The sequence below is a fragment of the Cynocephalus volans genome, chromosome 10, assembly GCF_027409185.1.
Source record: "Cynocephalus volans isolate mCynVol1 chromosome 10, mCynVol1.pri, whole genome shotgun sequence".
NCBI lineage: Eukaryota > Metazoa > Chordata > Mammalia > Dermoptera > Cynocephalidae > Cynocephalus > Cynocephalus volans.
Genome location: NC_084469.1, coordinates 42,899,320 through 42,969,377, shown reverse-complemented (window position 1 = coordinate 42,969,377; position 70,058 = coordinate 42,899,320). Strand labels below are relative to the sequence as shown.

Sequence of the window (70,058 nt, the reverse complement as noted above, 5' to 3'; positions counted from 1 at the left end):
GTAAGTTCTGCTGTTCTGTAGCATGGTTAGATGGCTATAATTAACAATAATTTGTTATGTACTTTCAAATAGCTAGAGGAGAGGATTTCGAATGCTCCCAACACTAAGACCAGAGGGTTTTAACAGGCTCCCCAAGGCTGCCATGTGTGAGGAAAGGGCGGTTTGCCCCCGAGGGTGGAGCAGACTCTTTCCTGGAGGTTTCTGGGGGCTCTGCCCTGCCTTCCCCACTTCTATTCACCAGGGAGCTGGTGGCTGCCCTGCCAAGGCCCAGGCAAGGGTTGGCATTAGGAGCCCAGGAGAACCCAGCCTGGGACCTGAGCCCCCAAACCTGGGCTCACCGTGGCAGGATGGCCAGGAAATGTCTATGCTCAGCATCTCAGCTGAGCCCATATCGCTATCAATGTTGCCTTCAGAAACTTTATTTTTTCCATTTGGTAATAGTTTGTGGTCCAAGTTTTTCCCGTGGCAGGAACCCCCAAGGAGGCGTAAACTGAGATTATTTCAAAAGCAAAATAAATAAAATCCTTTTCAACCTCCTATGACCCTCCCCCAAAGATGCTGGGGTGGGGGGTGCAACTGGTGAGGCTGGGGGCCCTGCCGGACTGGGGATGGGGCTGCTGCCCAGCCCAGTGGAGCTATGTGCTGACACAAGGCCCCAAATTCCCCATCTGGCCTCCCTCACTGCACCCATTTTGAGCCTAAGCCCTGGCTCAGCTGCAAGCCCAGGAGGGATCCCAGGACAATGGTGCCCGGCTCTGGCACTGACAGATCTGCACCGGCCTGATCTCTACCCCACCCCCTCCAGAACAGGCTGGCCAGAGCCCCCTGCCCAGACATCCGAGGCTGCCACTTGGGGACAGAGCGTCTGGCTCCGTGCGCACCTCCCAGGGCAGCTGTGTCTGGCTTTGAGCTGCTGGGATGGGAGGAAGAGGGCTTCTCTCTTCTGCATCAGTGGTGGAAAGAGGCTGAGCTTTGGCCTCCGAGAGACCTTGGTTCCACTAAGCACACCAGCCCCTGGGCTTCCCCCACCGGCCCTTTGTCCTCGCTGTTCTCTCCGCCCCGAGAGAACTTTATACTTCCCTGCTCCCACTCTGCTGTCATGCGGGGCCTTTCGGCACCAGAGAACTGGGGGGCCATGTGCTCTGAAACGACCTTCCTCCAGGAAGGGAGCACAGTGACACGGTTATGCATGTCTACTTTGGAGTCGGCCACTTCGTGGCTACATGACCTTGGACTTAACGTCTCTGTGCCTCAGTTTCCCTCACCTGTAAGGCTGCCTGGAGAATTCAGCACGCCGGTCCCAGGGATGAGCTGAAACACCTGAGGTTCTAAGGCCTCCCTAATAGGCAGGGGGTCCTGGGCCCTGGGTTCAGCTGAGCTGACAGCCTTGGGGATGTCAGGAGGACCTGTTCGCTCTATGTCCCACCTGTCGCATTTGAGAGCCCCTTGCTGTGGACAGCCCCCTCACCCTCACCTCCCACCACCCCACTCCGGGGAGCCTGATTAGGAGGGGCTTATTCCACCCCAGCTTTTCTTTCCAATCCTCCCCTTCCTCATCTCCAGAGTGCCAGTTTTGGGGGGCTGGAGAGGATTCTGGGGTGGTCGTATCCTGGGGAGGGAGTGACCTGCAGCTGGGGGTGGGAGGGCTCTCCAGGCACACGTAGGGAGAATGCATGAGTCTCCCCAGGGCACGAGGACAGAGCACTTCCACCCACAGCATGCCTGCCTGGCCCCCGCACCACTCTGGCACCATCCCTTTGGGGGTGGGGGGCTGGCCTTTTCCTGTGCTGTGGCCCCTCTTCAGAATCCTGGTCTTAATGCATCAAATAACACTCAAGATTGCAAAGGAAGGCCAGTTATCAAGCAGCTAAAAAAGCACGCTCGTGATATGGTGGAATCTGTGCTCCTTTACGTTTGCATTGACGACAAGAATAAATGGTCGGCTTAAGCCCAAACATAACTTTGAACCAGAGATGAACATGAATGACATTTGGAGAGGTCTGCCAGCCCCGGAGTGGGAGGTAAAAATATCCGCGACTTTTGTTGGTGACAGTGTCAGGTGCTGCTGAGGCTGCCAGGGTTTGCCGCCTCAATTCACAGCAGAAGGAAATGCAAAATTTCAGTTGGAGGTTGGTAGAAACAGGAATACTTTCCCCCCATTCAAATGTATGGATTCCTGAATTCCATCCCCAGCTTTTCCCCTGCTCTGGAGCTTCCTGCCAGGAATAGCAGCTGCAGCAACACCAGTGATGCCACATGCAGTAAACGATGGTGATGAAGGAACTGCTAGTCTTCACGGAGGGCTTGCTCTGTGCCAGACGCTGCACCGAGCGCTTTCCCCTCAGCTGATAGCACAACCCTGCAAGGCAGACATGAGTGCAGCCCCCATTTTGCAGAAGAAAACTGAGGCACAGAGAGGCTAAGTAACTTGCCCAAGGTCACACAGCTCGTAAACGATGGGGCCAGGATTTTGAACCCAAGTCTGTCTGACCCCAGAGCCTGTGTTACACACCCCTGTCTGCCAGCCCACCCGGTAAAATGCCTGGCACACAAGTGGGGTTTAATAGATGTTTGACCCATTTAAAGGGTCATTGCTGAATCCTCTGTGTTCATGGAGGGACATTCCCTGGGGCTGAGCTGGGCTGCGTGGATTTACAATGGATTCACAATGGATTCTATATTTATCATCCGCATTCGTAGGCAGGGTAATGGATTTTAAATGGAGTCGATGCTAATTGCCCCCACACTGAGGACCGGCCAGCCTGGGGGTAGGGTTTCCTCCAGCTCTGGGACCAAATTCCTTAGCCTGGACCCACACCAAACTATGGCGAGGGTTTAAGTAGGCCGAGTGGAGCATAGGGAGGTCACGTGGGGTGAGGGACCTATAGACCTCCTGGGGAAAGCTCACGTGTGTCCCTCGTACCAGCAAGTGCTCATGGTCCAGGGCACAGGGCAAGGCTGTGCCCAGGAGAGGATGTCCCACTCCCTGGAGCATCTGTGAGATTCAGGCCATCATGGGACGTTTATTAATCACCACAGACAGGATGGGGTCGGACCTGCTGGGGGAGGGGGCAGTCGGGAGTGGGGCAGGAACTCAGCAAGAAAAGAGCTCAGTTGGTGGCAGATTTGGGGGCTCAGGATGGGGAGCGGGGGCAAGGGTGTCTGGATCAGTCTCCCACAGAAGGGAGAGGTCCCCATCTTCCTGTGGCTTTAGGCTGTTTTAAAAATTACTGATTTGGGGGGGCACATGGACTCCTTAAACAAAAAGATACAATGGACTTGCAGAGAACAGCCAGCTCACCCCTTCCTCCTCCCCCAAACCTCCCAATTCCCCTCCCAGTAGCCAGTTTCTGGCATCTGTTTCTAGAATATTTTACCAAACCCATCTGTGTGTGTGTCTGTGTGCACGCATGTGCATATGTGTATACACATCCTGCTTTTTAAAAAATCTCAGTGAGGGCATCCAAGACCCTTCCTTCTGTATGGAATTTTTTCACTATGTCTTGAAGATCTTTTCCTATTAGAGTCATTCAACAAATACTTATTGAGCACCTGTTAAGTACCAGCTGCTGCTCTCACGTGGCTGCACAGAGCCTGCGCTCGGGGAGTCTGTGCCCATGCCTCTCCACAGCTGTGGGCTGCTCCGTTGCACTGACATGCTGTGTTGTGGTCACCTTCCCTTGGGGACACTGTGCAGGTGGTTGCTGTCACAAAGTGAGTGAGTGCCTGTGTGCAAGCATATTTCGATAAATTCCTCGACATGGAATACTTGGGGTAAAGGGGATGTGTCTTCTTAACTTGGCCAGCCGTTACCAAATTGCAGTTGAAATGTCAGGGATTAGATTGTAGGCAGGAAGGGACCCCAGCCTGGTGACCCAGATGGCCAGGCTGGAAGTGGTGGATGGGGTGGAGAGGAAGGTATAGGGCCAGAGGAGGGACGTGGCTGGGGAGGGAGAGCAATGAAGCCCCTCTGCCCCCGAAGAGCCTGAGGGAGAAGCAAAATCAGAGAGGGACAATGTCCTTGGAGAGCTGTGATGGGGAAGGCCAGGAGGCTGCGGGTGCCCAGAGGAGGCATGTGGCCTGGCCTGGGAGGGGGGCCTCCAGGAGGCTTCCAGGGCGAGGCTTCTTCACTGAGCACCCACTGGGCGCCAGAGCTGGGCACTTTCCACGAGTTATCTCCTGGGAGATCTGCATCATCCACTCACTCATCCAATACATACCCTGAGTTCCTACTAGGCACTGGGCGCCGTACCATAGCACTGGCAATAAAGCAGTAAACCTCCTGAGGGAGCATCACGCTCATTCTATAGCTGGGGAAACTGAGGCTTTGAGGGAGAAGGCAAAGGCAAAGGCTTGGGCCCCAGAAATCCAGTTTCTTTCCTTCCTGGCCCCCATCCCTGAGAACTGCCCAAGCTGTGGGTGTTCCTATAAATAGAAGCCAACTGAGTCCTGGGAAAGGACCTCAGGGGTCAGGCCAGTCCTGCCCCTCAGGGCCAGATGCTGGAGCACTGGGCTCCCACGACATCTGCTACAGCCTGATAAGATTTCCAGCTCTGTTCCTGTGGCTCCATGCCCTCTGTAACCAGGATGACTTGCAGTTGGCCTGGGCTGATCCCCAGACCATACTGGGTGCCCCAGCAGTTCTCCACAGGACTGTCATAGGGCAATGGCCCCGTTGGAAAGCCAGACACTGGCACACAGAGGCCCAGGGCACAGAGGCCCCGAGCTGGCTGGAGCCTTCAGAAGCACAAGTCTATTTCACGGACAAGGAGAAGAGGTCCAGAGAGAGTCACTCCAGGAGTGGGCTCAGTCCCAGAGCAGACAAGGGGTCAAGATGCTGCCGCACAGTCTCCTCGTTAGTCTCCCCCCAGGACCGCAATTTCCTCAGGAAGCCTAAGCCCCCGACACCCTGGGAGGGCCGAGCTACAAGGTGCCCAGGGTGCTCTGCACCCAGTCTGACCATCGACAGGTAGGGGATGGAGGCCTGGCAAGACCAGGAGCAGGGCTGAAGCCACCAGGAATCCCTGTTCATCCCTGTGGCTGGTCATCAGGCTTTGCTCCATTTACAAAATAACTTGACTTTTAAAAATTTTGATGAAGCATTAAATGCTTTCTGCACAAAATTCAAACAGAACAGCCCTGAAGCTGTGTGACATGCAGCACACGTGCAAGTGACTCCCGTTCCTCACAACTAAGTGGAGGCCACAGAGCAGAGACTGAGCACCTGCCGTGGTCTCTCGCCTGTCAGTGGAGGAGCAGGGATCCCCGTGGCAGGTGGGGGTTGGAGCCCAGAACACTCCAGAGGCAAGTCTAGACATGTTCTTCCACACGAAAGTGCACGAGGACAAGGTCCCCTCCCAGGAGGACACAACCACCAACAGCTTTGTCTCCAAACTTCCAGATTTTTCACTTTGCTGATGTAAAGATATCTGTAGTTTTTCTTAATATCAGCAGGATCATGCAACACACCCTAGTCTGCCCCTTGATTCCTTTTTTGGTGGTGGCAGTGGGGGCAGCCGTGTTGGAAAATTCACGGTCCGTTGTCAGGATTTGCAGATCCACCTTGTTCTGTCTCAGAGTCAGGCCCAATTCAGAGGCGCCCGAGGCCAAGGGCTGAAACCTCGCCCCCATTGAGGAAGGAGGGGTGAGGGGCTGGTCATGGGGCCAGCAGTGGAGCAGGAGCCCCTGTCCTTAGAGTGATGGCTCCACGTGGGGACCTCAATGGGGGGCTGCAGGGCGGGAGGCAGGCAGTGCCCACCAGCTTGGAGAGGGGCTGGATAATTGGCCGGTTTATCCCAGCGGGGAGGCCTCCTTGGGGGAAGCTATTTTTAACTCTGAGAGAGGCTGAAGACACTTTCCTCCCTCCCTTATTGCCCTTTATTCCTGTCCTCGGGGGCCTGCAGGCCTTGCCTGCCTTCCTGGAACCTCTGTCCCTTTAGAGGAAGGGAGACGGTAAAAAGGAGGGGAGGGAGGAAACGCCCCCCGCATGTGTTCTGCCAGGCAGGGATCTCACACGCACCATTTTAGAGGAGAAAAGAGCTTCAGAAAGTTTAAGGGGCATTTCTGGAGACCTTGTTGGTCTTTTTATACCTATCGCCTCCGCCAGCAGCCCCTTGAGGTTATTGGAAATTTCTCAAGTTAAAAAAGGGATTGTTTTGGCTCACAATCAAAAGTCCAGGGGTGGATCTAAGGGGCTCAAAAGAACTGTCCAGAATCTTGTTTCTCTCAACATCTCAGCTCTGCTTTCCTCTGCGTAGGTCTCATTTCAGGTGGGCTCACCCCATGGGGAGACAAAGGTGTCCCCAGCAGTCCCCTCCTACTGGCCTAGCAGCCCCAGGAAATAGAGCCCCTTCTTTTCCCACAGATCCAGCAAAAGTCCTAGGCCTGATTCTCATTGGTTGGCTTCGATCACATGTCCATCCCTCACCAATCACTATAATGCTCACATCCAGACCTGGATCACTTGCCCAACCCTGGGCCTGGGGGGTGGCCCCACACCCACAGGAAACATGTGGTAGAGGGTACAGGGTGGGAATGGGTGAGACTCCAAAAAATAAGGTTCTCAAGAAGAGGAGCCTGAACAATGGGAGGACTTGGACTGGCAATGCCTCTAGGCCACACAGCCAGGACAGAAACCCTGAAACTCACGCCCGCCTGATGCCCAGGAGATGCCAGTCGGAGCGTGGCTGAGACTCCTGGCCTTGAGCCTGGCCCTGGCCACTCCCCGCCTGGCCACCATGAGCACATCTGCCTCACAGCCGCAGCTCCCAGGAAGCTGGAGGGGAGGGTGAGGGTGGGGCAGCGCGAGTGTCAGGGCCCTGCACGAGGGAAATAAGTCAACCAGCCAGCTCCTGGCCCAGCCGATCAATGCCTGCTTCCTGATGGGGCGGGAGGGACTCAGTGTCCTGTTTCCAGGGCCGCCATCCATTTCTGAAGTTCTGCACGCCTCAAATCAATGCCACGGGGTCAGCTGGGGGCCTGCGGGCGCCTGGGCAGGGGGAGGGGCGAGTGTGTGTATGTGTGACTGTGTGTGCGGTCCAGCCATCCCCCCACCCCCGCAGCACCCCTGACAAAGGCCCTTGGCCTTGGCCCACACACCTCTGGGGAAGGGCAGCCCACATCCTCCCTGGGCGATCGCTTCCACCTGTCTGGCTGGGTGTCATTTCTCCATCTACCAACTGGGGCAGTATCCGTCTGCCTATCACCTGCGGCGCAGGTGGGCATTTAGCCTGGAGCCTGGTACACACCAGGTGCAGAGTCAGCATCAGCCAGTTTCACCATCACTGTTATTATTATCAGCATCAAAGAGTGTCTTGGGACAAACGGTGTCGAGGAAAGTGCTGGGCTAAGGGCAGGACCTCTGGGCCTGGGCTCTGCTCTGTGGCTCACTGCCTCAGTGATGGGGCTTCTCTTTCCACCTCAGCTCACCCCACCCAGGTGTGGATGAAGATCGGGGAGATGCAACTCTGCGCCTTTTGGCTTCCCGCCCTGTGCTTTGTGGTCCCACCAGAAATGCATATCCTGAACCAGCCAGACCCAGGTCTCTCTGACTGCCTTGTTGGGGGTGGGGGCAAGAGTTGGGTGAGCCCCAGTGCCTGGCCACCTGCCTGGAGGAGGAGGCAAGGCTTGTGCTGACAGATGGCCTATAATCATACAGGGCCAGGCATGGCTCTGCGATGGTGCAGGTGGAGTTAGGTGTGGCTGTAGGAGCCAAGCAGAGCGCAGCAGGAGAATCTGTTCATTGATGAGCCTCTCCGTCGTGTGTTCACTCTCATTCTGCAGACATTCACTGCACACTCACAGTGTGCTGGGCCCTGGGCTGCAAACATGCCAGAAGGACGTATCCCTGCCCTCACGGAGCTGACACACCGGCCGGGGACAGGGACAGTAAGCTAGACACCTCAGAGTGCAACCAGCTGGGGAAGAAAGGAAAACAGGGGTGGGGGGTGAGTGCTGGTGGTTGGGCAGGCCTCTCCCAGAAGTGCTGTCTGAGCTGCCCCTGAAGGAAGAACAGTTCAGGGAAATAGCAGTCCTGACTCAGGGCTCAGCCAAGCTGGCGGTGTCTGAGGGCCTGATGGCCAGCCAGTGAGTCTGGAAGGGGAAGGCTGGTGGGGTGGGGGTGGGGTGGGGTGTGGGGAGCAGGTCTGAGGGTTTAATGACCCATTTTACATTTTGATGGTCTCCTGCTGTGGGGCCTGGGCAGTGGGAGGCCCTGAGGGCTGATGCTGGGCCAAGGTCTAGGGCTGGTAGGAGAAATCCAGGAGGGCTCTTGGGGGGAGGCATTCCAGCAGGAGCCGAGAGGCTGGACGGGCATGGGGAACACCCATGATTGATTTCTGCCAGAAACAAGTGCATCGGTGTTGTGATATGAAGATGTGACTATTACAGGAGCCGGCAGCTGTTGTGTAGAAAGGCGGCAGCTCTGGGCCTCCTGCCCACAGGGAGCAGCAAACTCCAGTCTTGAGGGCACCCTCCCTGGATGGCTTTGTAAGAGGACACCGCCTTCTTTGGGCCTCACTTGCCTCAAAATGAAGGAGTGATTCCAAGTGGGCCGAGGGGCTCTTCTGGCCTCCTGGCCTCTGGCTCTGAGGATGCTCACATCTGCAAATGTTTCTACAGCAACTATGAGCCTGGCTCAGGCCTGGGAGGGACTGGGACCCAGAGGGCCTTGGCTTCATCCTTGCCCTGGAAAAGCTCCCACCCTGGAGGCGAAGAATGAGAGAATTTCAGACTAGGGAAAGCTGGATACAGGGCGCATGCCCAGGGTGGCGGGAAGGCACCGATGTTTGTAGGACACGGGAGGGGTCCATCTCACTGCTTCTCCCAGGGCTGGGTGAGGGGGTTATTCCCATCGCTCCAGCTGTTACTATCACCCCCATTTTATGGAGAAGGAAGTAGGACCTCAGCAAGGGATGTGTCCCAGTCCCCTCTGTTGGGGAGCAGCAGCACTGGGGCTGGGGACCGCCTGGCCTCACTTGCCACTCCCAACACTGCCCCCTCAACAACGGAGGGAGGTGTGAGACTCTGCTCTGGCATCGGAACCTCTTTGCCCACATAGGGAGCCCTGGGGCAGGTGTGTGAGCTGGTCGGAGAGAGACCCTCCCATGTCCCTGCTCCTCTGTGCCCCGGTCCCTGCATCTGGATCATGGGTGTGTTCCCTGTAGGGAGCAGAGGGCCAGGGGTTGGGGCCCGTAACCGCCACACATAGGATGTCATTACGATTAAGAATCAAGCTCTGACCCTGCAAGAAGGTAGGGAGGGTGTTATGTGGAGCCCAAAGGGCAGGGGTCTGGGAGTCAGGCTTGCATCTCTGCTGGGTGGTCTTGGGCAAGAGACTTAACTGTGTGTGAGATGGGTCTGATGACAGCTCTGGGAAGGCCTGGGGTTCAGGGAGAAGACCCAGCTTGCCTCACACTGGCCATCTTGGCGAGCAGCTGGGTAGGGGCTCTGTGTGTGTGTGGTGGGGGGGTGGGGGGGTGGGGAGGGGTTGCTCCAGGCTTGAGGATGCCCTGGGCTCACCCCGTTGTCTCAGGAACTGTCGGAATCCTAGACCTGGAGGAGCCTTGTGCTGTGTCTGTCCATTCCCTTGTCCCCCAGCCGAGAGGATACTACCAGCTTCTTCTGGCACCCACGGTGGGGCCTCCCAGGAGGGATGGCTGAGGCCCGATTCCTGCTGGGATAGCTGAGTCGTCTCCTAGGAGGGGGAAGAGGAGCTTGAGTGCTGTTTCCTTTGTCCCTGGGAAATGGGGTAGGGGAGGGTGGGAGCTGAGTCATTTCCCTCCTTGGCCACTTGCAGAGAGAAGGAAGGAAAAGTTTTCTAAGAGCTTTTGGTCCCCTGGGAGGTTGGTCTCCCAGCAGGAGGAGGAAACCAGGACACTGTGTGCCTGTTAGGGCAGGAGTGGGGGTGTTGGGGCCGGAGTCCCCTGGGATGTCCCTTCTTTCTCCATGGCAGTCCTAAGCAGACTTCAGGCATGGAGGCAGGGTGCTCACCTCGGGGACACACTGGGTCCTGGGTCCTGGCTCCACCATTCAGCAGCTCTGTCTAGGCAAGCGACCACCCCTCTCTGTGCCTCAGTTCCTTTATCTGTAGAATGGGGGCCAATGGACTTATCTACCCCAGAGTGTCGTAATGACAATGAAATAATCCGTAGCACAAAGCCTAGCACATATTGAGTGATCAATAAACATTAACCGTTTTACCTTGCCAGGAACTGTGCTAAGCACTTTATGTATACTTTCCTCATCTCATTTAACCTCACTACAGCTCCACGAGGTAGGGATTCCCATTATCTCCATTTGACAGCAGGGAAACTCAGGCACTGGGCCACAAAGTGACCTGCTTCTACAGCTGATCAGTAGAGGAGGTGGGATTCAAACCCAGGACAGCCTGAGGTTGGTGAATGCTCTGGGTTATCTAGCCTGGGCTGCACCTACCAGCGGACTGGGGCCTGTGGCCTGGGGGCAGGGAGCCCAGGGGCTGGTGGGGCCTGCAGACCTTTCTGCTCTGAGCTGCCAGCTATCTGGGTGGTGGCCAGAGAGCCGTCCTCCTTGGTTGGAATCCTGCAGCCAGTCTCCCTGCTGTGCAGACACATAATTATATTTCACATTAAAGGGGAAGCTGGAGGCTGAGGGGGACAGGGAGCCCTTTGAGGCTCATGTTCTAGGCACAGACCTGCTTCCTGGGCCCAATTCTGCGGTCTTAGGGCTGACCCGGGGGTCAGGTGGGTGATAAAATGGGGTTTCCCTGGGTCTGGGCCCAGTCGGGGGGAGGTCTGTCTGCCAGATGAAAGGCCCGGGCCCTGCGGGAAGCAGAGAGATATGAGGCCCAGACAATAGGCATCAGGAGGCTGGGAGGGCAGGGTGTGTGGGCACAGGCTGGGAAGAAAGCCCAAGCCTCCAGAGACAGGGGTGGGCAAGAGAAGGGGGTCGCTTGGGGGTCAAGTTTGCAGGGAGAGGGTAGGGACAGGAGCACAGAGGAGAAAGCATGAGACCAGGAGAAGTCAAGTAGAGCACAGGTGGGGAGGAGAGATGCTATGGGGGGGGTGGGAGGAGGGTGAGATGTATGTATAGGAGTGTTCATGCCTGGTGTGCAAGGGGGAAGAATTCCGTGGGAATGTACTAGCTTAGATCTTTGTACACATGTGCACACGTGCAGATACCACCGTGTCTGTGCGTGAGTGTGTATGCACCTGTGCACCGGCGACCATCACGCATGTCGGGACGTGTATTTTGCATGTGTGGATGCGAAGCCTGAGCTTGTGTATTTGGCTGTGTGCACGCGTGTTCAAGATTCCCCTGCCTGTGTATGCATGCCTGTGTGTGTGCTCGCCATGCACCTGTGTGTGCGCGCGTGTCCCCGGGAGGACATGCCTCTGTGTGTATGTGTATGCGTGCGTGTGTGTGTGTATGCGCGCGCGCGCGTCCCAGTGCGCAAGTGGCTGGCGGTGTGTGTTGGGGGGGCGGCTTGGGGCTAGGAGGGGCGCAGGGCCAGGCCAGGGCCGTGGTGGGCGGGGGCAGCGGCGGCGCGGCGCGGGGCGGGCGTGCTCTCGGCGGAGAGTTAGAGGAGTTGCCGAGCTGGGCTCCGGTGGCAGCGGGGCGCGGAGCTAGGCGCGCGCCGAGCCTCTGCCTCCCGCCGCCTCCTCGCCCTCCATTCCTCGCTCCCCGTCTTCCCCGGGCCACGCCGCCGCCGCCTCCCTGGGAACGGTAGCCGGGGGAGGGGGACTGGCGTGGCAGGAGCCCGCGGGGAGGTGCCGGGCGCCCGGGCGTAGGGGAGCGCGCCGGGCCCAGCCCGGGGATCAGATAACAGCCGGCGGGGGAGGGGGTGGGCCGGCCGCGCTCACAGCCGGACCGAGGGACGGACGCCAGCCGCGCCCGCGCGAGCGAGCGTCCCGCGGCCGGGGGCGCCGTCCAGGCGCGCGCCCCCAACCCGTGGCTGGAGCGGGGCGATCCGCGCCCGGGACCGACGCGCCCCTCGGCATGGAGCGCCCCCGGGGGCTGCCCTGAGGCGGCGGCGGCGGCGGCGGTGGTGGCGGCGGCAGCGATGCTTCCAGCGCGGCGGCCGCCGGGGCCAGGAACGGCCGCCCGGAGCTCGGAGGACGCGGAGCGCACCGCGCCCCGGCCCCTGACCGAGGTAAGTGCGCGGCCGCCGGCGCATGGCCCGCCGGGGGGCCCGGTCCCCGCTCCTCCAGGCCGCCCCCCGGCCCGGAGCGAGCACGAGGTGTTGCAGCAACAGGGGAGGAGGAGCGGAGCGTCTTCTCCATCTCGGCTCGATTTTTTTCCTCCCTTGGGAGCCGGCGGAGGAAATGCTGACTGCGAGCTTTTCTTCTCCTGCCATGTCTCCGGCTGCCGCCGCCGGGGAACTTTGCTCCCGGCTCACCTTCGCTGCGGGGGGCGCTCCGGAAAACTTTGGGGAGCCCTGGGTCCCCCTCTGGCCGCTTTGCACGAGGGGGCTGCGGAGGGAGCGTGCGGAGGCACTTTCGCGCCCGGATCGGTCCTGCGCGTGACCTTTCCCGAGACCCCGCGATCGAGGTGGGGTTCGGAGCGGGGCGCGCGGGCTTCCCAGAGGCCGCGAGAATGCCCCGGCCCGAGACCCGCGGGTCCTTGGAGTCGTTTTCCTTTCTCAGCTCCTGTGCTCTAATGGACTGAAAATGTTCTGGAAATGGTTCTCAGCCAGCGGGCTCCTGTCTGCTTTTAGAAGTCGGCCTTGACCTCGGCGGAGAAGCCCCCCAGGGTTTCAGGGCCAGGGTCTCCCCTGCGCGTGCACGTCCGGTCTGGGTGTCCTGGGGGGACGCGGGGGCTCATTGAAGTCGCATCTGAGGGGGAGCGCGGGGAGGGCGGGCTTCAGAGGGGAGCCGAGGCCCCGGCGACTGTCTGCGCCTCCGCTGTGATGTCCTGATCCAGTGCGCACATGTCATCTGAAAATCTGAAAGCCTGTGTTCCGAATGGGGGGCACAGGAAAGCGTTCGGAATGGGGGTGGCCTTCGGTTCTGGGAGGAGGTCCTGGCTCCCTCCCCACAGTCTGGACTTGCCGGGCCCTGAGGCCACCCAGCTCCGCATTTCCCAGGGGGCGTACCCATCCTGAGTGTGGCGCTGCCTGTGACCATTTCTGGTTTCTTCTTCGCTTTCCTGTGCCCAGGCCCCAGCCCCGTGTTAAAGTGCTGGGGACCTCCTGCCCCGGACATCAGAGTCCCCGAACCCAGGTTCTCAGGCTCTATCTCCCGGGAGTGGCTAGGCGCCCACACGCCGCTGAAATCGCCGCTGAAATCGCCGCTGAAATCGGCAGCCGCCTCCTCGAAGGGGCAAAGCCAGCAGGCGTTAGCCTCCAGCCTACCCTTCACCCCCTCCCTGAGGTGCCGGAGGAAGGCCGGCCGGCTGCCACCTGGCCTGGACCCCAGCCTCACCTGGTGCTAGCTGGCACGTTCTCGGCGTTCCCCAGCAGCTCTGCCCTGGACCTCTGCCATGTGGCCGGAGAGGGTCACCGAAGGGAGACAGGTCTCAGCCGTAGGCGCCACCGCAGCTGATGGTCTTTCTGAGGAGTCCTTCCTCCTGTATTCTGAGGAGCCCCTCAGTACCTCTACCCCAAAAGAGACTCCTCAGCAAAGTCTGCTCCTCAGTTTTCTGGTGGCCCTTCCAACCAGACAGGGGACCTAAGGTTGGCAGCTCTAGGAGGGGATCCTGGGAGGGCTCCCATCCAGTGGGGGCCAAGGCCCCCCGAGTAAGAGCAGGGAGTGAAGGAGGAGGGGCTTGTCTGAGCACCTTTGGGGACAAGGACGGTGGCTGCACTGTGTTGGGCAACAGGGGAGGTCCGTCTTCTCTAATGGAGCACTGCTGTATGCATACGGTAGGCACTTTGTAGATGCTGGGTGTTGGCACAGACCTGGCAGGCATGAGCTCCAAGTCCCTGACCACCTCCTTGTTCCCCCCTCCAGGTGAGGGCGTGGCAAGCCCCTGGGCAGCCCTGAACAGGGGGAGCCTTCTTTGGGGAATGGGACAGGGCCTGAGCTTGTCAGTCCATCTCTGGACCCTCCCCTTGCCCAGCTGCCACGGCAGACCCCATAGGGCTTCCATGCTGCCCAGGTATGTGCCTGATGGAGGGGTGTTCAACGAGCTGAGCTTGCTGAGAGGAAAAGGTGCCCAGAGGGGGTCTTGCCCAAAACCACACAGTGAGTTGAGTTTGCACAGACGCCTTCACCTTACTCTCCCCAGGCCAGGGGCAGCTCTACCAGCCTTCCTACCCCAAGGCTACAGTGTCCCTCTCCTCAAAGCAGGACAAGGTAACACTGGGTGGCCCTGTGGCAGTGAAATAGTAATGACAGCAGTGATAATAGTCATAATAGTAACAGCAGCGGCAGCAGCGCCCTGCAGCTATGCAGCACTGGGGCCGGCTAGGCCTGTGGGCAGCTTCCTCTGGCCCAGCTCAGCCTCCGGTGCCCTGGGCTACAGTTGGCAGCACCAAGCATGGCACCCTGAGACCTTGGCACACGGCTGGGGCGGAAGTGACTGCGTCGTCACTCCAGACAACCTCTGTGACCCTTGCCAGGTCCCCAGGCAGAAGGCTGCTAGTGCACCTTCTATGCCCACGCGATGGCTACCCTCAGCCCCCCTGCTCCCAGGCACGGCTCTGGGCTGGGCCCTCCCTCTGACAGGTGCAGCTGGTGCCTGTGGCTGGGCCCCAGCTAGGGCTTCACTGGGAGTGACACAAAGGCACACCTGCCCCTCCCCTGGGGCTGCCACTGGAGCCCTGCCACAGGCTGGCATGGAGGAGAGGTAGGAGGGGGCAACTCTTGGGCAGCAGGAGGGGGTGGAGGCTGGGCCGGGCCACACGGAAGGCATGGTGGGCAAGGGCTGAGCCCTACGGGACGGCTGTACTGGGAGATTGGCAGCGTGATAGGGAGACAGCAGCAGGAAAGGCCAAAGATGAAAGAAAGCTGGCCTGAAACTGGGCCGTGGGCAGGGCAGCCCGAGGCTTCAGAGGAGCTGTGGGGATGGGGGCTGGGCGGGGGCAGGTGGGCTTTCCAGAAGAGCCAGGCCCAAGGTAGGATCAGAGCCCTTGCTGGGCACTGGCTGAGGGCCCAGTGCTCTGACAGCTGATTTAATTTCCTAACAGCCTGCCAGTGCAGAGCGTGGCATTAGCTCCATTGTACAGACAGGGTACTTGAGGCCCAGGGAGGCACTGGAGGAGCCAGAAACTGTACGCCTCAGACCCGGAACCCCGGTGCTCTCCTCTCCCAGCAACTGATCTGCACCTTCCCTTGCTCCACAGACACCCCTTCTGGGTGCATCTGTGTGCCAGGCTTTGACCCCCCTGCCTCCGGGGCCTGCCTCCATCCCAGCTCCCAGGGGGCTGTAGCCCCAGGGCCCAGGGAAGGCCTGGCATGTGGTAGGTGCTCAGCAAATGCTTCATGAGTCCGTGTCTGGGCTGCTTTCTCCAGCCACAGAGGCCGCTCTGGTCTCGCTGTGCTCGTGGCATACGGAAGTGCCCAATAAATGGGTGTTGAAGAGGTGGAGCTGCGGCCACTGCCCTCCAAGATCTCACCGTGTGGGAGGAGACTTGAGGGCAGACAGGCAGGGTGAGGGAGGCAGGTGGTGCGTTCGAGACAGAGTCACTTCTGCAGGTCTCAGTTTATCATCTGTGAAGGGGGACTGAAGCCCCAGCCCAGAAGGCCCCTGAGAGCACCCAGGATGGAGGAGTAGAGATGTGAGCTCTGTGTGCGCCTCTGGGAGGTGGGGTTGGGGAGGGGTTGGTCTCAGCAGAAATGGGGGTGTGGAAAGGGGGCTCCATGAAGGCAGGGGGGTGAGCATTTGTGGTGCCGGCTCCCTGAGAATCCATCATTCCAGTCCATCCTTCCCTTGGACATGTGGGGAAACAGGCCAGGAGAGGGGAGGCGATTGCTGCAGCTAAGGCAGGCCTTAGACGCAGGCCTCCTGCTCCCCAGTGTGTCCTTCTGACCCCCTCCCACGGCTACCCCCACTGATGAGCCACAGCTCATGTCTCCTTGTGCCCAGCTGCTTAAGTGGCAGCTGCAGGGGCAGTGTGAGACTGTGGGGACCTTGGGAACCCCGGCTCAGCCCCCTAATTAGGCCTCAGCCCTGCAGTGCTGGCCACATTCCATTTGCATGGCCAGACAGGAGTGGGAGCCCCTTTCTCAGCTACCCCAGGGAATAATTCTGTGGGCACAGCTTCCTGGGTCCTGCCTGGGACTCCCATCCACCTCCCCTCACCTGTGGCCTGGGGCTCTTTGAAGGACTCAGGCTTGGAGAGGGACCAGGGGACAAAGAATAAAGCTGGTGCCATGGAGGCATCTACCAAGGCCACCCTGGCCATAATTGCTTGAGCACCTGTTATGCACTTGCTACGCTCTGGGTGTTGGGGCCCTCCCAAGGTTCCAGCCAGACCCCTCAGCGTGACCCACAGGGCCCTGCACCATCTGGCCTCATACCCACCACTCTGTCTCTCCCTCTGCTCTGGCCACCCCGCCTGCCCTCCTTGCTGTGCCTGCATCAGACCAGCCTGCTCCTACCTCAGGGCCTTGGCAGGTGCTGATTCTGCTGCCTAGAACGCTCTTCCCCATGTCTCTACACAGCCCCTTGCCTCACCACCTTCGGGTCTTGCCCAAATGCCACATCCTCCCTGAGGCCTCCCCTGGCCCCCCGTGCAACGCTGTGGTCTCTTTCCTCCACATTCCCTCTCCTGCAGTTTTTCTCTGTAGAACTTAATGCCATCTGCTGCAGTATGTATTTCTTGCTTATCTTGCTTACTGTCTGTCTCCCCCTTGGAATATAAAGTCCTTGGGTGCAGTTTTTGGTCTTGTTTGACTATAGCTATGTCCCCAGTGCCCATAGCACTAGCCAGTATATAGTAGGTGCTCAGTAAACGCATGGGGCATGAATGGGTGGCTTCTTCTGTGCATGGTGCCTGACACTTGTAGTGATGGCCGCCAGAATTATCATCCCATTCTGAACCTCAGAGAGGTGACATCACAGTCCCAGAGCTGCGGTGCTTGTGGGATGAGCTGGGATTTCAACCTTTTCTCTGAGCCTTTGGCCTGCCATCTCTCTGGCTGGAGGACAGGGAGTTGAAGTTGATTTCAGGCCCCTACTCTTGGCTGAACTCTTTATATCTGTGCCCTTGTCTGTTTCAAGCTCAGAGCCTGGCACTTGGCCTGCTTCCAGCTCAGGATGTCCCCACTCCGACCCTGCAAGAGGCAGAGGCCATTCCCAGGGCAGATCCCAGCAAACTGAGGCCCAGGAAGTCGGGGCCTCTCAGCTCTCAGCTGATCTCTTCGATGACTGAATCTCTTTCGCCTTCCTTCAGTAAAAATGTATGAGGGCTATAGGAGGTAGGGTTGGCGGGGAGGGGACGGTGTGTCCATTTCTTGCCCAATTAAGCATTTCCAGACTCCAATTAGCCATTTGTGTTTTGTGTCAGTGTATTTTACCTCCCTTTCCAGTCTCTTTTTTGAACATGACACCCAGGTTAAAATTTTATTTTTACATTTAAAAAATCGCCGTTATCAATTTAGCAGCTTTCTGGTTGTAAGGAGGACCTGATGCTTTCTACTTGGCCCAGCACTGCCCCTTCCCTTCTCTCCTGGATGCCCACATCGCCTCTGAAAAGGCCACATCAGGGCTGAGGCCTCTTTGTGAGTGAGCAGCCAGGTTCCGGGGTGGGCCCGGCCAGGTGTGCAGGGGCGGGGCTCCGTCTCCCGAGCCTCACCTGCGGGGCAGAAGAGGGACTGGGCAACCATGAGAACCAGAGCCCTTTACCGCTGTCCCTGCCCACACTCCTGACAGGGTGGCCTAGGGGAAGGGTTTGACATGACATCCCCATTGCAGGAGTGGGCAGCCTGAGACTACCCCAGCCTGAGGTCACACAGCTCTTTAGGAGTGGGTGGGGGGCAGCTTCAGGCTGTGCAGACCCTCTGCCCTCTGCAGCCTCTGTGCAGCTGTTGGGAGACTTGGCAGAGGAGGGGCTGGGAGGAGGGAGCGTGTGGAGACTGGAGGTGCTGAGCCTGGTGTGCGGTGAGAGGCTGATGGACAGGGCAGGAGAGGTCAAGGAGGAGCTGTGCGCCAGGCGGAGGCGTGCTCTCGCCCCTGCCAACCCCTCCTCGTTCCAGCTGCAGCCTGAGCCCCCTGAGCTGGCGGCTCCAGCCCTGCAATTCTCCAGCACTTAAAGCAAAAATAAATCGCTGCCAGCAGCTGGCATTCTGGGTGGTAGCAGCCGCGACACCCCCCGCCCCGACCCTCTGCCTCTGGGCTCCTGGTTCCAGGCCAAGGCCAGGCTTCCACTCTGGTCTTTGGGGGACCCTGGAGGCTGCACGAGGGCCTAGGGGAGCTCTTGTGGCCCAGGGAGGACTGGGGACCTGGCGGGGTCACACAGAGGGCAGAGGGAAGGTGGGCAGCTGGGGCTCTCCAGGGTGCTGGGATCCTGGGGCAGGCGGGGGGGTGCTCAGAAGTGGGGCTCCCTAGGGCCCTGGACCTTGGCCTGATGGAAATAGGGCCTGAGTAGGGCATGGGCATTACAAACTCAGGAGGACATGGCCACCTATTTGGTCCTGGAGACCCCTGTCCCCCACCGCACCATCCTTGGGGCCTAGTCCCTGGGCATCCCTTTTCTTTCTGACCCCTCCCTTCCCTTCTCAGAGAATCCTTAGGTCTTGACTTGTTAAATGTTAGTGACTGGGGCTCTGAGGATGTCAGAGTTTTAGTCTTATTCATGCTTTTAACAAATAGCTGTTGAGCGTGTCCCCTGGGCTTTGCTCTGTGCTAGGAGGCTGGGGACAGGGCTTTGCACAAGACACCTGCACTTGTGGGGCTGACTTCTCAGTGGGTGGGGGAGGATTAAATAAACAAGTAAACCAGCAGATAAATAATCACAGACTATGTCATGTTATTTTGTTAATTGTTACAGTTTTTAATTGCAAGAATGGTACATGCTGGGTATAAAGTGAATGTCCCCTTCTCAAACCCTGTCTCCTCCCAACCCCCTCATCTCCCCAGAGCTTTCTGTCCTTGAGGTGACCATCGTTAGAGAACCCTCTGGATTTTCTCAGTGCTTATGCAAACATGTGAATTTGTGAATATAGGTGTATAAACGTGCCACATCTATAGTCGCCTTTCTTTTTTATTTACACATAGGCACATGGGATCATTCTATAGGTGCCACGGCGTCCCCTGCACGGCGCTCATGGCTGTGTTGTGCCTCTGGACCCACTGGACCCAGGGGCCTCGTCCTGTCTCCTTTGGACATGGGTTGAGGACTGAGCCAGAGTTCTGGGATCATAGAATCTTAGTCGTAGAGTCTTTGAATGCACAGAGCCACTGAAGCTCGTGAGTCATAAAGTGTTAGCCACTTAGAGACAGAGAGCCTGGAATTGCAGGGTTGGTGCGTCTTAGCTTCAGGAGAGGCACTGAATCCTCGCCTGGATACCTTCTTCTTCGGATCCTTCTGGGAATTTAGATAATCCAGGCCCTTTGGCTCCATCTCCAGAATTCTGGTTCAGAGGGTCTGGGGGCAGCCTGGGAATCTGCAGTTTTTAATCTCCCCCAATAGCCCAGCCCCAACTCAGACCCTGCAGGGGAACTGCTCTGCTATGGTCAAGCCTCCTGACCCCTGAACAGGTTCCATTCCCTCAGGACTTTGGGACCTGTGGGCACATCCGGCTCCCGCTCAGGGCAGAATAGACCTGAGAGCTCACCACTTCTCCAGGTGGGGTCCTTGCCTCTCTTGCTCCCTGTTCCTTGACCTCTCAGAAGCAGGGTCCCTTGTTGCTTTATGGTCATTGGTCTGGGGGGGGGGTTCTGTTTGGGGACTGATCACCCTGACTTGGGACAGTTCCTTTTCTCAGCCCCTGCCGAGGGCTCATGTTTAGAAGGGATCTGATACACTGATTCTGAGAGAGGTGTTAATGACCCCTGGTACCTTTCTCCAAGCCTCAGTTTACCCATTTGAGAAATAGGCACGAGCTTCACTCCCCTATCTGGGCATCTGATCTCTCCTCCCCTTTGGGCTTGGCCCTGTGGACGGGGCAGGGTGGGGCGGGGCAGTTTACCCTCCTCCCTGCTTCTCCTCTTTTGCTGTGAGGCCGGAGGCTCAGTCATGCTGTCACCTTGTCCTGCTGGGCCTCAAGCTGTCGGCAGCATCTGCCCAGCCGGAGCAGCCAGGTCCTGCCCTGGGCCCCGGGAGACTTGAGGACCACCGGCGGGAGTGCCTGCAGGAGCTCCTAGGCTAGCCACAGGAGTGGCCCAGGTCCTCCCTGGGGGCTGTGTAACAGAGGAGACCCTGCTGCCCTCTTCATTCCTTTCCCTGCCAGCACAGGCTCAGAGCCACCCTGGGGTCCTGGCCCTGATCCCACAGCAGATGCCCTGGCCCTGCAGCTCCAGGGCATAGTGACCAGGCCCCAGGCCTTGCCCTGCCCCAGCTGTCCTCCTGGTCTCGAGACCAGTTGCAGCTGAGTGGGGGTGCCCAGATCAAGTGTAGGTAGACAGGGAGGAGGTTAAGACAGTGATGGGAAGCAGGGGCCCTAGGAGCTGTCACCTGAGCCTGTGGGCCTCAGTGTCCTCACTTGTGAAATGGGAACTCTAGAGAAAGTGGGCTGAATGAATCAGTACACCTGACATTTGCCTGGGGTGTGGAAGGAGTACTGGGGCAGAAGTCTGGAGGGAAAACCATCCTGATCCAGGAAAGAAAGCAGAGACAGGGACAGCGGGGCGCAAACTGGATTTGTATTAGTTTCCTGCGGCTGCTATGACAGGTAACCACAAACACACATATTTGTTGGGTGGCTTAAAACAACACATATTTGTTGTCTCCTAGTTCTGGAGGCCTGATGTCTGAAGTCAAGACGTCAGCCGGGTTGGTTCCTATGGGAGGTTCTGAAGGAGAATCCTCCTGTGCCTCTCTCCTGGCTCCTGGTGGCTGCTGCAGTCCTGGGTGTCCCATGGCCTGTTGGCATCACTCCAATGTCTGCCTCCATCTTCACGCATACTCTTCCCCCATGGCTTTTTCCCTCTCCTCATAAGGACACTTGCCACTTGATTTAGGGTCCACCCTAATCCAGGGTAATCTCAGCTCCAAACCCTTAATTATATTTGCAAAGACCCTTTATCCAAAGAAGGACACGTTCACAGGTTCTAGGTGGACATATCTTTTTTGGGGGGTAGGGGGCACCATTCAGGGGGCACTTGGTCAACCTGGACACACTGCCCTGGACCCTGACTTCTTCTTTTTGTAAGAAAAATGTTCTTTTTCAGCAGCGTGCTTTAGAGACATACAGCATTGGGTTGCGTTTCTTGGTCTCTGCTACTTACCAGCTGTGTGTTGTTAGGCAGATGACCCAGCTGTTCTGTGTCTCAGTTTCCTCATCTGAGAAATGGAGATAGTAATTGTCCTTCCCCTGTCGGGCTATTTTGGTCAATCAGAGTTCACACACTGCCATGGGACAGGGGAGGGTGTGGGAGATGACAACTTTATTATTACATCAATCAGCAAAATGGTTTTAACATCTAACTGGTATTTCCTGCAAGAGGCTGAATTTCTGTTTAGTTAACTGGCCTCATTCTGATGCACTCACTTCTAAGTCTACATCCAAGCCTCGGCTGTGACTGACATAATGCTGCCATCATATCTGGACCTGGGCTGTCTGAGCAGAAAGTTCTGGAAATGGCCCTCCCAGGTCGGAAGAGCTGTGCCTTTGTGACTCTGAGAGCTGTCACCGCTGTGCCCTCCATGGGTCGTACTTGGCAGAGTTTGTGTGTGCCTCGGTCCCTGCCCCCGGCCACCACTCTCCTAGCAGTCATGAGCTGCCCTTGCTCTGTTTCTCTGGCTTTGCTCTTCTGTTGTCTTAGAGCAAGGTGGGGCATCTCTTTGTGTTGAAACTCCTGTGGTCCTTTTCTGGTGGTTGCCGGCTCCCGCAGGGAGGGCGTTTTCCTGACCTTCATCCCTTCCCTGCAGGTTGAGCCCTTGGGGAGTCAGGTGGGGTGCCCCTGCCGCATGCTGGCCCTTTTTCCTGCTCCTGGGTCTTTACTCTGACCCCAGGGACAGGGAACGGCTGCCCTGTTTCATAGACACTGCAACCGAGGCTCAGCGAGGACATGCAGCAGGCCGTCCTGTCTCTGTGCCTGATGGTGGTTTCCCCAAAAGCTCATTGCCGTGGGGGGAGGGAGGGTTTCGCCCCTGCCAGCCCCTGCCCGAGCCCCTCCCTCGGCCACCAGTGCGTTGCTCTGGAGACCTGGCGTATCGATGGCCCGTTGTGGTGTCCTCCAGCAAAACACACGTCTGGTGCTGAATTCAGCAGCCTGTGGTGTCACTGGGTGCCTTTACTTCCCAGGGAGTGGCATGATGTGTCACTGGGACTTGGCACCCAAAAATAATAATGGAAACGACTGTTTATCTGGCGTCTGCTGGTGCCAGGTGCTGTGCTCAGTGCTTTCCCCAACATCATCTCATTTTAATTCTCAAAGTGTCCTGTCCGGGCAAGGAGTGGGGCTTGAGAGATGAGGCTATTGGAGTAGGCAGATGGCCAAGCCGGCTTCGAACCCACAGGGAAGCCCCATGAAAGGCCTCGGCCCCCTGAAGAAGACTGCAGGCCCCGCTGGGCTCTCTTCCCACGCCCAGGATCCCGGGGGCTGTCTTGTCTGTGAAGTGTCTCTGGCTTGGAGTGGCAGTGTTGGCATGAGCTGGGGTGGCTTGGATTTAAGTGGGGCTGTCTGCGCTCCCCCGATTGCCCTGTGACTTGAGGCAAGCGGCGCCACCTCTCTGAACCTCACTTCCTTACTCTGAGAAATGGGGCTGAATCTACCCTGTGTAAATTATGATTGTGCCGGACGCCTGCCAAGCAGGTGTTGTCTGTTTCAGAATCCTAGATGATGGAGGGTTCTGAGTCCCATTTATTTTACAGGTGGAGAAACTGAGGCCCAGAGGAAGAGAGGGATGGGCAGAGCCGACACCCACCCTGAGTGACCTCAGCCACAGAAGGGGGGCTTGTGCATCTTCCTCTGTCTTGCCCTCACAGGCTGGGCTGGAAGGGCAGACCATCACTTGAGGGCTCACTGTGTGCCGGTAGGCTCATGTAGGGCAAGACCCAGGCTAAGGCCCTCCTGCACTCTCAGGGTGGGGGTCCCACCCTCTTTACACATCTCTTAGGCAGACATGGGGCTCACTTCTCTCTATCTACCTGGTGTCCAGGAGCCCCCTGCTCCCATGGCTGAGCCCCGAGGCTCTGTGGATGTGGAGGGTGGGCACGTCAGGCTTTTCATGAATCTATCTGTAAATACGTGTGATGCCCCAGGAGGGGAAGGCAGCATCTTTACAACTCAGTTTTTGATCATTTATTCATTCTTTCACTCATCCATTTAACTTTGGGGATCCCCAGTCCTCTGTGGGAATCAGCTGTGCCCGCAGATCCATGTGGCTGAGCAGAAGTCTCTGCAGAGGTGCCGTGGGGCAGAGAGTGCTCCCGGGGGAAAGGCTCTGGATCCTGACCCCACAGCAGGCTACTGTGGCACCTGTGCTCCCCAGGATGACTGTCCAGCCCTTAGAGAGCCTTTGAGGACCATCCCTGGGGCCCTAGGCAGAGAGGTCCCCAGTTACTGAGCCCCTCTGGATGTGCCGGCAACAGACTTAAAGGACAGGAGACCCTGAGTCCAGCCGCAGCCTTTGCTGCTCGGGGAGGCCCTGGACTCCCCTCCTGTCCTGCTCCAGAACCTGCCCTCTCTTCCTTGGGCCCGGCGCCCAGTGCCCCAGTCTTTGCCTGGTGCCTGGCCCTCACTCTCCACTGACAGCGTGACCCCCTCTTTCACTGAGAAAATCAAAGGAGAGGAGTCTGCTTGCTCCCACCACAGATACCCGTCACCCAGCACTGGCCCCTCACTGTGCCTTTCTCCCTTTGCTGCGGGTGGATGGCCATGCCCCTTATCCACAGGGCTTGTCCCCTCTCACCTACCCAGGGCCATCGCTGTCACAAGGCTGCCTCTCTCCACCGGACCCTTCTCTACACTCTGGTTGGGAATGATTCCTTCTGAAGGTCACCCACTGAGGGCTCCGCAGGCCTAAGGACACTTCAGGGGACAAAACAAGTCCAGGCCCATGGAGCTCATGTGCCAATGGGTGACTGACCATAGACTCCTACTATGGGAAAGGGAAGCGGTGTGTGAGCAGGGACCTGCATGGAGCCAGGGAGGGGACGGGGGCAGGCCCGGGTACAGGGTGCTGGGCCAGCCAGGATGGAGCAGGGTGGGGAGCAGGGGTGGGGTGGGGAGCAATTGCTTGAGGCCTGGAGGCTGCGGCAGCATTTCTGGAATGATATACTTAATTTCTTGTAACAATGAACATTCTCTTCGGACTCCCCGGTCCAGGGGTTGGCTGTGGCTCTGCTGAGTGGCTGAGAGGAGCTGGCCCTGGATCTGTCAGGCTTCGGTTGGATTCAGTCTCCTTCATGTATCATTATATATTCACATAATATCGAGTTAATTATTTTAAAGTGAACAGTTCAGTGGCATTTAGTGCATTCACACGGTTATGCAGCCAGCATTTCTATTTAGTTCCAAAAACATTTTCATCACCCTAAAGGAAGCCCCATATCCATCAGCAGTCACCCCCCATTGCCTCCCACAGACCCGGGCAACCACCAAAGCTGCTTTCTGTCTCTGCGGATTTGCCTTTTCTGGACATTTCACGTACGTGGAATCATATGCTCTGTGGCCTTTCGTGTCTGGCCTCTCTCAATCAGCATCATGTTGTCTCGATCCCCTGCGCAGCGCCGCGTGGGCCACCTCCTTCCTTTCATGGCTGGATGACACTTGTCAGGGCGGAGCACCTGTTGCAAGTCCACAGACACTTGGGTGATGTCTACCTTGGGCTATTGTGAGTAGTGCTGCTGTGAACACGGGGTATGGGGTTTTGCTTGAATCCCTGTCCTTGAGTCTCTCCGTGTACCTCGGGGTGGAATTGCTGGGCACGTGGTAACTCTTTTTTTTTTTTTTTTTTAATTTTAATTTATCAATATACAACGTAGTCGATTTTCCTGTCCCTTTACTGATCCCTCTTTCCCCCCTCCCTCTCCCCCCTCCCACCCATCAACATCATGTCTGTTCACTTGTCTTAACAAGTTCAAGGACTTGTGATTGTTGTGTCTTCTCCCCTGCCCCCCACCCCACCGTTTGTCTGCATATTTATTGATTTATTTGTTTTTCCTGAGGGTCTGTTACCTGTGACAGGTGTCTCCCACCCTCTCCTGACCCCTCCAGCCCCGCCTCCTGCTCCTGTTCCCAGCGACCACAGAACTGCTCACAGGGCTGTCCCACTGCTTTCTCCAGCTTCCCCTCTTGTCCTTCACCCCTGTGACATCTCCAAAATGTTCACGACATTTGCTCTCCGTGGTCAACTCTGTCTCCACCCGCACACCATCGGCACTGTGTCACCGGCCCCTCTGCCAGCCCAGGGCACCGCACCACCCCCCACCCACTTCCACATTCCTCTCTAGTCCAGGCTTTCCCCCCCATCCACCCACCTGATGTCTCCCCCGGGCTCCGAACTTCCCCCAACCTGCGTCCCTCCCTGTCTCCCTGTCACTGGGAGGTGGGGCTGCTGCACGATAAGGACAGCCCCCCCCACATCGCTCAAAATAACCCTCCCGCCAGGCCTGGTGGGCCAGTGAGTGGGGAGGTTGAGCCTCGGGGTCCCGTGTGGCAGGGTGGCATCCTCGCTTGGGGCACCCCGTTGCTCCACCGCCGTGGATCTGGGCTCCTCATCTGAAAAGTAGGTACGAGGACCCCTATTTCCACTCCTGGGGCTGTGGTTATGGTGGACCCGGGTGACTCGTGCAGAGTGCTGGACGCGTGGCCTGCCAGGGCTCAGAAGCAGCTTCCCTCCCGTCTGAGCCTGAGCTGCAGTGACTTCTGCGGGAGGTAGTACAGGACATGCCACAGAGCTTTCCTGAGTCTCCGTGTCCTCAGGTGTCAATGGGAATAATGAGCTGCCCACTCGAGGTCTCAGTGGTGCTGTGTCCAGGGGTCCCCACAGGCCTGGCGCACAGTAGGTGCTCAGTGTATGCTCACTTGGGGGTCACGGCCGTGGGCGTATGTGTACCCAGCAGTGCCAGTCCAGTGGCTGGGCCTCCTCAGGGAGGGATTGATCTGGCTGTTGCAGTGGGATGCAGAGGCAGGCAGGCAGCAGACATCCCCCAGCAGTGACCCTCTCCCTCTGCACCTCTAGGCTGCAGCTGCTCAAGGCGGGGGGCACAAACCCAGCTGATCCCCCACCCCCTAATCAGCCTGTCAGCACTGAGGACCGGCAGGAGCCTCACCAGGGCTGTGCCCGGCGGCTGGATTTGGAGGGGCTCCAAGCCACCTGCTCCCCTCGCCTGCACACCCTCCTCACAGCCCAGCATGCTCAGGGCTGGAGCACAGGCAAATGGGTTCAGAGGATGGGGCCAGAGGCCCACCGTGTAGACGGTGCCAGGCTGTCTAGATGGTAGATGGGGTAGACAGTCGTAGCCCACAGTAGTGACCACAGTGTTGGGGCAGTGTAGACAAATGTGGACTGGAGACAGGTGGGAGACCTGCTGGTGGGTGTGGGCAGTGCAGACAGGGATGGCCTTGACTGTGCACTGTGACCACATGGAGGCCACAGGCAGTGTCAGTGTGCCTGGATTTTGTAGCAGGACGAGGGGGGTGCTGTGTAGACATTCAGGTGGGGGAAGGCGGTGAGGACAGATGTGTACTTGTACAGGGGTCCGGACACACGAGGGGTCCCCAGTGGCCTGTCATTGCCCCATGCTCTGTGTTCTGAACCTCAGTAACTTCCATGCCTCTTCCTTGCCCAGCCAACCAATCTCTGGTGAGAGGCTGAGGCTCCCCCAAGACTGGACTGGAATTTTAAGTCCATGTGAGTTTCCTTGTCTCCTGTGACACCTCTGTTCCCCCAGGCCCCATCCCACCCTGGCTGGAGGGAGGGTGCAGCCCCCTGGGTCTTGGGAAGGGACATTTGCCAGCCACCTATGCTGCTTAGGAGCTGGATACATGTTGACTCATAACATCACATCGTAGCCTGGGAAGGGGCTGGTGTTCCTGTTGTCCCCATTTTAAAGATGAGGACACTGAGGCTCCAAGAGGTTTAAGGGATTTTCTGGGGTCCCAGATGCTCTCCTGAGCCACAGTCGAGGGGTTGGCCATGGCTGGTGGCCCTCGGAGGCCCAGCTTCAGGGCCCGTAGACAGTCTGTCCCCCATGACTAGCTGCACCCCAAGGCTGGCCCTGCTCGCCTCTGCCCCGCCGAATGGAGCCTCTGCCCTGCCACAGGAGCCCCTGCAGCCCCTTGCCTTTGCTCAAGCCCTCCCCCTGCCTTGGGTGCCTTTTCTCTCCTGCTCATGGGGCTGGCACTGTCCACTGGCTGTCCATCCAGCTCGGGCCCTGTAATTCCCCTCCGAGGGCCTCGGACCCCCATCTGGGCTGATCTGTCAGCAGAGAGGTGGAGGCCTGAGGAGAGGGAGGCTGGGCAGGCGCTGGGCCGTGACGGCCCCTCCAGCTCATCTTCCTACAAGTGACTTCTGAGCACCCATTCCATGCCAGGTACTGGGATTATCTCAGTCCCCTCACAGCCCATTTTATAGATGAGGCCACAGAGGCCCGGAGTTGCACAGTCCAGTCCCAACCCCCACTGCCTGGACCCCACACTGAGCAATGGGGCACACACCTGGCCTGTAGCCTGTGTCTGGGAACTTCCTCCCAGGGCCACTGATTTGGGCCCATGGTCTGCAGAATGTGGCTTCTCCAAGCTCAGGGCTGGAGGGCACCCTCCCCACTGTGGGGCCTGCTGGCCACTGGTGCCGGCCTCTCCTGTCCCACCCACAGGGCCAAGGCAATAGAAGAGGGCTTGGAACGGACAGGGGGTTGGGGGCCTGGGTTGCAGTCCACTTGAAGTCTCCAGTGTTTGAAGGCCACTGCCCTGTGCCTCAGTATCCTCATCTGTAAAGTTAAACTATGTATCTCTTAGGGCTCTCTTGAGGCTTAAATGAGAGACTCCAGGTATAGGATTTGGGGACTAGGTCTGACACATAGTGAGTGCTAGTAAACATAAGCTCTAGTTATACATTATTGTTCTGCACACAGACGTGAGCCCCGGCTCTGTGCCCACCCTGTGCTGGGGCATGCAGTGATTCCAGGGATGGACTAGGACTGGAAGCTCAGCTCGAGGCCAGGGTGGGAGGGTGAAGACAGTGACTGCCTTGTGCGGTCAGGGCTGTGACAGAGAGAAACCCCAGGGCTGGGTGTCCTGGGAGGGGGAACAGCCTGGGCAAAGGCTTGGTGGCGGGAACTACTGGAAGTAGTAGACCATCAGAAAGTGTCTGTCCGCTTTCTCTCCAGAAACTCTTTCCAGGTCCTGCTGGGGCCACAGCAAAGGGGTGCCTGGAAGTGCCAGAAGACCCCCAAGGCTGGCAGGCCTGGAGACAGACCACGAGCACGTGGTGTGGTCAGGGCTGGGGTTGATGGGCTGCTTCCTGCTGTACCACTGTGTCTGGCACAAAAATGAGGCTGACGATCGTAGGCTGATGATAATATTTCTCTATGCGAGGCATGGCTCCCAGCTCCTTATGAACTCATGAATCCTTACAACAATCACATCGTGTTGCCCTCATGTTACAGATGGGAAAATTGAGGCCAGAGAGGTGACATGACCTGTCCGAGGTCTTGCTGTGACCAAGTGGCAGAGCTCAGGCAGAGGTTGTGCCTTGGCCCAAGGAGGGGGAAGGTGTTTGAGGCTCAGCTGAGGCCGGGGAGTGGCTGGAACCTCTTGCCTTGGTTGACAGAGCTGTTCCCAGAGCATGGCCTGCTCTGGTCTGCCCGGCTGTGGGGCCCAGGCATGGCTGGTCCTTTCTGGGTCCCTGGGCCTCTGCAGCCAGCCCCACTGTCCTCCAGCTTCTCAGCTGGACCACAGTCCTGCTGCACCTGGGTCCCTGCTAGGCCTAGCACAGCAGCCACTCTGGGGGGCTGGCAGGGGCTGGGGGTCACTCAGAGGTGCCGGCTGCCCTGGCCATGGAGTTGGAGTTGGGGTGAGGGGCTGGCTTGGTTGGAGCCCAGGGCTACACACACCTGGACTTCTTTTGTGAGAAATCCTCAGCTAACAGGCAGGGAAACTGAGGCTCAGAGTGGTGCAGCGGGTACCTGAGACCACACAGCTAGGGAGTCACAGAGTTGGCCTGCTGCATAGCTGATCAGTTCTGTATTTAGGCCCATGCCCTGCTCCTGCTTTGCAAATGATGTAGATGGCGACCACAGCTACCACTTGCTGGTGATGACTGCATCCTCACCTGCCCCCTCAGCCCTCTTACAGATGAGGACACTGAGGCCCAGAGAGAGGCCTCCAGCAGGGGCCAGGGTTCCAGCCTGCTCAGCTCACACGGGTCTCAGGAGAAGCTGGTGGTCATGGGATGCCCTGGGGGGTGGGCAAGGGGTTACCAGAATTCCCCAGCCCCGTGTGGATGTGGCAGAGCCTGTCCCGGCTGGGGCGAGGTCAGGGCTATGATTCCAGGGCCCTCTACACTTGTCACTGTGCTGACAGCTGGTCCCCTGGCATCAACAGAGCTGGCCAAGCGGGGTCTACAGTTGGCATCTGGGGTCAGGTGTTGACGCAGGGTCACCCATCAGGTTAGGGGACCCCCCGGATGTGGCTTCAGGCCACAGTGGAGACCGACTACACTGAGCCATTCTCACTCCGCCGGGCTGCTCCCTGGATGCAGGCAGGTGTTTGGGAGGTTTGTCCAGGGGTCATAGTCCAGGGGGTCACCCAGGGCCCAGACTGGAGCACATTATCCGTCAAGGTCACATGTCTGGCTTCCATTCCTGGCTGTCGGGCCCTGGGTAAGTCTGTTTATCTCTCTGAGCCTCAGTTTTCCCATCTGTAAAGAGGGTTCATAATGGTGCCAACTTCATAGGGCTGCTCTGGGACTAAATTAGGGAAGCCAAATGCTGTGACATTAGAAGCACAGGCTCTGGAGCCACCTGCCTGGGTTTGTTCCCCAGCTTTGCCTCTTACAGGTTGTGTGGCCTTGGGTAAGTCACTTCACCTCTCTGAACCTCAGTTTCCTCATCTGTCAAGTGGGGATAATAGCAGAACCTTCCCTGTCGGGTTTTCTCAGGACACAGTGAGGCAATCAAGGTGAAGTCCCTGTAACTGTGATCACAGTTCCTGCCACAGGCTCTCCAGCAAGGGCCACCCCAAAGAATGAAGGAAACCTCAGCTTCTCATGCCCGAGAACAAGAGTCCACTTCCCAGCCGCTGCGCCAGTGGGGGTTTCAGCTCCCGGCTGCCTGCGGGGAGCGGATCACTGGCGGTTTCATCCCTGTGCACTCTTGTCTGATGAAATATAAATAGCATGCAATGTTTTCCAGCAAGGATAGGGAAGCGTCTGCGGGTCGGGCCCTCCCTCCCCGCCTGGCAGAGGCAACGAGGCTGATGAGCTGGCCGTGGGGACGAGAGTGAGATGAGGCCTCGTGAATAAATCATTGCACCATCTGAGCTAGTGCAGTGGCCATAGACAGCGTGTGCATTTGCTGTTAGTTGTCCAGAGAGGGTGACTTTTGTGCAGGTGTGGCCCAGCGTCCCCCTGGTTTACACAATGCCTGGTGTCTAGACTGCCAGCTTCTGGGACTCAGTGGCCTTGCGAGTGGGCCCTCCCCATATCCAGCAGCGTCACAGCCTGGAGGAGGCCACAGGCAGCCCCTCCAGGACAAACATTGCCCCTGCTGGCTGTCCCCTGAGATGGGCTCCCAAGGCCTCTGAAAGGGGTCCGTGGGGGGGAGGTCTCAGCCAGTCTCAGTTCTGCACTAGGCCGGGTGGGGGTTGGGGAGTCGTGAGCACAGCCTGTGGCTGGGCCTTGCTGCCCCCCACCCCCCAGCTCTTTTTCTTCATCCAGTCTCTTTGTGTTCAGTGGGCTTTTTTTTTTTTGCTTTTGAACCAAGGCTGTCCCAGACTTAGCCTGCTCCTGCCCTGTTGCCAAGGTGACCAGACCATCTCTGCCACCCCGTGGCCACTGCCGGGGTTGGGTGAAGGACCATGGTACACACACATGCACATAGCCCTGGACACGGGTGCGTTTGTGTGCATGCTTGTGTACACATGTGTGCAAGAACAGACACACAGAGACCCCCAGGTGTATAGCCCTGCACAGTGTGGGCACAGGCGTTGTCCAAGGAAGGACACAGGCCATGTCTGTGGACCCCACCCTTGAGGGAGCAGAGGCACGCCCCTCTGTGTGTGAGGCGCCAGCTGTCGGGTCATCCGCCCCTTGTTCCCATTGGTGCCCCAGGCTCTGCCAAGCATCTTGCTGGCCACTGGAGCCCAGCAGCCGACAGCACCCCCACACCAGGCCAGACCCCTGCAGCCCCCACCGCCACACCGCCTCGGGCAGCCCCCCTCTAAGGGGCTTCCTTGCCACTTGGGGGGATAGCTCTGAGGCCATTCTCAGCCCAGGTGCCCGTGGCGGTGACTTGCTCATTAACACACCTGTTATTGGCAGTTGTCCTTTCCCAGCTCACGTCTTCAGGCTCCTACCTAGGCTTCCCAGGTTACCTCCCAAATAAACTACCGCTCCCAAATCCTTGAGTCAAGGTCTGGTTCTGGGGAAGGGCCTAGCTCAGCATGCACTCGTACCCGAGGCTGTGTGTCTGTGCAGGCGTGTGGACATGTCACCAGCAAAGATGCACACACACAGCAGTGGTGGTGAGAGCAGGTGCGTGCATAGCATCTATTGTGTGCTGTACCCATTCTGGGCACTTGGCATAAACTAACTTAATCCCCCAGCAGCATATGAGGGAGGCAATATGAGTAGGCCCATTTTACAGGTGTGGAAACTGAGGCAAGGACAAGTCATATAGACTCATGTCGCAGAGGTAGAGGCCAGGCAAGCTAGAGCAGGCAGAGGCCAGGACCAGTCATAGGGAGAATCCATGGCCCCCACCTCAGCGTCTCCCCTGATGTCGAGTGCTGGCATGAGGTTGTAGGTGGGAAGCAGCCGTGTTCATCTGTAGACCTTGCGGAGCCAAGCTAGTGTCCCCCACCCAGTTTCCGGCCATGCACCCCAGCAACTGGGTAGGCACGACCTCTCCAGGATGCCTGGCTCCCACACTGGTGACCATGTTGCTTTGGGGTGCTGGATTCTCTCTCTGAGCCTATTTCTTCCTATTGGAGCAGGTGGAGTCCCAGGGTTGTTGCGAGGCACACGTAGTAGGTATAAAATGAAAGCTCTTCCCTCCACTGCAGGCACGAGAAAGCTTTGCCTGAGGCTCTCGGTGGCTGCCCCACGTGCTCTCAGAGCACAGTCCTGCTGGTCACACCGCCGCTCCAGGACAAACATCCTCAAGCCTCCGTTGGCCTCCTAAGCCCGGTATTGGAGAGAGGTGGCAGCTGAAGGCCACACAGTGCAGTGAGGGCCAAACAGGGTCCACATCCCAGGCCCCCACCTGGGCTCTTGGCAGCCCCTGCCTCCCCACAGCACCATTTGGCTGCCACCCAAGGGATGGGGGAGAGGCAGATGGGAGCCACATGGTCATGGAAGCCTTCCTGTAAGAGGTGGTCCTAAGCCAGGCCTGGAGAGGCTATGGTTTCTCCCAGAGATGCCAGGGTCAATGCGTGTGGTCACATCCTCAGTCTGTGTTCCCATAGCCCTGAAAGTCCTGGACTCTCACCCTGGCTTTGCCATGACCAGCAGTGTGGCCCCAGGGACAGCGCTCACCCTCTCTGAGCCCAGTCTCTTGCCTCTATCCAAAGGAAAAATAGCATAATCAAAAGAGGCATGTGTCACAGTGTTGGGCGTTCCTGACGCACAGTAGGTGCACAGTCCCAGTTTATTGGTATTGGAAAAGCATGTGTGGTAGTAAGAGGTCAGTGCAAGACAGCTGTGGGGTTGAAATGTCCTTGGTTGGAGCACGCTTGCCACCCTCAGGATGTGGCTGCCTCAGTCTCCTCATTGTGAAATCAGCCCATCACCCGATCCTGGGGCACCTCACCCAGGACTAGATGAGGTAACGCAGGGAAGGTCTGTGCTGCTCGTACCCTTCCCTGCGTCCCGGGAGCTTCCTCAGGTTCACACTCCTGTCCTGGGCCCCCAGCCCGGGAGGACTTCCAAGCCCCAAGATCTTAAGGGGGCGACACATCCAGAGGCACCTCGGGGTGGGGGCAAGGCTCCCAGCGTCTGTGGTCCCAGCCTTGGCACTGCCCACCTGCCCCATCCCTCCCAGACCCATCCCCTTCTCTCCCTACTCGCTCTTCCTGACTCTGCCGCTCATCCTGGCCTCAGGGCCTTTGCACGTCTGCTGCCTGCAGTCCTGCTTCCTGTTTCAAGCCCTGCCTCTCTCCCAGCCAGCCTGGAACCTCACCTCCCCGCTGTCACACAGCACCTCCTGCCGCCTGAGTCTTTGGTATTTGTTCGTTTTCTTCTGGAATGCCTCTCTCCCCTCCACCTCTTCATGCCACACCTCGCATGGAGCCCTGCAGACTCAGTGCTCGAAAAAGTTGTGTTTGTGGAACGAACGGATGAATGAATGAGCAGATGGGTGGATGGATGCAGGGCCCAGGCTGCCCTGCCGTCGTCTCGCAGAGGGGGCGCTGCTCCTACGCAGCTCATGCTCCTCCAGCAGTGGAGCTGCTCGTGTGCCCTGGATGCCTCTGGCATCCACGTGCTCAGAATAACATTTCTGAATGTGTGAGAGAAGCCACCTAGGACTACAAAGGAAACCAGGAACGTTGAAAGATCAAAACATTCTTTTTAAATTGTGATATAGTAATTAGTATGCTGTTGTGTTATGAACACAAGCCATCAAGACCTGGTGGAGGCTGTGACACCAGCTGTGTTGGGAGCAGGGAGGAGTAGGGACAGCCCGAGCTGTACATTGCACAGAGAGGCGGGGAAGGGGAAGTTGATGATTTTTCCCATCAAGCTCTCAGAGCCCTTGATTCCATCCCTGGACGCTGGAGTTGGACCTTCTGGGCTGTGCTCACTTGTGGGGGACCACAGAGCCTGTCTTGCCCTGCACGACCTCCTTGCTTTGCCCCATTTTCCTTGTGCAGCACTGTTGGGGGTCTGGGGACCAAGACAGGTGTCCCTGCACTGTGGCCTGTGCTGTAGTTTCCTGGCTGTGGCGTGGGAGAAGAGGTTGGGTCTGTTGCAACCCCAGGGCCACCCAGCTGGCTGCTGTGGGTGAAATGCCCAAGCCAGGCCTTGTGAGTCTCTCAGCAGAGTCATGGGTGGAGGACCTCCCTCTCCCCCCCAGGCCTGGCCCAGAGCCCCCTGTGGCCTGGCAGAAAGCTGACATTTGCTGCCCTGTGGGCCCAGTCAGAGCTCAGTGGGGCTCTGAGGATGACAGGGCCACCCTGCTGTGAGCAGTTAATAAGGGAGGAAGGAGGGAGACTCCCTGTCCCCAGGCCATGGCCTTGTTCTGTGACAAGATGAACAGGACCCTCAGAGGCATTTCATTTGACAACCAGGGAAACTGAGGCCCACGGGGGCAGTGACAGGACAAGGGTCCGTGGTGAATTGAGGCTGGAGTGGTATTGGGACGGGCTGCAGCTATGCCTGCCTGCTGTCTTGCGATGCAGGGCTCAGGGGATTCGCGGGGCACAGGGGCAGAATCCTGGCTCCCAATTTCCTCCTCAGCTCCGCTGGGAACCTGGCCCCATGCTGTGGTCCCTTAGGGCAGTCAGACCTCAGGGTGCTCCTGGCCTGGTGGGGGAGACTCAGAGGGACAGGAAATAGCACCCAGTGTGGTCTGGTCCACGACAGAGGAGAGCACAAGGGTGGGGCTTAGAAGTGGGCGTTGGAGGATGTGTAGGAGTTTGAGGGAGAGCGGGGAGGATGGGGCTCTGGGCCGGGGCTGGCAGGCGGCAAGGGGAGGCCAGGAGGTGTTTCCTGAGCTCCGTCTCTGGGACGTGGGCAAACTCCACTGCTGGCGGATGAGGCACAGGAGGTCCAGGTGTGCCCCGTGTCCTTGCGGTTCCTGCTTTCCCTCAGGTCAGACGTCGCCTCCTCAGAGGTGTCTTCCCTGACCTCTAGAATAGCCACCACCTGTCTCTGGAATTACTCAGGTTCTTTTTTTCCCAGCATGTTGCCTGTCTGTCTTGCCCCACTGCAGTTTCACCCCTGAGCACGAGGTCCGCATGTGGCAGAGGCTCGGTAGACCCCTGTTGAGTGAGCAAGTGACTGCCAAGTGTGGTTCTGGGTAGTAGGTGGGGGCCAAGGGTCTTCCCGGGTCTGGGCAGCACCCCTAGCTTTGAGCTGTTGGGGCCTGGGGCAGAGTGCCGGGCCCTGGAGGCCACCCTGTTATTATCCCAGACTCCTCACCTCCGAGTGCAGCCTCCTGCCCTTGCCAGGGTGAACCCCAGGGCCCTCAGAGGTCCCCAGTTCCTCCCAGGGAATTTTCTGATCCTGAAATAAGGCCAGATTTACAAAATGAGGAGAGGGAAAAAGGAAGCTGAGAAAACAATGGTTGCCTTGTTCCCCAGCAGAGACTGGTCAGGTTACTGGGGGACTGAGGGCTTGATCCTGCCCAGGCCTTGCCTGGACAGACCTCACGTTCACCCAGCCCATTGTGAAGAAATGCAGCCCTCAAGCTGGGGTCTTTTCCCTGCTGGGGGCGAGGCGGGCCTTGAGGGCTCCCTGGGGAGTTGGTGGCTAGAGCACATAGGGACCAGAGGTTGGACATCTGGGTGACATAAACTGGTGAGCTCGGGCATGGCTCCTCTCTGGGTCTCATTTCCTCCTTGGAAAGGAGGATGATGTCAAAGATGCTTGGGCTGTCCCATCCGGAACATTCTCTAATGCAATGAGCAGAAGCCACTGGGGTGGAGCAGAAGGGGACCCAGGGAAATATACGAAGGCTTCACAGAGGAGGCATCCTTTGAACTTAAGGAGGCACTGAGTTCTGAAAGGCAGAAAAAAGCATTCCATAGTGAGGAGCCAGCCCATGCCAAGGCTCTGAGGTGTGGACATGCCAGAGACGTTGCTCACTGAGACCTCAGTGGGGAGCCCAGCCCTAGCCCTCTGCTCATTTCTACTTGGTCATTTTCTTCTTGTTGATTTATAAGAACTCTTTATATATTAAGTACATCAATCCTTGGTATAACAATATTTATCTTTTACCTTTTATTTTACTCATGATAGGTTTTGATAAACAACATCATAAATATTTTTCTATTGGGAAGTTTTCCAGCCTTTCCTTTGATGGTCTTTCTGGTCTCGGGCTGCTTCTCATCTCTTTATCTTGGGTCCTTGCTCTCTTGTGTGCATGCTGGGCGCTCAGGAAATGTCTGAGGCTGAATTCGGTTGCAGCTTGGAAAACTTCAGCTGTGAGAATAACAGAAGCCATGGTGCCTGCGCTCCCCTCCCTGGGCTTCCTTCCTGCCTGGAATAGGGTCCAGCCGAGGAACGGGGCCTGTGACCTCTCTCCTGAGTGAGGCAGGGGCTCAGAGCTGTGGTCAGAGGGGTACGTGGGGGACGGAAGGTTTCTATCTGGGCAGCCTCCATGTATTAACTCATTGAAACCCCATAACAACCCCAGGAGATAGGTACTGTTATTAGTCCCATTTTACAGGTGAGAAAAGGGGGGTTCAGAAAGCTTACGTGACTTGCCCAAGGCCACACAGGAAGGGACAGAGACAGAATTTGAATCCGGTCCATACTGCTTCAGGACTCTGTACTTTTAAACCTTGCTCTGGCCCTTGGGATCCGCATTACCCTTGGGATCAAGTCCAACCTTGTTAATACAACATCCGAAGTCTCTCAGGGCCTCAGTTTCTCCATATGTCAGTGTAGTGCCTTGGCCCCACTGACTGCACACATTAGGCACTCAGTACGTGCTCACCTTCCCTATTATTAGGATGACAAGGGCATGTCTCCACCTTTCTCTCCACACCCCAACCCATGCCCCCAAATCCCTAGGATCCTGGAATGTTGGGGCTCGTAGGGCCTCTGGAGCAGCCAGCCGGGCCGTCCAGGTCCGCCTCTGGTTTGCAGACGAGAACAGGGAAGCTCAGAGGGAGGAGAGCCTTGCCTAAGGCCCAATGTGTGAGGAGCAGAGTTGAGATCTGCACCCAGATCTGCGGGACTCTGAGTGCCCTTCATGATACCCCAGGGTGCTGCTCTTGGCTCCTCTACCTTGTGGCGGTTGGTCTTAGGTTGTGCTCTCTGCTCCCGCTCGCTGCTCACTCCCGGGCTTGCCAGCTCTCCCCCGGGAGGCCCCCCTCCCCACCACTGGGGCACACACCCACCCTGGGCTCCAAGGGCTCTGGTGTGGCTCTCATCCAGCCACAGTATGACTGCTGAATGCTGCGCTATCTGCCCTGCTGGGCAGGGCACCCCATGAAGGCAGGCACCCCTGGTTCCTCTTCAGGTCCCTGGCGCCCAGCGCTAAGCCTGGCATTGAGCAGACCCTTAAGAAAGGTGGACTACAAGAGGGAGGCCCAGAGAGGGACAGAGACCTGCTCTAGGTCACATAGCAAGTTGGAGCAGAACTGGGAGCCCCATGAAGCCCCCAGTACACTCCAGGTCCCCCTGCTCTGGGGTCTCACTGGGGCCCACGGATGGGGCAGTGTCTATAGTGGCCACCCTCATGATTGGCCTCTGTCCTCTGCTGCTCCCGGGGGACTGGGGCCAAGAACACCCTATGTCCCTCCTGCCCCCACCCTCTACAAAGGATGTTCTCAAGATAAAAATACCATGGGAATCATTCCCTGGTGTCTAGTATGACTGTTGTCCACCTGGTGGGGCCAGAACCTCTTGCCCTGGCCTCACCTCGGGCTCTCCGAGTGGATGTCTGCCCTTCCTGGCCACTCGGTGCATCCTGTCCCTGGGGTCCAAATGTCCGGCCCCATCTCCAGGCTACAGAGCACGAGGGGCCTGAGGGGTCGTTGTTGCTCGCGGTTCCTGCAGCCTGCACTTACTGAGCCGGGCATGTCCCAAGCCCTGCGGAGCTTGTGCTTGTCGTGGTCATGGCTGGTTGGGGTGGCTTCTGAGGACATCCAGTAGGGAGGGTCACGCACATGCCAGCTGAAGCCCCCTGTCCCAGAGGACACTGCGGAGGATCTGCCCTTCTGTGTGCCTGCTGTGTGCCAGATGCCAGGGCAAGGCTTGGACTTGTGGGGCCTCCCCATTTTGCAGATGGGGCTGGAGGTGGCGGGCCCTCAGGTGGGGCAGCCATGGACAGTGAAGCTGCTCCCTCCCCGAGCCCTGTGGTGCCAGGCCCTATGACTGACCCGTCCCTCCTGTCCCCACATTCAATTTCACGGGCACATCCGCTGGGAGGCCAGGCAGGTGTCACAGCCCCATGTTTTGGAGGAGGAAGCTGAGTCTCAGGAAGGGGAAGTGCTATGCTCTGTCCCTGGGCGGTGACAGCCCCAGTCTTGGCCGACAGGTTTGGCACCGGGGAGGCTCCAGGCCCTGCCCTCGCTGGCTGGGGACTGTGGACCAGTCTTGCCTGTCTGGGCCCGTCTGTCACATGGAAGCGCTGCCCCCCACATCTGGCCTCCCCCACCTGGGACCGGGACCTCACCCAGGAAAGTGATGGGTGAACCTGGAGGGGCTGCTGTGGCCACTGTGGGGTGGCAGGAGGCCCCTGAGCAGGGCATCCAGAGACCTGGGTTATCTCCAGGCGGCCACTCACTGCCTCTGTGACCTTGGGCAAGTCACTTTTCTGCTCCAAACCTCATTTACCCCCTGTGTAGAGTGGAGCTAATTTTGCCTCCCTCATAGGTGAGAACAAATCAACTGGATTTGTAGATCTAGGGAAAGTCCCTTCCAGGAAATAGGGAGTCAAGAACGAGGTTGAGAGAACCTGGGGCAGGCCAGGTGACCAACAGAAAGTGGCCAGGGGCAGGCTGTCCACGCCTCTCATCTCCGCCCCTTCTCTTGAGCCTTCTTTGACTTCCCATTCCGTTGTGGCAACCTCCCACCTCCGCTGCTGAGGGTTCTGGCTCCAGATGATCAGGGGCAAGTGACTTGACCTCTCTCAGCCTCAGTTTCCCCATCTGTCCAGTGGGGAGGATCATCCCTCTTTCAAGGTGGGGCTGTGAGGGTTGGAATAACAGCAGTTGGTTGCTGAGCACACAGGGGCAGGCACAGAGTGGGCTCACTCAAGGGGAAGGGCATGAGGCCAGAGACCTGGGTGAAGTCCCTGCCATGGAGGTTTCCAGCGTGTGACATTGGTCTGTGATGGAACCTCCCTGAGCCTCAATTTCTCCATCCGTGTTGAGAGTGAAAGGGCCTGAGAGAGTCCCAGTGCAGGCCCGTGGCAGCTGCTCAGGGAGTGATGAGGGATGGGGGAGCAGGGGCTGAGCTCTGGGAGACCTTGAGGTGGGAAGCTGGAGAGTGAAGAGGGACAGAAGGGCCACTAGAGACCAGCCAGGCTATTGCCTTACAGAGAAACAGAGGCTCAGAGAGGGGAAGTGACTCTCCCAAGGTCGCACAGCTTGTGAGGGGCAGGTCTGGGATTGGAATCCAGGTCTGTGCTCCTCTAAACCACTGTTGCCTGCTCCAGGAGGCTTATGATATGGGGATGACTCATCTCAGCCAGAAAAGCCAGTGTGACAAGCCAGCTTGACTGTAACCTTGGAAAGGGCGGGGCCCCATGCACTCAGCGGCTGGGATATGGGACCGCGAGCAGCATCACAAGGCGGCGCCTCAGGAGCTTCCCAGAGCCCCTTCCTTCTGTCCTCTCCCCTGACCCTCACGGCAATCTGGAAAGGAAGGCGTGGGGCCCCTTGGACAGACGGGAAGATCGAGTCTCGGGGATTGCAGGGACTGTGTAGGATGTGTTTATGCCCAGGGAAAGTCTCTGGCAAGTTACTGATGTGCTCCCTTCTTTATGGTGACCCACGTGCCCACTCACGCATCTATCCATGCATCTATCCCGCTCAGACAAACACCTCATCCATCCATGCACATACTCACCTATCTGCATCGCACCCACCCACCCATCCATCCATCCCTCCCCCAATCACCCATCCATCAGTCCACCCACCCACCCATCCCTCCACTCATCCATCCCTCCTCCAATCACCTATCCATCCATCCCTCCATCCCTCCATCCATCCCTCCACCCATCCGTCCCCCAATCACCCATCCATCAGTCCCTCCATCCCTCCATCCATCCCTCTACCCAATCACCCATCCATCCCTCCATCCCTCCATCCATCCATCCCTCCATCCATCCCTCCATCCATCCATCCATCCCTCCACCCAATCACCCATCCATCCATCCATCCCTCCATCCATCCATCCCTCCATCCCTCCATCCATCCCTCCATCCCTCCATCCATCCCTCCACCCAATCACCCATCCATCCCTCCACCCATCCCTCCACCCAATCACCCATCCATCCATCCCTCCACCCAATCACCCATCCATCCATCCATCCATCCATCCATCCCTCCATCCATCCCTCCATCCATTCATCCATCCCTCCATCCATCCATCCCTCCACTCATCCATCCATCCATCCCTCCATCCATCCCTCCCTCCCTCCATCCATCCATCCATCCATCCATCAGTCCATCCACCCACCCCTCCACTCATCCATCTGTCCACACCCATCCACCCAGCTGTCCACAGCTGACCCTAGGGCTGGCATGAGGAAGGCTCTGCAGGTGGTGGCTAGGAGCACAGGATGGGGACCGAGTTCCTTTGTGACCCTAGGAGAATTACCACGTTACCGACCTCTCTTAAATGGGAACAGCAGTCGTTCCACCCTCACGGGGCTGCGGGGACACAGTGTTTGGCATACAGTAGGCACTCAATAACTGCCAGCTGTGATTTTCTCTGAAGACCTGTCTTCTTCTACCCCTCTCTGGTTCCGGCTGGTTGTTTTGGACAGGGCTGGAGCACTGTGGAGGCATGCGTGTCAGAGATGCAGGCTGGAGGCCCCCCACCACCCATGGGGCCCTGGGGGAAGTGAGCAGAGATGTGGGTTCACTGGGAAAGTGACTTTTGAGCCCCTCCGAGGAGAGCGGCACCGTCTGCAGTAACTTGGCTTTGCTCTGTTAACTTTAGGATCTTCTAGTGACCGGACCCCCCTCAGCTGGTGCCTGGGAAATGGCAGCCGCTGCTAATTCAGCCTTGAAGACAGTCACTTGCCCGCTCAGCACCATTACTTAGGAGATAGAATTCAAGAGGTAAGATTGAAGTTACTGATGTGCACCTATCCGTCTAGTCATCCATTGCACAAGCACTCCCCTGTGCATGTACCCCCTCCCTCATCTGTCTGTTATCCTGCCCCCACCCCTCCCCCACCTCTGTGTGACCTGTCGTTCACCCACTGTCCATCCCGTAGCTCCAAACATTGCCTCCATGCACCTGCCATCCGCTTACCTATCTATCCACCCGCCTACCCACCCACCCATCCAGCCGTCTTTCCCATCTTTCCATCCATGTATTCACTCATCTCTCAACCATTCACTCACCTGCCCGTCCATCCATCCTTCTGTCCATCCATCCGTCCATCCACGCATTCACCCACTGACCTATCCCACCCATTCAGCCACTCACTAAGCCATCCACCCACTCCTCTACCCACCTAACCCGTCCATCTCTACGGCCACCCCATCCGTCCATCCACCACCTGTCAGCACAGTTTGTCCATCCACCTGCTTGACCACCCGCCTGGACACATGTCTGGCTGCCCATTCATTGTTCCAGCCACTTCCTCATCCATCCCTCTCTTCCGCGGCTTATTCCTTCATCCTTTCATTTGCTCAGGGAGTGCTTCCTGGCTGCCTCCTCTGCCAGAATCCAGAAGGGCTTCCTGTGGGGGGAGGAGATGGGGGGAGGAATGCGAGGAGAGAGAGGGGGACGGGGGAGGGGAGGAGAAGATGTCAGAGAAGAGGAGGAGCTGTATGGGCCACGTGTCTTGGGGGGCCTCCGGGAGGGGAGGCTGGGGTTCAGGAGGCTTCGCTGTGGAGAAGCCACTTGGGGCCCCATGAGGAAGGCCCAGGAGACAAAGGTTCCAGTGCAAGTGATTTAGTGCGAGGTGGGCCCAGGGAGTCCTAGAGGGGAGTGAGGAAGTGAGACAGGGAAGGAGGGGAAGCCACAGAGGCCGTGTCGTTGATACGGTTACTGCCAGGGGCAGCCGGGCTCCATCCAGCTGCGGAAGCCAGGGGACAGTAAAGGACACACCCCTCAGAGTTAGCCCATCTGAGGGCAGCTTGCTGGGGGGTTTATCCACCTGCTGCCATCAGTCACTGACCAAAGGCCGCTCCCGGTGGCATTACTCCCCAGCCTGGCCCATGCAAGGGTAGAGTGCGCTCCAGTGGCCAGAGGGGGCTTTGAGGAAAAAGACACTGGAGTTGGTTGTTGGAATGGGGGCAAGTGGGATACAAGTGGAGCAAGGACCACCCCCCAACCTGGCACATACTGACGAATTGATGCTGTTTCTGTCCTCAGGCCTAGCGTGGGCTTGGCACAAAAAGCCTGCATTGCATTGACCCCAAATGTTTATAGGCCATGGGTGAGGGAGGTGGCAGAGGCTGTCTGAGCATCTGGCAGGGGGAGTTTGGCTTGGAAAGGTGGTTGGCCATGAGAGAGCCTTGAGATGGTGAGAAATGCCACCCCCTGACTCCTCTGTCTCCCCTCCCCACCAGTGTTCTCACAAGCCAGCCTCAGCTTCCCTGTGGTCCCCCACATGCCCAGCACATTCTCGGCTGTGTCTCCGCAGGGAGTGCCCCTGCTCACTGCCCTGTACTCTAGCTGGGCCTTACTGGGGCCCTGCATTCTGGGCAGGGCTGAGCATTAAAGAGGAAGCTATTCCCTCCAGCCTGGCCCTGCCTCGCACTTCCTGTGTGAATGGGCTAGGGAGCCCTCTTCGAGCCTTAGTTTCCCCATCTACAAAGTAAGGATTGGGTTTTCAAGCTCTCATGACTGGACTGGGAAAGATTCTGAGGCTGTCCCCGGTTGCCGCAGGAAAGAGTTCTTTGATAGATTAGTGCTGTCTGCCACGGGCACCGGCTAGAGGAAGCGGTGCACGCAGGCCACACGCTGGCCCCGCACTGTGTAGTCTTTGAGGATCTTCCAATGGTGGGGTTTCATCGTGAAGTAGTAAGTGCTCCGTCCCTGGACATTCCAAACAAGAGCGAATGGCCGTGGGTCAGTGCTGGTGAGGGTCCTTAAACCTCTGCTTTTGAATACCAATTTGGGGTAGTTTGGAGGTGATTCCTGGCAGGCATGGGATGGCAGGGACCTTGAGGACCGAGACTGGAATACAGTGTCACACCCACAGTTGGTTTCACTCCCACCTCCCAGACTGGGAGCTCCACTTCTTAAAGGCTGAGTGACCCTCAGCAAGTGACTCAATCTTTCTGAGCCTGTTTCTTCATCTGGAAAACAGGAATAATAGTTGGTTACAGCATCACTGTGGGGATTAAATGAGCTAGTTTACTAGAGCTCTAAGAACAGCACCAGGCAGGTAGTAAGCACTCGGTAAATATTGACCACTATGTTCATACTTCTTGAGGGGTCTCAGCCAGCTGAAAGGCCCCTGTGGGAGGGGGACTGCTGGCATCTTCTCTGGGGCAGTGTGGCCCTCTCACTGTCCCTTTTAGTCAGAGTTTTCTTGGCATCTGGGAATGTGGGCCCAGGACTTGCCCTGGTCTCCTCCCGGATGTCACTGAAACCTAAGGTGCCCAGAGCCTTAGGGGGCTGGGCATGGGGTGTCCTGCTCCATCCGGAGGCACCTCCCGGTGACTCTTGGGCCCCACCCTTGGGTCATGTGGCAGCTGCCGCCTGGCATTCTCTCTAAAGCTCCCAGCCCAGGCCCTGGCTGGTGCTCTGGTTCTCTGAGCGTGCTGGATGCCAGGAGGCTGCACCTGTAGGTGCTGTGGCTGGCAGGAAAGTGGCTTGCAAGGTGACAGGGCTGGCACCGGCACCACCACCGTCGGGAGTCTGCTGGGCCTGTGCTGCCCGTTCCCGGCCAGCGGGGCTCACCTCGCCCCTGCTCCGGAGTTGAAATCTCCTTGTCTAGCTCAGGTAGCGTATGCCTCTCTCCTTTCCCCTCCCTGCGAAGCTGGGGCCCCCGCTGGCCAGCCTGGGCCTCTGCGGAGGATGGGCCTAACTGATGTCTCCAGCATCTCCTCCTGGCCCACGAATTGCTTTGTGACCTGGGACAAGTCTCCTTTTCTCTTGCGGCCTCGGTTCTTCCTTCCATCTATAAAATGGGGAGCCGGCTTCCTTGCTTGCTATGGCCTTTCCAGCAAAACAAATGCTCTGATCCCATTTCTTACCTGATTTCACTTTGGGCAAGAGCCAGACAGGCCTGCATATCCCTGGTTAGGATATCATACAGTATTTCTTAAATTGAATCCTTAAAGACTGCACAGCTGTGCAACCGTCTTGCCACACCTGTGTCTGTACAGGAGTGTCAGAGTGTTTGGCAAGTTTGTGGTGCTGGGGTCTCTACTTGTGCTTCCTCTTCTGAGTCTTTCTTTGTGGTGCTGTATCCACCAAGTGCATGGTGAGGGGCTCTCCACACCCCTAGCGGTTAGTGGCTCTCTCTCTGTCTCACACACGCACACACACTCACACACACTCACAGTAGAGTGGGGCCATGAGAGGCCGAGGACTGACACTCTGGGCTCCAACTCTGTTTCTGCTCCTCTGTTTCTGGGTGACTTTGGACAAGTGGCTTTGCTCCTAGTCATTTTCTGGCTCTGAGAAATGGGAGAGCGGCGTGTGAACTTGACCTTGTTGATTTTCTCTGTGTGGTTTTAGGAGGAACATCAACAGAAGCGGGGGTTCCCAGGCCTGCATGACCCTGTCTGGGTGGGTCCCACATGCCCAGCCCTGGCAGAGATGCCAGGAGCCACTGCACACCCTTACCAGGGGCAGTGTGCCAGGCTGGGCTCCCTGGCCTTTGATTCTTTCGATTCTGTTCCCTGTAGGCCTCGAGCTGCTCAGAGCATGAGCTGGAGCAGCCATGACCCGCTGGACATCCCTCAAGGCCCCCAGGCCACACAAACCTGCCCCCGGGGATCTGGCGGCCACCCACCGGCGTCTGAGTGTCCCGACCCTGGCCACCTCCCGCTGGAGGGCCCAGAAATCTGGGGCTGAGCCGTCTTCCCAGCACAGTCCCTGGGGTCTGCACCGCCGCCGGCTCCCTGCCTCCTGGCCCAGGCAGAAGCAGCGTCCACCATTACGGCCTCAGGCCCCAGCTCCTCAGACCCATGGTGAGGTGGTCAGCTGGAGCAGCCATGGGGAGGATGGCAGAGTGAGGAAAGGTGTCCCCCCGAGATCCCATGGCAGGACCTTGTGTTAGACGGAAGTGGTTTGAATCTCTGCTCTCCTGCGTAGTGGCTGTGTGGCTTGAGGGGAGTCAAGGTGCAGTGTGGTAGCGACCTGCTTGGGTTGTGAGAGGGTGACTTGAGAGCATTTGCCAATGTGTCTGGGCCCTGTGGGACAGAACCTTGCCTGCTCTCCCTGCGCGTCTCCCAGGAAGCTGTAGCTGTGAGCATCTTATACCTGCCAGGCTCTGGAGCCCCAGTAGCCCCTGCCACTGACACAGACCGTGGGAGTGCTGCACAGCCTGGCTGCTCACCCTCCAGCCTCACCTGTCTTCCAGGTGTTTGGAGCAGAGCTCAGAGGCCATGCCCCTCTGAGGTCCTGGCTAGTGAGGCTGAATCCCAGCATTGCCACCTTCTGCCTGTGGGACTTGGGCCATTCACGTCTGGTGTCCAAGCCTCCAGGTATTTGTCTGTAAAACAGGGTGGCCTGGCCTTCCCTGGAGGGCCCAAGGGATTTGAAGACAGCTCCATACAGTGCCTGGCCCACCCAGCCACAGTGGACCCTTCTCCTGGGGGGCCTTAATGTCTTCCAGGGAGAGTGGCAGCCGGCGCTCGAGGGTCCTGAGGCTCTGTCTAGTTCTGAGCTCCTGGTGTGACCTTGTGGGGACTGAGGGTGCCAGGTCTCCCCATGGGTGGGGAGCAGTGTGCCTAACTTCTCAGTACCCCATCCACACCAGCAGGCCTCACATCTGCCCCTCCTTCCAGCCCAGCTCAGCCGAGACAGGCTGAAGTCCAGATGGCATCAGTGGCCACAGGGCCAGGGCCCCCACTCACTGATGCCTCAGCCTGGCACCGACAGGCTGGCATGGAGCCCGTGGAGCAGGGGGGAGGGGCAGCCTCAGCCTGTTTGTCCTGGGTGGACATAGGCCGCCGGCCGTGAGAGCAGGGTTTGTTTTGGCTGGCTGTGGGTGGGTGCTGCGGGGCCTGCTCTGGGGTGACCCAATGTGCCTGAGTGTGGGTGTGGCAGACTGGCCCTGGAGCCAGGTGCACACCCCCAGTGGGCTGAAGGTGGTGATGGGAACAGGTGACACTTCTGAGCCCTCCCCGTGCACCAGGGTGGTGGCCCTAGGGCTGCCTCCTCACTGCCACTGGAGACAGGGAGAAAGCAGGCATGGAGCCATGTGCACACCCCGAGTGGGTGCTATGGGCAGGTGTGCAATCGGCAGGAGGGCAGGCAGGATCCAGCTTGGGCCATGTGTGCAAAGGGGCAGAGTGGGGAAGGATGGGGGTGGCAGGCCCTGCTCTAGGGTGGAGGGTAAGAAAGCGGGGAGCACCATAGAGAGCTCCTTGCCCCTGGGGAGTTGGTGGGCTCAGGTGGGGTGAGCAAGTGCAAGGCCTACTATGTCTATTGCTCCTCCTGCCCTCGCTGTTCTTCCGAGGAGCCTGTGCGCGGTGTTATGGCGGGGGAGGGGAATGCAGTCTTCCTGGGCACAGGGAGGCCTCTGGAGGTGGTGGCGTTGGGGCCAAGGCCCAAAGGAGGCGAGGCTATGGGAGGTCGTCTGGAGGAGGGCATCCAGGGCAGGTTCGAGGAACAGCTCTTGGCCGTGGCTGCTGCAGAGCCAGCGAGGGGGAGGCTGGGGGTGAGGTCCGAGGGGTCACAGGGCTCTGCCCATGCAGATCCTGCATAGCCCGGGGAGGACCATGTCTCTGAGCAGAGGAGGGATGGATCCTGTGGCTGCTGCAGGGACTGGGGGCCGGGCAGAGGCAGGGAGGCTGGCACTGTGTCCCCCACACTGGTCCAGGTGGGTGATGACAGGGACTGAGGCCTTGAAGGTGGGAGAAGGGGTTGGACCCTAAATAGAGTTTGGAAGCAGAGCCCTGGGTGTGGGAGTGAGTTGAGATGAACTCAAGGGTTTTGGCCGGAGCTACTGGGAGGCTGGAGAGGCTGTTTTCCCAGCTGAGAAGGTGGGGTGAGGAGCTGGCGCAGGGTGGGAGGGAAGCCCAGGACCGTGGCTGTGGGTGACTTAGGGTCGAAGCGTCTGCCAGCCTCATCCGTGGCCCCAGGGTGGGGGCGAGGACTGGGCTGGTGCCCCCTGCTCAGCCAGACCACCCTCCTCTGTGTTGCAGGAACCCCCCCTCCTGGAGCCAGCCTGGGGGCGAGCGGAGGCCCCCCCAGCCCCGGGATGACCGCGGCCAGCCGGGCCAACCCCTACAGCATCGTGTCATCGGAGGAGGACGGGCTGCACCTGGTCACCATGTCGGGTGCCAACGGCTTTGGTAACGGCAGGGTGCACACGAGGCGCAGGTGCCGCAACCGCTTCGTCAAGAAGAATGGCCAGTGCAACATCGAGTTCGCCAACATGGACGAGAAGTCACAGCGCTACTTGGCCGACATGTTCACCACGTGCGTGGACATCCGCTGGCGCTACATGCTGCTCATCTTCTCGCTGGCCTTCCTGGCCTCCTGGCTGCTGTTCGGCATCATCTTCTGGGTCATCGCCGTTGCTCACGGCGACCTGGAGCCGGCCGAGGGCCGAGGCCGCACCCCGTGCGTGATGCAGGTGCATGGCTTCATGGCGGCCTTCCTCTTCTCCATCGAGACGCAGACCACCATCGGCTATGGGCTGCGCTGCGTGACGGAAGAGTGCCCGGTGGCCGTCTTCATGGTGGTGGCGCAGTCCATCGTGGGCTGCATCATTGACTCCTTCATGATCGGTGCCATCATGGCCAAGATGGCCCGGCCCAAGAAGCGGGCACAGACGCTGCTGTTCAGCCACAATGCCGTGGTGGCTCTGCGCGACGGCAAGCTCTGCCTCATGTGGCGTGTGGGCAACCTACGCAAGAGCCACATCGTGGAGGCCCATGTGCGGGCCCAGCTCATCAAGCCCCGGGTCACGGAGGAGGGTGAATACATCCCGCTGGACCAGATTGACATCGACGTGGGCTTCGACAAGGGCCTGGACCGCATCTTCCTGGTGTCGCCCATCACCATCCTGCACGAGATCGACGAGGCCAGCCCGCTGTTCGGCGTCAGCCGGCAGGACTTGGAGACGGACGACTTTGAGATCGTGGTCATCCTGGAGGGCATGGTGGAGGCCACCGCCATGACCACCCAGGCCCGCAGCTCCTACCTGGCTCACGAGATCCTGTGGGGCCACCGTTTTGAGCCCGTGCTCTTTGAGGAAAAGAACCAGTACAAGATCGACTACTCGCACTTCCACAAGACCTACGAGGTGCCCTCCACGCCCCGCTGCAGTGCCAAGGACCTGGTTGAGAACAAGTTCCTGCTGCCCAGTGCCAACTCCTTCTGCTACGAGAACGAGCTGGCCTTCCTGAGCCGCGATGAGGAGGACGAGGCAGATGGGGACCAGGACGGCTGCAGCCGCGAGGGCCTCAGCCCCCAGGCCAGGCATGACTTTGACAGACTCCAGGCTGGTGGTGGTGCCCTGGAGCAGCGGCCCTACAGACGGGAGTCGGAGATCTGAGCCACCGCTGGCCTAGGAGCAGCATTCACCCCCCCGCCAGGGAGAGGCCCCAGTGTCCCTCAGGGGCCCTGGGCCTGAGCAGAACGGGCCAGGTGCCCTGGGTTGCAGACTCAGTAGCGTTTTAGTTGTTTTACGTTTCTTCGCAGTGGCCTCAGAAAGTTGGCTGGAGAATGGGCGGCCAGAGTCGGCAGCCCCCAGCCCCAGGCACAGGGGCAGGGAGGTGGCCTCCCGGAGGGGCCAGGCCACAGGAGCCAGGGGCTTCTGCATGAAGATAGAGCTGCAGCCTGCCCAGGAATGGCTCAAAAGTGGGCCCAGCCTCTGCAGTCAAAGGCTGGCAGGCTGCAGTGCACCGCACTGGTTTTTAACTTGGGGAGAAACTCCGGGTTTCAGCTTTCTCAACCTTAGCTTGGGTGAGACTGTTTACAAAAAAAAAAATAATAATAATTAACATGCAGTTGAAAAAATTTTTTTAATTCATGGGTGGGAGAAAGGACAATTAGAATTCCATGGGTATACCATGATGTGAACAGCCGACAGAGGCTCTGGAAGGTTCCCCGAGGCGGGACTGGCCCCTCCCCCTGCGTGTGCTGGGCCCACGACCCCCCTGGGCAAGGGCTGTGCTCCACGTGCAGTTCCTCACGCTCCCGGGCAAATTAGGTCCTCTTTGTGATAGAAAACCCAAAACCATGTTAATGAGTATAATAAAAACTTCCTAATGTCACTGGGTGAGGGTGGGGGATGGGAAGAAACCAATCTGAGCTTTCTGAGTTTGACTTTGTACCCTAGAGGTGCATCTCAGGGCTGGGTATGGGACACGCTGTTGAGGGTTCCCTCCCCCACCACCCTGAGTCCCATGTTTTGCTTCTCTCTCCGTTCCTGCCCGGTGGCCTCCGCCCTTCCACAGTGAGGGGCAGTCGGGAGTGGATGGCTCCTTGGGAAGGGAGGCCGGGTTCCCAGACTAAGGGAAGCGGATCAGCCCCCAGCCCCACTGGGCCCACAGCGTGAGTCGTGCCTTAGAGACTCCGGGTTCCTGTTTTTATTGGACTTGCCCTGCCAGCCCCTCTGCTTTGGGAAGGTGGCAAGACCGGGCTCACCTGGCACACAGCCCTCCACACCTGGGGCAGTACAGGTGAGCCCAGGTCAGGCACAGCCAGGCTGCGTGGTCTGCTACTGGATGGCAGAGGAAAGATCTTAAGAAAGGAGAGGAATTGTCACCCCTCCCATGAACTTAGGTCTGGGAAGTGTCACACTCACTCAGAGCTGAATTGAGACACTGGCCACAGAACAGAGAATTCCTGCTCAGGCTTCAGGGGCCTCTTCTGCACACCTTCAGTCGAGGCATTGTGGCACCCTTGTCAGGAAGAGGTTTGGGGCCCTCTTGCTGTCACTGGCCATTGGCTCTGCTGCCCTGTCTCGTTCTTGGCAGCTGGCAGGGGCCAGGCCCTGGGATGGAGTACAGACTTCCCCAGGGCTGCTGGCAAACCTTCTCCTCTCTGGACCAGGCCCCCCGGGAAGACAGTGTTTAGAAAGCCTGTGTCTCCAAGACAGCTCAGAACCAGAAGACACCAAGTGGGGAAACTGAGGCAGAAAGCAGCGAAGGGGACGTGCCAGGTTGTGCATCAGGTGGGGGTTGGGGGAAGCAGGAGAGGCTGGGGGTCCGGGGTGGGGACTCCTGACTTCTCTCTTCCTCTTCCCCTCATGGCAGCTGGAGACCTGGTCCTGAGGACCAGGGACCATGACGTAGACACAAGCTATTAGTTCCCTGCAAGATGGCAGGGGCAGGGACCCAGAGACTCCCCAGCCCCCATACCCTGAGGTAGGCCTGGCTCCAGACACCCCGTCGTAGTCCCAGACTCCAGCCCAATTTCTGGCCTAGAAGATTCAGCCTCTTTACTCTCAGGATCTGCTGGAAGGGCCTCAGATCCTTCCGGCTCCTGGGCCTGGCCCCCAGCCCCAAAGCCTGCCTGGCTCTCTCAGCCTTAGCCCTGGGAGCCTGGGGGTGGAGTTTGCATGGAAGTGCTTGGTTCTTACCCACCACCAAAATTGGCAGGCTGAGGGATGGGGAGGGACGGGGGTGGCCCCTGGTCACTCGGTGCTGGCAGAGGGGCCCCTGCCCTGCCCTGTTCTTGCAGGGCCTGGTGGGCCAGACTTCTATTCTCCCCACCCAGGGAAGAGCCCAGGGTCCCCAGGTCCCCCAAGGCCTGCTCCCTGGCCATCTTGATGGCCTGGTGCCCTCACTGTCAGGCCTACCCTCCTCCCAGGCCCATGCCGCTGGTCCAGGCCCAGCACCCGCGGGAGAGCAGCCTCGAGCCGCCTTTCATCTCGCCAAAGGCAGGCAGAGGCTGCATTTTCAAGCTCTTCTGCCCTCTTTTTCCCTTTCCCTGAATTTATTTATTTATTTATTGCTTGTGCTAAAGACCAAAATAGTCTCCCTCTTTAGTGCCCTTGAAGTGGGAGGGCGGATGGGAGGAGCCACGTGCGTGTGCGGGAAGACTCGGCCCCCAGGGAGTGCATGTGTGTGCACACGTGCGCACATGTGAGTGGTACAGAGGTGCACGGGCGACTCTCTCCACGCGTGTAACTCTGGGTGATAATACAGGTACGTGGGAAGTACGTGTGTGTATGCAGTTAAGTGTGTCTGCCCACAGGCGTGTCCGTGCGCATGTTTTCTATGTGGGGGGCTGGGTGCACACGTCAGGTTGGATGCTGTGCACAAGTGGAGCGTGTGTGCTAGGGTGGGGCACCTGAAGGTGAGCGTTTGCACCTGGCTCGTGTGAAGGAGGTCATGTGTGTTTGTCTGTGTAAACACATGTACGTGCGTGTGTGAATGTGCGCGAATGTCAGTGGGGCGGTTTGTCTGTGTGCAGCTGGTGCATGCTGCTCAGAACAAGGTGGCCGCCCCCTGACCCCTGCTGGTGCTGTGCCACCTGGTCCCTGCCTGATGGAGGGTCCTGGGGGGGCGGGAAGTAGCCACCGTCAGGAAGCCCCTGCATAGGGTGTCTGTCCTGTGTGAGGTCACAGAATGTCAAACCTATTTTAAATGGTGAAACTGGAGAATTTCCATGTTATTTTCAATACCTAGCAGTATCTAAAGATTTAGGCAATGAGACTAGGCCTCATTAAATGCATTTTGATCTCTTTGAGTGCCACTGTGTCGAGATGTGTGTCTGACAGTCACCGGGCGTCTGCCCTGCGCTCAGCCCCCGAGTGCTGGGGTGGAGCTCCCTGGGCCCATCTTCAGGGGCGGGGGTGGGACATGGCAGCAGCTGCGGGAGGAAGGACAGAACACAGCCTCCTTGCAGATGCCCAGTGGTCTTCCAGCCAGCACCTCCCACAGCTGCCTCCCCGCCCACCTGTCCTTCCTGCCCAGAGGTGTGCAGGGCACCTGGCAGGTGCAGGTGATGCTGAGTCCAGTGGTGCCCTCCCAGGACTCTGGCGGGATGCGGGATGCAGGCAGCCCTGTTCCCACTGGGAGAGCGGAGAGGACGCCTGGGTCCAGCCTGGTGTGGGGCTTCTTTGCGGAGCTGACCTGTGAGGCGGGGTGGGGTGTGGGACAGAGGGCTGACAAGTGCTGCTGTGGGGGATGGCACTGCCCATTTTCTGGAAACTAGACTTACATCTGCATCAAGGGGCTCAGACTCTGGGATCTCTGTGGTCTTCTGGCAGAGGCTCTTGGAGAGAGAATTCCTTTGCTCCACTATTTCCATGAGCAAAGAGTTCTCCATTCCTTTGCATTGACAAAGAACCCAGGGGACTTTTATTCTGCAGGATTTAAATGGTGGTTCCAGATGGGACACCCGGAGTCATTCTCAGGCAGTGGTGATGTGTTTGATGAGACCTGGAGCGGGGGCTTGGGGGATTGGGGCAGTGCTCGTCCAGGAGGTTTCTTGGCCTGGAGAGAGGGAAGACCTGGAGCTGGTTGTCTTGTTTGGTGGGGGCCTCCCCTCCCCTGGCCTTGGAGCTCCCCTGGGGCCCCACCAGAATTTAAGCCAATTGGGGCGAGAATGCTGTGACCTCCCTCTGTGCCCCCTCCCCAGGCCATTCCCACAGCACTGACTGGCATGTGTGGGGCACTGAGGACCTGAGAACGTGGGCCAATTGGTACTCAATAAATATTTATTGCTCAAACTTTGTGACACCCAAGCTCACATGTCCCTTGGTCTCCTCTGTCCTGGCTGTGCTAATACCCCAAAGGGTCCTGGGTCAGACCCCATACCCCTAGGCTGGGGGACCTTGAGTGAATTCCTTTTCCCCTCCAGCCTTAGTTACCTCACCTGTAAAAAAAAAGGGTGTTTGTAATAAGGCCAGCTTGCAGATTTGTTGAAAAGAGTGCTAGGGAGAGAGATAACCTCTACTTAGTGAGTGCTCCTTGGTGTCCTGCTTTCTCTAGAATAGTTTGCCCTGGTGCCTGCTGCAATTCCCTGAGGTGTGGGTGGTGCACAGGGAGGGAGGACATGGCCGGCCCAAGGTCACAGCGAGGGAGACACAGCCCAGGCCTGACAGCAGGCCTATATGCAGCAAGCTGCCAGCTTCCCCCACCTTCCCAAGAGTGAAATGAGCCCAAACAAACTCTGCTTTAAAACAAGAGCTGGGGGGTAGGGGTGCGATTCAGTGATAAGTGTTTATTGACCACCTGATAACTTGAAGTTTGAGGTCTGTAAGTCACCTCATTTATCCTGGGCATGCTCCCACTAGGCTGGCCTGGAAGGCACTGTTAACCTGTTTTAGAGGAAATTGGTTGAGGAACGTTAAGGGACTTGCCCAAGATCACTGGAGGGTAGTTATTGAGCTGGGATCTGAGCCAGGCCTGGGGCCCTGTCCTGCATCCTTTATGTCAGGTTAGTTGACCCAGACACCACCCACTGGGCACTGGACCCCTCGGGGCCTCTCTGCCGGCCAGTGGCCAGGGCTGGGGCTGGAATCTTGGCCAGCAGAGGGACAGCTGTGCAGGGGCCGGCCCTGGACTCATCCACAGTTCATTCTCTGAAAATCAATCTCCTGCTGTGGAGCCCCCACAGCGCTGGAGGGAATTACAAGCTGAGATCAGAGCTGCCGTTTGTTCCCTGGTTGCTGTGGGGGCCTCAAAGGTCACATCCCTTCCCATGACATCTCACTCTCCACCCAGCACCAGAATGGTCTTCTTGACCAGAATCAGGCCCTGAAACCTCCTGCTTGAAACCCTCCCTGGCTTCCCACCACATGGAAGGTAAAGTCCCAGCGCCTCCTGCAGACTCCAAAGTCCCACCTCAGCCCCGCCCTCACCCTGCTCAGCCTCTCCCTCACCCTGCTCAGCCCCTCCTCCCGCTCCTCTGCTCTAGGCACCCCCCCACCGCCCGCCCAGGACCTTTGCACGTGCCGTTCCCTCTGCCAGCACGTTCCCCCAGAGCTTAGCAAGCATGCGCTGCTTGTCCTTCAGGTCTAGGCCTTCCCTGACCCAGCCTGAGAGCAATGGCTGGCCTCCTCTCGCTCTCTCCCACTTCAGGGCTTTTGCTTGTGGCCAGTCCCTCTTCCTGGGAAGCTCTTCCCCATTGTACATGGCAAACACCCACTCCTCCCTCAGAGCTCAGAGAAGTGTTGCTTCCTTGGGGAGGACTCCCCTGCCTCCCCCCATCCTCAGCACCCATTATAACCCAGGATCATGCCATGCCGTTATTGCTTGTTGCGGTGCACGTGGTTGGTGCCCTGCCCAGATCCCCTGTACTGGGAGAAGCATCTGGCCCCCAGCTGCCCTGCTCTGAGAATCATCCTGGGTTGCTAGGAGCCACCTTACCCAGACATGGTGCAGCACCTCTGCTGCAGGGGTGACTGCAGCCAAGGGTGGGCTGATGGGGGGTGCAGAAGCCCAGCCCCTTTCCTTAAGGTGGGTCCAGTTCTCGACGCTCTTCCCATGCCATGGAGGACCAGGCTGTGCTGCTCTTCAGCTGGAACACACCCCTCCTTCAGCCCCTTCCTGCCCAGGTTGCTTCCCTGGAGAGTGCTCCCCCATCAGTGCTATGCACCAGAACCCCCACTTCTAGGGGCATTAGACCAAGGCCCTTCTTTAGCACATGCTGCCCCTGCCCCTCTCCCCCGTCCCTGACAGAAAGCCCCAGGAGGCTGGAGCTGGGCCGGGCTTGCTTCCCACTGAGCCCCAACGTCCAGCAGTGTATGGTTCATAAACACTTGTTGAAGGAATGAATGAGGTGCTCATTTCTCATATAGGGAAACTGAGGCCCAGAGATGGCCAGTCATAAACGCTTAAGCGGCAGAGTCCAGAACTGAGGCCTCCTGGGTCCTACTCCAGCCTTAGATGAAGAGGGTCCGCTTTGTGTTTTCTTGTCAGCACAGAGGAGGAAAGTGGGTAGGGGGTCCAGGGCCCCCCACAGGCTTGAATCCCTTCAGCACAAAGCTCTCCATCACCCGTGTTCCCAGTTCCCTGTCTCAGCTGCTCCTGCCCCCAGGCTGAGCTGTTCTCCCCTCAGTGTGGCTGGTGGCCAGGCTCTGTCTGGGCTGGTCACAAGGAGCCCACTGGACCACATGCAGGGAGGGCTCAGCCTTCGTTCCCAGGACTCCTGCCCCACCACAGCCACATCATAGCTGCTGGCCCTCCCAGGACCGCCAGTAGCCCTAGAGGGGGAACCTTTGTTCTATCCTGTGCATGGCTGTGTTCCAGCTCCCAGAATGGCAAGGACTGGCACCCAGTAGGTGCTCAGTAAATCCTTGACTGCTCCAAGAAGACGTAAAAGGACCTCGGAAGGTAAGAGGTAGGTACAGTGCTGTCTGGTGTCTGAGAGGGGCAGGGGCCCTGCAGCAGGGTTGGTTGGGCACGGTGACCATCAGTGATGGGACAGGGAGGGGTAGGAACCCCCTGGGGGCCAAGAGGCCTCCCCCATAAAGAAAGTGGGCTACACAGGCAACCCCCAGTCTCCAATTTGGGATCTACTGCCCAGAGCTTTTAAAATGTTCTGTGCTGTGTGCAGTTTCCTTTTGGAATAACATTTTGAAAGGCATAAAAGAAACTCATTTTATTGAAATTCAGTTATTGAAGTATGAATGAATACATTTGTGACGTACTGATAGCTGCATTTCGGGCAGGACCTGACCACGCGGAGCTCCATCTCCCTTGGTGGTGAGCACGGCCTCTCTTCCGAGGTGTCCTGACAATGTCCCAGGCGTGGAAGGCCGCCAGCTCTGTGGTGATGGGACTGTGGTCGCCTGCATCCATACAGGGAGGTGTGAATGCTTCTCACCCAGGTGCAGGCGCCCCTGAATCTTATCCCCAGATGCTGCGGGCGTGCAGGCTACAGGGGCTGGGCTGGGCAGGGGTCATTTCTTAAACCCTATGCTGAACCTCAGGTAGAACACCCCATGTGTCCACCTGGCCCAGCCCGGTGGCCCACATGCAGCATGGGGCAGTGCCAGCTCGGGGGCAGGGCAGAGAGGCCTGGCTGTGATCAGTAGATACTTACAGGGCGCTTCCTCCATGCCTGGCCCAGGCACCATAAATGCTGAGTGCTGTGAAGCAGGTGGTGGCAGGCGAGGAGGGCAGTCGGCATGGCCTTTGGGGGAGGTGACCCTCGCACTGGCCCTGAAGCCACCCAGAGTACGTCTGAGACCCTGAAGATCGACTTCCTCGGTGTGACTCTGGCCCCACTTCTCCTCTGCTCGCCCCACTCAGCGAGATAATGTCTCTGCCTCAGTTTTCTCCTCTGTAAAATGGGGCTGATGGTCACCAGGCAGCAGGGCAACTGCTTGTAACATCACGTGGCACACAGAGGAGCTAGCTAGGCACCAGCTCTTCTCTCTCGTCCCCATTATCTGGGGGGCAAGTGTCCCAGGGGGGCAGCCTTGGGCTGGTGCTTGGTGGGCTTGAGGAGCAGAGGACAGCATGGAGGGACCAGTTGAGCCAGGGGCAGGTGCAGGATGGGAGAAGGGATAGGCCAGGGCTGGGGTTGGGCTCTGCTGACTCCAGGTGTGGTGGGAGCAAGAAAGACCTGTGAAATGTTTGACTTTTTAGGGTCACTCTGGCTGCTGTGCAGGAAGTGGCACAGCAAGGCCAGTGTGGTGGCCGGGGAGAGGGGAGGGGGCTTGGCCAGGCTGGAGAGCAGGGAGTGTGGGGGTCAGGCCGGCTTGAGAAGCTGAGTGAGCAACCTGGCCAGGCTGAGGAGGACGAGGGGGATGCGGGGTCGGGGCCGGCCTGCTGCTGTGGCGTGAGCGTGGGTGGGTGGAGGAGCGGGGTAGGAGCAGGCGTGACCCGGGGTGCTGGTGTCCCCAGATATGTGAGAGTGCAAGCAGGTGGCACGGCCACATTGGAAGCCGGCCTGGCAGTTTCCTGACACCGTTAGACACACACTTACCAGGCGGTCCAGCCGTCCCTCCACCAGGTGCTACTCAAGAGTAATGAGCACCCCCTGCAGCTCCCTTCAAGCTGGGTTCTGGCCTGGGTGGGATGTGATGGGTGAGCAAAGTCAGAGCTGGGGCCAGAGTGGAGCCCGCAGGATGGGTGACCGCTCGGGACCCTGGAAGTAGCCGTGGGGCCTGACATGCGGCCAGGCGCCCACTGCCTGAGGCCACCAAATTCCTAGGGCTGAACAAACGAAGTGCTAGGGGGACCCCCAGAGTAAGGGGAGGCAGTGCTGTGGGGGCTCTGGCCCCAGCCCCGAGGCGATGACTCAGGCAAAATGGGTCAATGTCCTTACTGAAGGGCATGCCAGGTGGAGCAGATGGGCCCAGGGACACTTGGCCAGGGCCGGGACCCTCCAGGGCATCTGGGCTTCTGGAAAAAGGCCAAAGAGCAGGGACTAGACTCCAGCCACCTCCCTCAGTGTGTCCTGGGGGACACTTTGAAGAAGACTCCAAGCCAAAGGTAGCCATATAAATTATTGTCCAAGTCAAGACCCTTTTGCAAATGAAAGGGTAAGATTAATAACAATTACACGGGGAAAACGGGTGAAATGTGACCATGCCACGCAGACCAACTGGATCTCACTGAGGCTGCGCAGGCAGGGGTGGGGCCGCCCTATCCCCCCCCTCCTGCCACACCCCATCCCTGCACAGGACACTAAACAGTGTCTCAAACAAACACGTCACTAAACAAAGTGACACATACATAAACAGAAAGACAGAGAGACAGGCAGATACATGGTAGAAGACAGACAGATGGACAGATACTCCATAGAGACAAAAAGATAGACAACAGATTATACATAGAGACACCAATACACACAGAGAAAAAAGACAGTTATACAGTAAGAAAGAAAAACAGACACAGAGACATAGACAAAGCGACAGATTGGCAGAGAGAAAGGCAGATGGTAGATAGACATATACATAAACAGATGTACAAATAGCTAGAAAGACAAAGAGAAAGAATGGACAGACTGATGGATGACAAGCCAAACGGATAGAAAGACAGATAGATGGACAGATAAGGAGACAGGTAAATACACTGACAGAGACAGAGACAAGCAGAGAAAAAGACAGAAAGACAGGTGAACAGCACATAGGCAGATGGACGGGGACATGAATAGAGGTACAGGTAGACAGACGAACGTACAGACACACAAACGGACATATGTACACAGAGGCGGACAGAGATTTAAAACTGAGAGCAACAGACAGACATATATTCAGCCTGTTAGAGAGACAGATAAGTATCTATGTATTTGCACCTGTACATCTATCTACTGATCTATCCATCTATGTATGTATGGAAACAGAGGGAGGTAGCCAGACGTATAGATATATAGGTAGAAAGGCAGATAGACAGAAAGAAAAATAGACACATTGAAAGAAAAAGAGACAGAGTAGACAGATGGAAAGACAGACTGAGTCATTCAGCCAGTAGACAAATTAATGGGAAGACAGAGACAGAGAGAGATCGGGACATAGGCAGGTAAAGAGATAGATAAAAATAGATATGGAAAGAGAGAGACAGAGGCAGATGGATGGACAGATGGGTGCATAGATGGTGGACAGATAGACAGATGGACAGGAAGGTAGACAGACTGACGATGGGCAGGTCAATCCAGTTTAAGAGAGAGGCAGATGGATGATATGCGTATATAGACAGACATACACAACAGAGACAGATCGAAAGACAGATTGACAGATATATAGACAGATATATGTAAAGATAGAAAGACAGATAAATGGATAGATAGAGTGAGGCAGACGGAAAGACAGACATACAGGCAGGCAAGTAGGTAGAGAGACAGACACAGACAGAGGTGGCTGATAGGAAAAAGACAGATAGACAGCCATATCCACAGAAAGATCTACAGAAAGAAAGAGAGAGATGGTAGATAGCTACACTGATTCAGAGACAGGAAGGCAAACAGACACACGGACACACTGATAGACACACTGACAGCTATACAAATAGATAGCCAGAGAGATAGGTGGTTATACAGTAGACACACAGAGAGGCAGACAGACAGACAGGTACACATGTAGAAGATAAAAACACAGAGAAGCCGGGCCAGCCCGTGGCTCACTGGGGAGAGCGTGGTGCTGACAACACCAAGGCCACGGGTTCGGATCCTATATAGGCATGGCCGGTTGGCTCACTGGGGAGAGCGTGGTGCCAACAACACCAAGTCAAGGGTTGAGATCCCCTTACCTGTCATCTTAAAAACAAACAAACAAACAAACAAAAAAACCCCACAGAGAAGTGGACATACCCACACAGCAGACAGGCAGACAGACTGATAGACAAATAGATTGATATCCAGACAAACGGATAGTATATTGACAGACAGGCAGACAGAAAGCTGGACAAATAGACAAATTGACAGAAAGATTGACAGACAGACAGACAAAAAGAATAGCCAGATAAACAGAAAGAGGCACAGAGATGGACAGAAAGACAGACAGGCAGATAGACAGACACATAGAAAGAGAGACAGATTGGCAGACAGACAAACGGATATGCAGAGAGACAGAGAGACTAAAGACAGATAAAGCAATTGAGCGACAGGTAGATAGAAGGACAGACACAGACATGAAAATGGGAAGGTAGACATGCAGGGCAACATAGCTTGTCAGACGGACACACAGAGAGGCAGGTTAGACGGACAGACAGAGTGAAGGACGGGCAGGCGTCTCAGTTTACGAGTGAATAAAAAGCACGCTCCGATTGTCTCTCCTGCTCTCTTCCAGGCCTTGGATCTGTGTTTCCTGGCATTGATTTCCTCCTCAGAGCCAGAGCTCGTACCAAAGAGGCCTCCTCTTGACCCAGCACTTGGTTATGTCGCAGCACGAACCCCTCCTGGAAGGGAGGGGGCAGCGGGGCAGGCTGGCGTGTCCCCTGAACCCCTTTCCTGAGCCGGAGGAGGGCGTCTTCAGGTGGTGTGGGTGCATAAACATCAAAAGAGGAGCCCTTGCACTCCTGTTTCTAGCTACTGTATGGAGTGGGGTGTGTGTACGTGGCGGGAGTGGGCATGACGGAAAAACGGTGAACATTCCACTTTCTATGAGGGATAAAACCTTCATGGATTACAAATGAAAGGCTCATATTGACTGTATTTTCATTAAAATATACAAACGAATGCAATTTTTATTCACTGACACTAACTCTTAACTTAAAGAGTATTTTGGTTTCTAAGTGTTAAACTCTACCCCTATTTAGAGAAAGCCATCAAGCCAGTAGCAGTTACATGCCCAGGCCCTTTTCCATCCTCTGAAAGCTGTTGCCTGGCCCTTGGCAGAAATGACCAGCGTGATAAGCCCACATCTTTATGCTAATGCGTCCTGGGGAGACTGACCAGTGAGGAGCTGGGCATCTCTTATAGACAAGAAGCAGGAATGTGCATTAAAAAAATAAAAAATAAAAAATCAGAGCCTGAGTCCAGGTCTGGGCGGCTCTCATCAGCTTTATGTGCACCTGGTGCTGAGAGCACCTATTCCCCACACCTGCTCCCTGGGCTGCACCTGGAAAATGAGGATGCAGGTATGTGTGGCGGGCTGTGGTGCTGCAGGCACTGTCAATAGCACCTCTGTCTGCAGCGCGCCCATCCTGGGGGTGACGTGCTCAGTGCAGGAGAACACCCGCAGAGAGGGGAGGGGCTGCAGAGTCCTCGCCACGATTGTCTTTCAGGGGCAACAGATAACTCTGGGAGTCAGGAGTGAGTCCTGGGAGAGGTTGGGCCAGCTGATCCTGAAGCTGCTTTGTGTCATGCACTCCGTGTGTGTGTGTTCTTGTGTGTGTTTCCCTGTGTGTGTGTTCTTGTGTGTGTCCCTGTCTCTTCCTGTGTGTCCCTGTGTGTGTTCCCCTGTGTGTGTGTTTGCCTGAACTAGTGAAAGCTCCCTGGTTTCAGCTGTGAAAATCCTGGTGCTAAAGTTAAATGGACAAAGTTAAATGAAAAGCATTTGGAATATCAAGATGCCATCAGCCTGACTTACATTTCGATGTGTCATTTGCTGAGTTTTTTCTGCCTTTGGAAAGGACTTCTCTATGAGGACTCGCAGATGAGGCCCTCTGCTCAGGAAATGGTCCGGGGGAGGTCATTCCCCCCAAAAGGCGTCATTATTGAACTCTACTATCAATTGAGAATCTAAGATTCTGGGTGAAATGTTGCAGAGTTTTGATGACGTTCAAATAATATAAAGGGCCAAACTATGTAAATCTGAAATATTACATGGGATCATAATACTTTCTGCTCTTTGACTAGCTTTTCATATTTTATTTATTCTATTTTTGCATGTTTTTCCTCCCAGGTGTCATACTGTTAATATTATAAAACAGTGACTATAAAACAAAAAGCATTACATGAAACAAAAATAAATCGTTAAAAGGTATACACCACGTTGGAAATGAAACATTGATCTTTTAGCACCAACTAAAACAGCATACAAATATGCAAGGCTAAAATTACACTAAATAAACACGAAATTGACAAATATTCTAATAGGAGGAATCTCTAATGCACTGCTCTTATCCCATGACAGGTGACATAAATAAAAAGTAAGTAAAGTTACATTGGGTTTTTGCAAGATAAATAATACTGATGATCACATACCTACTTACACAAACATGTATCTATTCAAGTACAAAAAGTACTTTAAAAATTGATCATACACCTTGATTAAAATAAAAAATTAGGGCCGACCCTGTGGTGCACTTGGGAGAGTGCGGCGCTGGGAGCACGGCAGTGCTCCCGCCGTGGGTTCGAATCCTATATAGGGATGGCCGGTTCGCTCGCTGGCTGAGCGCGGTGCGGCCGGTCACAAAAAGACAAAAAAAAAATAAATAAATAAAATAAAGAGCAGGCTGCATGTGCTGCCTCCTCTTCTAAAAATAATAATAATAATAAAATAAAAATAAAATAAAATAAAAAATTAAGCATATTTAATTTAACTTTTTTTTTTTTTTTTGGTGGTTGGCTGGTCTGGAGCACATCTAAATTTGCACATTCAGTGATTCATGAATTGGGGCAGCACCAGACCATAAGGGGTTAGCATTCCTTGGGAAAGGCCTAGAGGGGAAAGATAAGTTTGAGTGGTCTGCAGTAGTGCTAGGTGTCTATAATTAACAATAATTTATTATATGTTTTCAAATGGCTAGAAGAGAGGAGCTCAAATGCCCTCATCACAAAGAAGTGATTTTTTGTAATGATGGATATACTAATTACCCTGATTTGATTATCACACATTGTATACATGAATTAAAATATAACTCTGTATCCCATAAATATGTACAGTTATTACGTGTCAATTATTTTTCCTTGTTTTGTGTTTAAGGAGAAACTTTCCAAGTTCTAACCCAATGCCATTTTCCTGGAATGTATCTAAACAAGCAATTCCAATTGGAACCAGCAGAGGGCAGAAAAACATTAGTCATTAGCAATGTGCTGTGGAAGGGCTGGCTGGTTGCTCAGTTGGTTAGAGCAGGGTGCTGATAACACCCAGGTCCAGGGTTCGATCCCCGTCCTGACCAGCTGCCAAAAAAAAAAAAAAAAAAAGCAACGTGTTGAGTTAAAAAAAACCCCAAAACTGGTGCTTAGTCTGTCATTCTGGTGTCTTTGGTTCTCGTGCATTTGGTTAATTATAGACCTTTTTATGAAAGGTCTAATGGGGTCAGGTTAGGTGGTAAATAATAGCAAACAATGAATATTTTACCGAGATTACCGATTTTAGGCTTGTCTTTTCCCTTTTATATTGCATTATTTACTAATTAAACATTAACAGAAATACACTGCTGATCAAGGAGAATGACATTTGAAAGACGAGTCATCAAACTGTGTCTAAACTAGTTACAACAACTGATAACACCACCAGCAACATGGCTTCTTCATTCACCTGCTGGCAACAATCGCACACCTGTTCATCAGTACCTGGCATGTAAAAATAAAAGTGTCATCACAAAAATAAGAAGTGTATATGTTTAAAAAAGCAGCCTTAATTTTTAAGACTCCAAATTAAGTGGAAATAGACCGATACATATGAACAAGATCAGGCATGTTCCTCCCTAAACAAGGGAACTTAGGAAACAGAAGTACTCTCAGTAAAATGAGCGAAGGGGCACTAAGGCCTAATTTGCTAGTGTGTGGGAATACCAATGAAGGCGGAGAGTAAAGACACAAACAGGAGGAACCTAAGATATTGCAATGTGCAAATTACACGGTTCTTTGGGGTAAAAGGAAGGCTGCCTGTGTGCTCTCTTAATGAAGCATGGCATTCATAATGCGTGCAAATGACATGCAATCCAATGGCAGTGTCCTTCAGAACAGAACCACACTCACTCATTCATCAACTGTTGATGGCTGCTTTTGCACAACCATGGCAGAATTAAGTAGTTGTGACAGAGACCATATGGCCTACAATGCCTAAAATATTGAATATCTCACCATTTGTAGAAAAAATTGGGGGATCTCTGATGTAAGTTCCAAGCAGCAGCCAATTATGTCCATTTTGTGCACAGATGTATTCTCAGAGGAAGGCACTGGCCAATTCAGGGAATGGATGGACGGACGGATGGATGGATGGATGGGGTGGGTGGATACTTTGCACGCAGTGTTGGAGTTGACCAGTGGCTGTAGACCATAAGTGTATGGCAGCACCATCTACAATGTCGTGGGAGTTTATCCAGTAGGTCTCAGCCACTTACCATGAAGCAGGCTGAGAAGAGACAGAAAGTGGCGTCTCACCAGGAAGAGCCGGTGGAAGGCACGGGTGGGGGTGTTGATGGCGGTGGCTGCATGGTGGACAGGGAGGAAGACGTGGAGACCAGAGGTGCTGACGGGCAAGGGGAGAGTGGGAGGAGCAGTAGGATAAAGGCTGTGAGGGGCTCACGTGGAGGACAGGAGTTAGGAGGACAGGAGTGTGGGGCCACAGCGCTGGCTGCGACAGCACTACCTCGGAATGCGGAGCAGCTCCTGGTGATGGCTGTACCTGAACTTGACTTTCTGAATTGCATTTGCTGTCCCTTTCATCCAAATTATCCCCCACCTAACAAAGCGTTTTTCCATCCCTGGCTCCTCCTGGGCTAGCCCACCAATTATTTAGGGCTGTTTCACCTCATGCTATGGGACAATTCCTATGTTGAAGTCCTAACCCCCAGTGCCTCAGAACACGATGGCATCTGTATTTGGAGACAGGGTCTTTAAAGAGTAATTAAGGTGGAATGAGGTCATAGGGGTGGGCCTTAACCCACTGTGACTGTGTCCCTATAAGCAGAGGAGATGACACAGACACACACAGAGGGAAGGCCTTGTGAAGACACAGCCAAGGAGATGTGGGATGTGTCCCTGGTCCCCAGAGGCCGGGCGAGGTCCTTGGAGGCAGACAGATTGCATGAGACCACTTTTGGGAAGAAGAGGCCGCAAGAGGTTCTCACTGGAAGAGACGCTTACTCGGATATGAACTTGTCTTCCCCGCCCATGATGCTTCCAGGAAAGTAGCATCTGTGAGCCACGGGTCACCTTTTCACCACCGTGGTTTTCCGCCCAGAACTGCCCTCATCAGGGAAGTCACTTCATCAAAGGAAACGTGGCACTGGGTGAATGATTGTGGAATTACTGGTATTACCATGTCCCTGTCTGTCCAAAGCAGCTGACCCAAGAGAAGGGTGGAATGGAGATTTTTCTCTGAGGCAAAGAAAAACGTTTTTTAACTTTGCTTGACCGTGGCTTCTTCTCAGTAGAAACACTGGATGGCCAGGCATTGCAGACACAAATACAGATGTATGATAAGTAAACAGTGCTTGCCAGCACAGTCAAGGAAACTGGAGAAGACACGTTGTGGTTGGCTGAATAATGGCCCCGAAATATCCATGTCCTCACCCTGGAAACGCAGGGCCCTGTGGTAATCCCATGTCTACTTTCTGAGCATCTGCCACACTGTCTTCCACGGGGGCTGCCCATTTTGCACACCTGCCAGCAAAGGTACAAAGGTCCCACCTCCTCCACATCTTTGCCAGCCCTCCTTATGTCTCGTTAAACAAACTACAGCTGTCCTAGCAGGTGTGAAGTGCAGAGTCCTTGTGGCTTTGATGTTCATCTCCCCAGTGACTGATGATGTTGAATATCTAGTGACCACGAGGGTGGGGGGATCTGCTGGGCTGGATGGTGGGGGAGGGGCCTTGGGCTCACCTGACTCCTTTGTCCCCTCCCCTGAGCTCAAGACCCCTTTGTGACTGTCCCATAGCTCTGTGATGTGGGCCAGGAACTCTAGTCTGGAGAACACATTCTCTGCTCGGTGGCCTCAGGCAACTGTGAACTTCAGATGATGGAGAATTTTGTTTGGTTTTGTCTGCGTTTTAATGAGCCCTGGGTCCATCTTGTTTTATTTGCATGGAGTTGGGATCATCTATCTGTCATGGCACTGCATTCAGTGGTGTCCACATTTGTCAACGTCTGGGAAAAACACAGACACAAATCAGGTAATGGAACCCAAGGGCCACCCACTAAAGAAGCAGACTCTTGTCTTATAAAATTCCCATTTCTCTAAACCTCTTATTGGGATGGACAGACCTCAGGAATCTCAGGAGATTCGAATGTCATCAGTCTACAATGGGTTGGGCAGGGCATGGGTTGAGTGAAATGAGTTCTTTTATACTAAACTCACAACCATATTCCCAGGTGTGGTAGAGTCCAGGGCAAAATCCCAAACTCCGTGGCCCTGCCTGTGGACTGGCTTATGAAGGGAGCTCAGGACACCCGAGGGAGCAGGCCCTCGGCACCCGTGCACCAGCCGCCTTCCCATTGCAGGGGTCCCTGGGCCAGGCTGCTCCCTCTGCTTAGGGCTGAGACGGACGCGATGCTGGACTCTGACAGACTGATGGGGACCACGGGGCTGTCCTGAGGAGTGGGCCCAACGCAGTGCAGCCTACCTGAACCTAAGGAGCCGAGATTGGTGCCCCTCGATTTAGAAGCATGCATAGAAAAGAATTCTTTGAAGTTGATGGAGAAGGATTAGAAGAAAATACTTTTTATTGATTTAAAAAACGAATAACAGAAATAATGCAGATCTCCATTAAGTCAATGTAGAATTCTTAATCATGTAATCATTAATTACACTCTCTGACCCAACTCCTGGGTTATGTGGGTGAAGAGGGACAGACGGCCATGAGAATGTCCCCTCTGACTTTGCTCACAGCCTCGTGGAGGCCCCTCAGGCTGGGGAGGACAGCAAACAGGACATGATTCTGTCATCGACTCCAGAGTGACAGAGAGAGAGAGAGACCGTGAGTAGCAGGGGATGAAATAGGGGTGCAGGATCCGAGCCCACTCACCCCAGGGAGACGAGTTCCTGCTTCAGGTCCACCAAAGAGGACCTTAAAAAACAGGACAAGGCTGTAGCATCAGTGCTTTCTGCGCTGTTTAGAGGGAAGGCACAAACACACCAACGGCCCAGAGCCTCGGGCAGAGCTCAGGCACACTGGACATCGGAGCTGCCTCCGTGGGCACTGGGTGGGTCGAAACAAAAGACAAGTCAGCCGAGGCCCAGAGCCTGCAGGGAACAGCGGGGTTTGTACGATGGATCAGTGAGAAGGAAGGGAATCCACCCCAGAAGGAATTCAGGGCCCAGGCAGAGCCTTGAGTCACCCAGTGCTGTAGCAAAGCAGAGGGCTGAGGGTTGTGGGGTCCCCAGCCAGGCCTCACAGCCTGGACCCACAGTAGGAGGCCCACGCCGCCTCACACCCACCCTGGACTCTGCATCCAGAGTGGGATGGGGGTTTCCTTGGGTTGACCAGAAAGTCCCTCTCCATCCCCCACTCCCAGAAAAACTTCTCTCAAAAAAATGTTTCTACACAATTGGAGATTAATTGGATGTCCCATTACACAGCTCCTGTTCGTCATTAATAGCAAAACTGATTCTTCCCAAATATATGCATTTGTTTTAGTCTGTTTTTGTTGCTTGTAACACAGTACACTGAACTGGGTGATTTATAAAGAAAATGAAATTTATTGCTTACAGTTTCTGAGGCTGAGAAGTCCAAAGTCCCTCTGGTGGTGGTGACAGTGACCCAGGGCTCTCACATTGCAAGATGGTGGAAGCAGAGAGAGCAGAGAGAGAAAGGCAGACTCTCCTCTTCTTTTAAAGCCCTCAGAACCACGCCCCTGACCACCATTTTTAATCCATTCACTATTGCACAGTCCTACAATACAATCACCTCTTCAAGGCACCACCTTTCAATTATCATAATAGGATTTCCCACCCTCTTAACAGTACCAGTGGGGACCAAGTTTCTAATACATAAAACTTAGGGGACACAATTCAAGCTTCAGTGAGTTTTGGGGGAACATAATTCAATCCACTACATTCTACCCCTGGCCCCCCAAAACTCATGTCCTTTTCACATGCAAATACATTCATTTCATCCCCCAAATCTTAAGTTATTTCAACTCAAAAGTCCAAAGTTCAAAGTCCAATCTGTGAAATCAATACAAGTTATCTACTTCCAAGATACAATGGTGGGACAAACATAGGGTATATATTCCCATTCCAATAGGGAGAAATAGGTGAAAAGAAAGGAAAAACAGGTCCCAACAAGTCTGAAACCCAGCAGGGCAGGCATTAAATCTCAAAGCTGGTGAATCTTGTAACTTGACTCCATGTTCGGTGTCCTCTGCATGCTGGTGTGGGGGTTGGGTCCCCAAGTCCTCTGGCAGCTCTGCTCCTATGGCTTTCCTGTGGTCACAGCCCACACTTCAGCTCTCCCAGGCTGAGGTTCCGCTCTGGTAGCTCCACAGGTCTGGGGTCTCCATGGTGGTCCTGCTCTCCCAGCTCCACTAGACATGGAGCTGATGGGGTTTCTCTGCTGTAAGTCCAACCCCACGTTTCCATTCGGCATTGCTCTAGTGAAGGTTGTCCCCCGTAACACCGCCCCGTGACAGATATCTTCCTGGGTCCCCAGGCTTTTCCATACATCCTCTGAAATTGGAAGCTCTCAAGCCTCCACGGCTCTGGCATTCTGTGAGCCTGCAGACCTAACACCATGTGGATGCTGCCAAGGCTTCTGGCTTGTATTTTCCAAAGCTGCAGGTTCAGCCACACCTGGGGCCAATTTAGCCACAGCTGGAGCAGCCAAGGCAGCTGGGGTACTGGTGCTAGAAGCAGCTTCTCAAGGTAGCCCCGGGCAGAGAGCCCATGGAGGGCACCTCAGTCTTGTTCCCCAAGACCATTCTGTCTCCCAAGGCCTTTGGGCCTGAAATGGAAGGGCTGGCCCCAGAGGCTTCTGCAATGCCTTCAGGGCCTTTTTCTCTTCACTTGATAATCCCGTACTTTTGTGCTAATCTTCTTAGCACCATTGAATTTCTCTTCTGAAAATGCTCTCTGCTTCTCTACCACATGACCAGGCTGCAAATTTTCCAAATCTTTATACTCTTCTCCCCTTTTAAATTCTGGCTTTATGTCCTGCCTTTGGCACTGTAACTCCATGTAGGCTGTTGCAAGTAGCCATGCAGTTTCCTTCATGCTTTGCTGCTTAGAAATTTCTTCCACCAAGTACTCTGGTTCATAACTTCTAATGTTGTGAGGCCCCCTCCCACAAGAAAAGCACTTACACGCCACTCGTGCAGAAAAGGGCAGTTTATTCACTCCAGCTGGCCAGCGTCCATCTCCCAAGGAGCAACCAAGAAAGAGTGGCCTTGGGCCTTGGTCTTGTGGGGTTTTTAAAGGCAGAAACTACATCCCATTGGTACACGGGTTTGTCCAGGTGCACAAAGCAAGCTGGGAGCTAGGTCACAGAGGCCTAGAATGAGCCGTTAGAGCAACCAAGCACGCAAGTTTTCATTGCATATGTTCCCATATAATAGTTCACTGTGTATGGCTCCTGTTTCTATGCAACGGCTTTTGTTTCTATGAGAAGGTCAACGGTTTCTCATGCACAAGGCGGGGTAGTCTGCAGGTCAGACGGGGTAAAATGGAGTTACTTAGGTTAAGCAAGCAATTCTACAGAAGTGGATAGTTTACGTTACGAGGGTGTAGGGAGCTCTATTTCATTCCCAATTCCTCTTTAGGAAGGAATCAAATCATTGCTTCATCAGTACTTAATTTGTTGTACTTAGTATGTAAAACAAGGAGTTTGACTGATTGTTCATTAATCAAGGTGACCAGGAAAAAGATTTTTAAACCAATTTTTATTATTACTATATGACTCTTCTCTTTTTTAATGCATTTTCTGACTAATGCAAGGCTGTCTCTAATAACACCTGAATGGTTGGCACAGAAGCAACAGGTTTCCATAGAGCCATATATAATCCACCTTGTTAGTCTGATTGTGTGGATTATATGTGGGTGCAGCTGCTGCTGTGCATTCAGATAGGGCCAGCCTCTGTGTAGGGCACAATGACCACAGCAAAGAGAAAAAAATTATCTTTTTACAATATTGTCAGATTGACCACTTGGTGTAAATCTTTTTATCAAAGCACTTTACATTTTAAAATTGTTATTTAATTGGAAAAACTCTCAATAAACTAGGAATATAAAGCACCTTTCTTAATCTAATAAAGTGCATCTACAAAAAGTCCACAGCTAATATCATATTTAATGGTGAAAAACTGGGTGCTTTTCCCATAAACTGAGGAATAAAGCATGCCCATTCTTGTCATTTTTATGCAGCATTGTATGGGGCCAGCATTGTATGCTAGCCAGTCTGCTCATGACAAAGGAGGTCCAGATTGCAAAGGAACAAGTAAAACTGTCTTTATCCATAGATGGTATGGTCCTGTGTGTAGAAAATACTGAGGAATCCATACAAAAAGCTACTAGAACTAAACATGTTTGGCAAGTTTGAGGACCTGAGATTAAAATGAAAAAAGCTATTGTACTTCTATGTACTAGCAATGAGCAGTCTGAAAATGAACTTAACAATTTCATTCACTATAGCATTGAAGAGAATAA

General features: G+C 56.1%; 1 protein-coding gene across 2 annotated transcripts; it reads left to right on the top strand.

Annotated features, from left to right (window-relative positions):
• Nucleotides 1-11,869: 11,869 nt before the first annotated feature.
• KCNJ12 (potassium inwardly rectifying channel subfamily J member 12) lies at nt 11,870-50,347 on the top strand. 2 transcript variants are annotated; one of them, XM_063110463.1, is made up of 3 exons: nt 11,870-12,130; nt 41,033-41,154; nt 47,377-50,347. In XM_063110463.1, exon 3 carries the CDS (start codon nt 47,433-47,435, stop codon nt 48,732-48,734), a length of 1,302 nt encoding a protein of 433 aa, XP_062966533.1. In that variant the 5' UTR covers nt 11,870-12,130; nt 41,033-41,154; nt 47,377-47,432; the 3' UTR covers nt 48,735-50,347. The 2 variants fall into 2 exon arrangements, with proteins under 2 accessions (XP_062966533.1, XP_062966534.1); XM_063110464.1 differs by lacking the exon at nt 41,033-41,154.
• The last annotated feature ends 19,711 nt before the right edge of the window (nt 50,348-70,058 follow it).

Excerpts from the sequence above, each read along its gene's own strand:
- KCNJ12 (XM_063110464.1), top strand. The coding sequence starts at position 47,433 with ATGACCGCGGCCAGCCGGGCCAACCCCTACAGCATCGTGTCATCGGAG.